The sequence below is a fragment of the Lithobates pipiens genome, unplaced genomic scaffold (assembly GCF_037356315.1).
Source record: "Lithobates pipiens isolate NorthernLeopardFrog02 unplaced genomic scaffold, aLitPip1_a1.2 Scaffold_16, whole genome shotgun sequence".
Taxonomy (NCBI): domain Eukaryota; kingdom Metazoa; phylum Chordata; class Amphibia; order Anura; family Ranidae; genus Lithobates; species Lithobates pipiens.
In genome coordinates, this window is record NW_027507748.1 from 62022190 (window position 1) to 62083137 (window position 60948).

The 60948-nt window shown below is 45.3% G+C and overlaps 1 protein-coding gene and 1 pseudogene across 3 annotated transcripts; one reads left to right on the forward strand and one right to left on the reverse strand.

The window, feature by feature from the left end:
- Positions 1-12250: 12250 nt before the first annotated feature.
- Positions 12251-12382, reverse strand: LOC143986372 (U2 spliceosomal RNA; annotated as a pseudogene).
- A 7497-nt stretch (positions 12383-19879) lies between these two features.
- On the forward strand, positions 19880-60262 carry EPCIP (exosomal polycystin 1 interacting protein). 3 transcript variants are annotated; one of them, XM_077479971.1, is made up of 2 exons: positions 19880-20097; positions 59413-60262. In XM_077479971.1, exon 2 carries the CDS (start codon positions 59443-59445, stop codon positions 60142-60144), a length of 702 nt encoding a protein of 233 aa, XP_077336097.1. In that variant the 5' UTR covers positions 19880-20097; positions 59413-59442; the 3' UTR covers positions 60145-60262. The 3 variants fall into 3 exon arrangements, with proteins under 3 accessions (XP_077336097.1, XP_077336098.1, XP_077336099.1); XM_077479972.1 differs by lacking the exon at positions 19880-20097 and adding an exon at positions 42232-42521; XM_077479973.1 differs by lacking the exon at positions 19880-20097 and adding an exon at positions 50829-50886.
- Positions 60263-60948: the final 686 nt, after the last annotated feature.

Here is a 60948-nt window from a genome sequence, read left to right on the forward strand (position 1 = left end):
GTTTAGTAATTAGAAATGTTGCAAATCTTTCCAACCTTCGTATACACCTCTCCAGACTGTGCAAGTGTAAGACTTATTTGTGCTTTACACTTTAATGACAAGTGTAGCACCCTTAGGGTTGCCACCTGTCCGGGATTCGCCCGGACAGTTCAGATTTTGAATCATGTGTCCGGGTTTCAGTCCACCTGAAACCCGGACACAATATGCACGTCACATTACTATTCTCTTTGGAGCACCCAAAGGTGTCCCGGGTCTTTTACAATCCTATAGAGTATGCTAAAAAAAATATTTTTTCCTGTGCGCCGCTAAAGTGTTCGGGTTTGGCTTGAAGAAAAAGTGGCAACCCTAAGCACCCCCCTAGGTAGGTGCTAGAGTGTATATAGTTTTTGGCTTCTCTGATAACAGGGAGGCAGACAGGCAAATGTAGGTGCTTTCTGCTTAACAGAAAGCAGGGATTGATTAGTGAGGTCTGCTCAGTGTGCTCTGATGCTGCTCATGCTGCCTTGAAGATTTCACACTGGTCCAATTGTGATGAAACATATTGGACAGTGGGAGAAAACCAGTGGTTGGTCATCCAGCCTGGCACTTACCCCATCTAGGGCGCTTCTATGGGCATTGGGCAGCGGTTCCTGTGCCCTCTCCTCCTCTTTTGCATCATGACGGCTTCCGCCGTGTCTCTCTTCCCTCCTCCTCCTAGGTGTCCAAAAGGGTTGCCTGTCCTTTCAGCCAATCTCATGATGGGTCTCGAGACCCGCTTGCCGATTGGTCGGGAGGAGGATTAGTGTGGCAGTAGCGAATATTCATTCACTATTGTCACACAGTGGGGTGGGCTTGGAGCGCAGTCCTCTGTGTCCTGAGCCCACCCTTTTTTTGAAGCCTATTAGAGCCTCTGGCTCTAATCACGTGCTTCAACCCCCCCCCCCCATTGGAATCTATGGTCCAGTGCCCTGCATGTAGATTAGGGGGGGGCGGATGCATGGATCGGAGGGGGGCACCTGTGCGGCCCTAATGGATGGGCTGCCACCGGAGGAAACCCAGCAGGTGAGAGCTTGGATGTAGATACAGCCCTGGCCAATTAGAAGGGGATGTTAATTACAAGGAATGCTGGGTGCCTGTATTTAAAGGAGAAGTTCAGCCAAAGCTTGTTTAGCTGTACTTCTCTTATCGGTCAAAGGAGTGCAATTCGTTTTCCAATTCTGTGACCCATTTTCAGCAGAGAGCAGATTGAAGAAGTCCGCTCTCTGCTGACATCACAGATTTCTGACACCCATCTCAGCCTCTCAGTGAGCTGCTGAGAGGCTGAGGCAGCTCACTCTGCCCCTGCACAGCTTAGCACTCCAATAAACGAGGAGGGACTGATGCTGCATCCACCTGGGTAAGTATGAATGGGGAAAAAAGAATCCCATCCTTCTTTTTTAAGGCTGAAGAGCACATGGGCTCAGAGTCCAGCCTACCTCTGAAGAGAGACCTAGGTGGGGAGGGGACTGCTGCCTGTCCCTAGCTCAGGCTGCCATGCGGCCTCAGGTGTTCGACCTGAGGACCTGAAACACTGAAGCTACAACCCAGGGTTCCTTTGAAAGCTGACTGAGGGAGGATGTCCACAGATCCTGTTTGGTATAACTGGTATAGAGTTGGAAGGAGGCTACCAGCTGTCCCTGGACATTTTGTGAGTAAAGACCCTTAAAGGGATTCCTGAGACTGTGTGTGTTGCTGAAACCCCCCTTTTGGTCCTAGAAGTTATCATATTTGGTGTGTGAGCTAAAAGAGACAATGGCCAGTGTCTTGAAGAAACAAAGTCCACTGAGTCCCTTCTGATACAAAGGGAGTTCTTACCATACTGCTGCTCTTTGGTTCTGCAGATGATCTGCTATACAGTTCTATTGAGAGAGTTGTGTTGTCCAAATAAAACATAAAAACAAAACCCCTAGACTGATCATTGAAGATTATGAGTGGAAGAGTGTATGCACCTGGCTGTGTAAACATACTGTGTAACTGGCTGTGGATTAATCAGTGGGAGACCCAGGTACAAATATTCAGCAACCCCTATGGGGGCGGTTTTATACAAGCATAGGGCCATAGCAGACCATAGTTCATGAGCCACAGTGGCAAGGATGGAGAGCTGCCAAGGTAATCTACATCCCTGCTCCTGGTACAGCTTTTTCAAATCCAGGATCGCTGATAATGCAGTACAGTCAGTCCTCCTGTACTGGGCCCGGGGGCCCACCAGTTCAAAAGGGGGGCCTGGGCAGGAAGACCTGCTCTACTGCCTTATTGCAAAAAACAATTCTCCTCTGCCTCCCTCTGCAGCACTTCTGGCTTCTTATCCACTCCCTCCTTCCAGCTGTGCTGCAGGCAGGGGCGGATCCAGGGGGGGGGGCAACGGGTCAATTGCCCCCTCCGAGAATACCGCCAGCTGATGACAGCACGGCCGGTTCCGCGGGTCCAATCGCGGCCGGTTCCGCGGGTACCCGCGGGCCGGTTCCGTGAGTCCAATCGCGGCTGGTTCCGCGGGTACCCGCGGGCCGGTTCCGCGGGTCCAATCGCAGCCGGTTCCGCGGGTACCCGCGGCCGGTTCCGCGGATACCCGCGGCCGGTTCCGCGGGTACCCGCGGCCGGTTCCGCGGGTCCAATTGCGGTCGGTTCCGTGGGTACCCGCGCTGAGTGGACGGGTGAGGGGGGGGGGGGCAGCTGGTCGGCTTAGGAGGGTCTGCTGGCCAATCAGGAAGCCAGCAGGCAGGGGAGCAGGGAGATGACATCATCTCTCACTGCCCTGCATCCCTCCAGTTCCGCCTTCACTGTGTAGGAAGCTGTGTGCAGCAAAGAGATTGCATCATCTCTCTGCTGCCTATCTTCACTCTGGGACCCAACAAAAGACCACCAGTAGGTGACAATCCGCAATGTGTGGCAGGCTACGTGGCAAGTGGCAATCCGCAATGTGTGGCAGACTACGTGGCAAGTGGCAATCCACAATGTGTGGCAGGTGACGTGGCAAGTGACAATCCGCAATGTGTAGCAGGTGACGTGGCAAGTGACAATCCGCAATGTGTGGCAGGTGACGTGGCAAGTGACAATCCGCAATGTGTGGCAGGCTACGTGGCAAGTGGCAATCCGCAATGTGTGGCAGGTGACGTGGCAAGTGACAATCCGCAATGTGTGGCAGGTGACGTGGCAAGTAACAATCCACAATGTGTGGCAGACTACGTGGCAAGTGGCAATCCACAATGTGTGGCAGACTACGTGGCAAGTGGCAATCCACAATGTGTGGCAGGTGACGTGGCAAGTGACAATCCGCAATGTGTGGCAGGTGACGTGGCAAGTGACAATCCGCAATGTGTGGCAGGCTACGTGGCAAGTGACAATCCGCAATGTGTGGCAGGTGACGTGGCAAGTGGCAATCCGCAATGTGTGGCAGGCAACGTGGCAAGTGACAATCCGCAATATGTGGCAGGTGACGTGGCAAGTGACAATCCGCAATGTGTGGCAGGCTACGTGGCAAGTGACAATCCGCAATGTGTGGCAGGCAACGTGGCAAGTGACAATCCGCAATGTGTGGCAGGTGACGTGGCAAGTGACAATCCCCAATGTGTGGCAGGTGACGTGGCAAGTGGCAATCCGCAATGTGTGGCAGGCTACGTGGCAATCCGCATCTGGTGGCAGGCGACGTGGCAAGTGACAATCCGCAATGTGTGGCAGGTGACGTGGCAAGTCACAATCCGCAATGTGTGGCAGGTGACGTGGCAAGTGGCAATCTGCAATGTGTGGCAGGCTACGTGGCAAGTGACAATCCGCAATGTGTGGCAGGTGACGTGGCAAGTAACAATCCGCATTTGGTGACAAGTGACAATCCACATTTGGTGGCAGGCGACATGGCAAGTGACATCCTCAGGGCTCCCACTGATTCTGCAATATGGTGAGTTGAACCATTTAATTTTATATTACAATGTATTAATAGAAATAATGCGCTTCAATCATCCTGACACCATAACAACCATGGTGCCATAATGATTGAAGCGCCAATACCAGCCATTTCCCATATAAATTGGCCCCCAAAAACATATTTTATAGCAGTGCCCCTCCCGAGATTAGACTCTGGATCCGCCCCTGGCTGCAGGGGGGTCAGTTCTAGTTCCCGTGCCCCCTTCCTCTGCTTTCAAGGCCCCCCATGCGCCCCTTTTCCTTGCAGTGTTTTCGGATTTTCTCCTCTTCTCTCCCGACAGCAGCTGGAATGTTTTGGGGTAGAGAGCGGGGGAAAGGGGCCGGCAAATATGTCATAACAATCATTATATAATAATGCTTTTGGTGTATTTTTAGCAAAAATATATAGTACTGACCCCCAAAGGAGCGACTGGTTTTGCTGAGCTTACCGTTTACCTTCCCACCTCGTTCTTGTCTAGGGGTTTCCGAGGTTGATGGCCCAATAAACTGCAGAGACCGACACTTGAATCCCTTTAGGAATTTTTATTTGCATAAAACGTTCAACAGAACACAGTCTCTCAGTTGGGAATAGAGGGTATGGGTAGGAAAGCTCAGGTACATTTTGGAACTGCTGACACTTAAAATGTCTCTCTCTAGATGATCCAGGGAATAGCCATTTGCAAATGGATATTTCAACTACCAGATAAATCCCTGTTTGTGGATTTAGCAGCCGACAGGTGATTTAAGCTTAGCAAAGTCTCTGCCACAGACTTGGTCGTAGAACTTTAAATTAGCTCAGAAACGTAGGTGTAATGGAAGGATGAAATTAGGAACTTTCTTACTGCACCAGTATCTTGCAGCCGGTCTGGCGATACCGTAAGAATGCCGATTTACTTGGTGTCCTTTCAGCTTAGCTTCCAGGCTCTTACCAAGCAGCCAGCCTCGTGCGTGGCCCTCTTCCGAAGAGTCCTCCCCCGGTTGCAATGGATAAAAATTCCTGTGCTACCATGTAAAAAGCTTGAAAAATGAACTGCTGCAGACACCCCCGGTTGCGTTTTGAGTTGCTGGGCCTCGCCAAACCCGAGACAGCACCGGACCACCTTGAAATCCTCCTTCCAGTTACTGTGCCTCGGGCTAGGCAGTCCCGAGACTTGGAAACGGAGGGATCCGCACCCCAGTCCATGAGGGCCTCTGGGGGCTGGTCAGGAGGACCAGGACCATGGAGTCAGAACATACTTCTGGACCGGAACCCAGAACCACGTGACCTCAGCACCTTACGTACCCTCCCCCAGAATACACAGCAAAACAACGCACCCACTGATTGTCTCCGAGAGAGAGGTTGATACCCAATGTGTCCAACCAGACTGCGTTCCAATGCCCGTCAAAGGTGATACCCATACCTAGGACCATTCAGAACATAGTACAGTCCAGCCAAACTGATGCCAAGACCATAATTGACTGAAATTAACCCCAAGACCCAACTATGGTCTTAGGAGAAAACTAAATTTACAAAACATAGCGCATGCTCTTCAAGAGCCGGCGCTACAAATATAATTTGATATTTTCTGGAGGGGGGGGGGGAGTGGGACCCTGTCAGGTAGGCAGTATGGAACCCCATGATTTCTAACAGTAGCCATGCTCAAATCTCCCTAGACGAGTGTTGCTGTTTCATTATTTTGTTGGGTGTGGATTATGGTCTGCATAAAGACAGGTTCACTTTAATCATGTGTGGCCCGATTGTGGATTCCATTAATCCAACCAATTCTCAAGCTGTGTAAGGCCCAAAAGCATTTCCCTTTTTTTCATCCCTTCTAATAAAATGTGACTTTCATTTGAGTATAAAATGAACCACAGCCCCCCTTTCCCTCTTTTCCACTTCTGTTCTCTTGTCTGAATGGGTAAGACGATTTGTAATTAGCTTTCCTTTGTTTAGGAAGATTGAAATGCACTAGACGGGATTATCTCATTGTCTTGCTGAATTTTCCCACAGACTTGTCTCGTTGCTAGAAGTTTCCACAGCAGACACAACACTGACTGCGGCACTGACAACCCAGAGGGGAGGAGGTCCACACCAAAACTATGAACTTGGAAATCAACAGCAGCATAGGTAGAATAATTAGGATGAGGAGGTAGAGAAAGCAAAAACAGTTTACCGGAGTCGATAAAATGGCAATTGAGGAAAATCAATGAAAATACTCAGCATTTAGTAGGTTAAAGTGGAACTAAACCCTCATATCCTTTACAGCCAAGGAAGCTGCCATCTTAAGCCGCGTACACACGGGCGGACTGTATGGCCTACTTAGTCTGTCGAAACACATTTCAGCGGACAGTCCGCTCGTGTGTGGGCTTCAGCTGACTTTTTCAGCGTGCAGTCTGGCGTACTAAGTATTTCGGAATTTTCGAAATTCTGTCCGTCATAATTTGGTTTCAGCGGACAATCCGCTCGTCAGTAGGCTAGTTCGACGGACTAAGAATGGCGCATGCTCAGAAAGGATTTACACGGCAAAAGGTTGCATTGCTGTGTATTCGACTTCCTATTTCTAGTCCCGTCGTACGTGCTGTACACGTCATCGCGCAAGCTTTCGACTGACTGTTTGGCTATCCGTGTGTGGTCAAGTCCGTTCATTCGAAAGTAGGATGGACTGTCCGTCGGATTGTATGACAGACTAAGTAGGCCATACAGTCCGCCCGTGTGTACGCGGCTTTAGTCTTTATGTGATCTGCAGTTGCCATGGTTCTGCACATGTGATCAGATATGACACCAGATATTTGATGGCTTGACAGTTCGGTTAGGAGCGAAGACAACTCTTGACAGTTCTCATTCACTGCATGCCATAAATGTAACATTTTGGGAAAATGTAATTTGATGGGTTTTGTTCCGCTTTAAGTGGAAGGATCCTACACGAGTGCCAGGTAGGTGTTTAAATATACCAGAAAACCAAATTAAAGCGTAACTAAACCCTCCTATCCTTTTCAGTCATGGACACTGCCATCTCAGCCTTTTTTGTGTCCAGAACATGCTGGCCATAGCAGAACTGAAGTTCTGAGGTGCATATGCACATGTGTGCATGGCAGCGAGCGGTTTGAGTGAGCATGCCCCTTAACCATTGACACTGGCGCCTATTGCCCTATATAAGCACAGCAGCTGCACTAGTCCATTCCTGTCTGATCTGCAGCTGTACCCATGCTCTTGAACCTGTTCCTGCTGACTTCTGTATTTGACCTGGCTTGCCTTTGACTTCGCCTGAATATCTCCTGCACTGACCCTGGCCTGTATCTGGACCTGGCCTTTGCCTTCTGCCTATCTGCCTGATCTTGTGTTGCCAACCCCTGCCTGTATCTGGACCATTCCTTGTCTGCCGTCTATGCCTGCATCTGACTGCCCGATAACAACCACGCATCCTGTGGCTCTTCTACTCTGTATGCACCTGCATGTTCCCTACTGGAATGTCTTCTACCAGGGGCATCAGTCTTCCTGCACCTGTTATTAGTAACTACCTACTGCTGCCTGCTGCCACCAGTCCAGGGTCTGCTGTTCCTGCCAACACCTGCTGTAGCAGCTATCCGGTCCTTCAGGTGACACATCCGCTACACAGAAGACTGCACAGGCACCCATACCTCACCGTGCTCTCACGGCCACTCAACATTAACCACTTCAATACAGGGCATTTTCACCTCCTTCCTGCCCAGGCCAATTTTCAGTTTTCAGCGCTGTCACATTTTGAATGACAATTGCGCGGTCATGCAACACTGTACCCATATTACATTTTAATAATTTTTTTCCCACAAATAGAGCTTTCTTTTGGTCGTATTTGATCACCTCTGTGGTTTTTATTTCTTGCACTATAAACAAAATAATAGAGACAGGTTTGAAAAAAAAAAACAATATTTTTTACTTTTTGCTATAATAAATATCCCAATTTAAAAAAAAAATAATGTTTTCCTCAGTTTAGGCCAATATGTATTCTTCTACATATTTTTGGTAAAAAATTATGGCATTTTTATTATTATTATTTTTTTACTAGTAATGGTGGCGATCTTTTTATCATGACTGTGACATTGCGGTGGACACATCGGACACTTTTGACACTATTTTGGGACCATTCACATTTATACAGCGATCAGTGCTATAAAAGTGCACTGATTACTGTATAAATGTCACCGGCAGTGAAGGGGTTAACATTAGGGGCGGTCAAGGTGTTAAGTGTGTTACCTAGAGAGTTATTCTAACTGTAGAGGGGAACTCACAAAGGGAGAAGACCGATCAGTGTTCCTCTGTGCTGGGAACACACGATCGGTCTCCTCTCCCCTGACAGAACGTGGATCGGTATGTTTACACACACCGATCCACGTCCCGGCTCTGTTACCGTCAATCTCGAGTGCCCGGCGGACATCGTGGCTGCCAGGCAGTGCAACGACTCCCAAGTGACTTGGCGGGTGTGCGCACGTGCCTCTAGACGGCCGGGAAGCCCAGGATGTCATACAATGCCCGCCCAGGATGGGAGATCCCTCCTGTGGATGTCATTTGACAATAGCCGGAATGTGAACTGGTTAATGATCTCCAAGCCGGCTGTATGGGAGGCCTTAACGTACGTGACAGTTTGATCTGTGGTTGCCATGGTGCTTCACATGTGATCAGTTATGACACCAACCATTTTACAATTTGACAGTTTGAGGACACCAGCAAATGTGACAGTTAGCAATCCTAGAAGGCCCACTCCAAAATTTATTTTAAAAAATTGGCAGGGGGACCCCCCAAGACCATACTCGACCCTTCAGTCTGGTATGGTTTTGAGGGGAAAACCCATGCAAGAAAACAATTCTTATCAGACCCTATCCAAGCATGAAGCCCAGCAGGTCAGGAAATGAGGGGGGGGAGCGAGCACCCCCCTCCTTAACCACACCAGGCCACATGCCCTCAACATGGGGGGTGGATTTTGTTTGGGACAAGGGCCTCTTCCTCACAACCCTGGGTGGTAGTAGTGGGGTCTGCGGGCAAGGGGCTTATCAGAGTCTGGAACCCCTCTTTAAGCAAGGGGGCCCCCGGATCTCGCCCCCTCCCCATGTGAATAAGTATGGGGTACATTGTACCCCGACCCATTCACCAAAAAAAAAAAGTAGTGTAGTGTTACAAAAAACAAGAGACAAGTTTTTGACAAGTCCTTTACTAAAAATGAAGAATGTCCCCTGTCATAGCTCCAACGTCAAGCATGATGTCTTCTTTCGCCTCTTCCTCCACCAATATCTTATTTCTACGCTTCCTCCTCCGATTCCTTCGTTCTCCGCTTCCTCCGCTGATGTTTCCTTTCTCAGCTTCCTCCGCTAATGTCTTCTTTCTCCGCCACTGCTGGCCCGCTGAAAAAAAAAACGCTCCTCCTCCAACGCAGGCTCCCGCCAAAGATGTGTCCAATGCATTGGTTTGGATAACAGGTAGGGCAATGGAGGGGCAAAATACAGAAATAGTCTTGGATAAATATACAATTCATGTTTAAAGGTTATCATGGACTTTTGCAGGAATCAGCAGGATGTTCTGACTTATATAGTGCACTGATTTCAACCTTAAAGCGGAGCTCCACCCTAAAGTAGAACTTCCGCTCATTGGAACCCTCCCCCCCTCCGGCGCCACAATTGGCACCTTTCAGGGGGGAGGGGGGTGCAGGTACCTGTACAGTACAGGTATCTGCACCCACTTCCGGCGTAGATTCTACAAAAGCTACGCCCTTTCCGCAGAATCTACGCCCCTTTCCGAAGGTCCCCCGCTGCCTGCTGGGAAACACATGGATCCCAGAAACAGCGGGGACCATCCTTATTGCGCAGCGCAACTCGCGCATGCGCAGTAGGGAACCAGGAAATGAAGTCGCAAGGCTCCACTTCCTGATTCCCATACCTAAGATGGCGGCAGCGGCACCCGAGAGACGATCGAGAGATCGGCTTCGGGTGCCGACATCGCGAGCGCGCTGGGCGGGTAAGTGTCATTATTTTAAAAGTCAGCAGCTGCAGTATTTGTAGCTGCTGGCTTTTAAAAAAAAAAAACGGCGGACTCCCGCTTTAAAGTGATTGTAAATTATCATCTTGTAAAACAGCCCATTCAGTTTAAAATAGAAAAAAGGCAAAACATTTGAAAAGAAATGATAAATACCTTTTTTTCCCTTTTTTATAAGTGATCACATTCCCTCTGTTCTCAGCTGCATAAAAGACAAGGGAGAGTAAAAGCAGCAGCACAATGAGCTTCCCAGTGAAAGGCTGTACAGGGGGGTGTGTCAGGACAAGTCTGATCATTGGAGGAAAAGCAGGCTGAGTTCCCAGCACAGGTAGAGAACTGACCACACTGTGCTCTCCTGCTTAGTGCAGTCAGTTTTTAATCAGAAAGCAGAGGGCCAGGCAGGAACCCCAGGGATTTCACATAAAGGAAGCAATACGAAGAGAACAGGATACTTTTTTCATACAAGTACATGGTACAGCAGGCACATATCAGGAATATGAAGTGTTGGGTTAACAAACACTTGCAAAGTGCATATCCAGAGCAGGGGAGGGGAGGTTGGCATAGAAATTGACCAGAAAGACGAGAAGTTGACTAGCAAGGTCCATAAAGACATTAAGGAGCAAGCAAACTTGACTGGCCTACACAGGGGTGAAGGAACTTGACTGGCCTGCACAGAGTCCTGACCTCAACAGCTTTGGGATAAGTTAGAGCGGCCTTCTCGTCCAACATCAGTGCCTGACCTCACTAATGCACTTCTGAAAGAATGGTCAAACTCCTAAACCTTGTGGACAGCCTTCCCAGAAGAGTTGAAGCTGTTATAGCTGCAAAGGGTGGGCCAACTCAATATTGAACCCTACGGACTGGGATGCCATTAAAGTTCATGTGCGTGTAAAGGCAGGCGTCCCAATACTTGGGTACTAACATTTATAGGTAAAGTTGATCCGGGAAAATCCAATTGCCTCTCGGGGGATCAGGAAGGAATTTTTTGCCCTGCTTTAGCAAATTGGATCATGGTCTGCTGGGGTTTTTTGCCTTCCTCTGGATCAACTGTGGGTATAGAATTGGGTATATGGGATTGTATGATATAATTTATTTATTTTTATTTTTTTGTGGTTGAACTGGATGGGCTTGTGTCTTTTTTCAACCTGACTAACTATGTAACTATGTAACTTTGGTAATATAGTGTATATGGCAAAAAAATAAAAAAATAATTAACAGGTCTTTTACCCCTTCCCTTCTCCTTCCAACATGGAAAAAACTTTAGATATGCTAAAATATATATCTTTTTAACCACCTCAATGCCACCATATTTTAAACAAATGGCATGGCTTGTATATCTGGAGCACCAATTAAAAATGAATAGTAAACTAGTACTGCTACTAGAAGTAGAGTACTAGAAGTTTTTTTTTTTAAAAGCCAGTGGTGTGTGAAACACACCCAAAAACTCCACCTGGTGTCAAAAAAGTGCACACACATAAAGAGTGATACGCAAAAACGTGCAATGGGTGCTACACGGTCCTCCCTAGGAAGGACCTTACCCCGATCCCCCAGGGCTCCAGACGGGGACTGAGGTACTTCACTTGGGTCCATCTGGCCGAAACCAGACCGGATCCCCTTTCTCTGGAAGGTCTGCCGAAACAGACCCACCCAATACTCGGTGGGACTCCCCCGAAGGGAGACCCCATGAGAGAGGGCGAACCAAGCCAGAAGGCCATGTCCACCCCCTCCCAAGACTTTCAGGGTAGGCCCAAAGACCCACACCCTACTAATCACACAAATGACAAAACGTGTATACCCCAAACAAAAGAATACAAAAAAGGGAATAAATAAAAAGAAAGTGGGGAGAATGAAGTGGGAGAAGTGAAAGTGGCCATTGTGTGATACAATGGCCGGCCCTTCGGCCAGGAATAAAAATTTCCCCTGGTCCTAGCCAAAAGGTTAAGCCCTAGAGGCAGGTGTGAAAAACGTGTATGGTGAAGTGACCATGGTGCCATAAATCAAAGTGACCCTCACTCACAGTAATTGTACGGCACCCCTGAACTGCCACTCCAGGGGCACATTCACCACAGGCAACAGCCCAGACTGGCGCAGCCCCCACCCCAAACAGGAAGACCTGAAGTTCTGAGAACTTAGGGAGAGCCCCTGACCATAAGGCTCAACCGTTGCTCCCATCACTCCTACCTAATTACATTCAGGAGATACTAACCAACCCCCCCACCCCACAAAGAGGAGCCGGTGTTCACTTCCGAAAAACTGAGCTAGGACCACACCAATCTAGGCCAGTTGTCCTCCATCCCCATCAGGAGGCTTCCCTTTCGGCTACCTCTAACCATCTAGTTTGCCATTATGCCCAGAGATTTTGCATAGCCACCGCCACCCCTAATCCACCTCGACGTAGATCATGGACAGAAGCAAGCGCCACCTCCTGGCAACTGATGAGAACAGATACTACACTTGATCTTAGCCAAAAGGCTGAGAAGCGACTAGAAGTACTACATGTGCATGTGCATACGCCTGTGATCACACTGTCATTAGACCATGAAGCTCACAGGCAAAATTCAAAATGTTTCTGTTACAAAACTTTGTAAATAAGTACATTTTCTGATGGGCACTGATGGGGCTGCACTGACGGCACTGATGGGCACCGATGATGTGGCACCAATGAGGTGGCACTGATGATGGGCACTAATATGCAGCACTGATGTGGCACTGATAGGCGGCACTGATATGCAGCACTGATGGGTACACATAGGTGACACTGATGGGCACTGAAAGGCAGCATGGATGTGCACTAATAGGCAGCATGGATGGGCACTGATAGGTGGCACGGATGGGCATGGATGGGCACTTATAGGTGGCACTGATGTACACTAATTGATGGTACGGCTGGATGCCAATCAGTGCCAAACAATAATGCTTGCCAATCAGTGATGCCCATTGTGGGCACTGATTGGCATCCATTGTGGGCACTGATTGGCATCCCTGGTGGTCTAGGATGGCATACCTGGTGGTGACATCCCTGGTGGTCCTATTGGTGTCCCTGGTGGTCCAGTGTGGGCATCCGAGGGGGGGCTGTACTGATAATCAATCAGCACAGACCCCCCCCCCCCGTCAGAGGAACAGCCAATCGGTTCATATAGCAAAATGACGGCGGCAAAGTGATTTCAATATCCTGACCGGATGTCATATGACGTCGCTAGAATATCAAGCTGCTGTGCGCCCCAGGGGGGGGGGGGGGCGACGTCATATGACATCCGGTCAGGATATTGAAACCACTTTGCCGCCGTCATTTTGCTATATGGTAGGCAGCAAGTTTTTAACGTCCCCCCTTCCCCACCCCATCTCTCATATACATCCCATCTCCATCCTGTGTCTCTATATCTCACTGTGTGTGTGTGTGTGTGTGTGTGTGTGTGTGTGTGTGTGTGTTAGCACCCTCATCTCCCTTATACTACAATGTACACATTAACTTCTTCATCCCCACCCCCCCAACTGCAAGTGACCTGTATATTAACCTCTTCATCTCCTCCTCCCCCTGTGTATGACCTGATGATGACTACAATGAGCTGTATTTAGAGCTCCATTACCAAGCTCCATGTTTTATCCCTCTCAATAACCATATATTTCATCATTTAAAAAAAATGGAGATCTACTTTCCAAAAAGTTAAAAGTGAGTTTGTCCATTCTTACATGATATTATTTATAACAGAAAGTATGTAATACAGGTTTTAGTTCAACAATGCTGTTATTTTTTCCTTTATGTAGTAATAAAATAAAACAAAAAACCAAATGGTTATTAAATAACAGCTAAATAAGGCTTAATTTACAACCTCTCCTGAACGATTTAACTTGACAGATAGTAACCCACGTTTAAAGCGTCAGTTTTGCCTCATTTACATGCTGCGTTTAAGGGTGTTTAAAAATTTTTTTTTTTTTTTCAAATAGCCAAAAATGAAAAATGCCTGTAAACGAAATGCGGCTAGATGCCAGTTACCACGTTTAGAAGCGCTTGGCGCTTGAAATGCCTCTGAACTCGGCGTCTGAACTCATTTTTTTGCTTTCCAAAAAAGGCCTCTAAACGCAACTGCCTAAAAACGAGATTAAACGAACCTGTGTACATGTACACATAAGATAACATTGGATGAGTTCAGGGGCAGCTGAAAAAATGATTCAACTGCCTCTGAATGTCCGTTTACCAGCATCAGTGTACGTGAGGCTTTATCTGTCTCAATAGATGACCAAAGATCCTATTAGAGACAGAGTAGTGTCAGTCAAACTATCACATTGCTGACACTTGGAAATGGCCTGGTAATTAAGGAGTAATGCAGGCTGGTACTTGTGACACACTCAGGACCGGTGTGACCACTAGGCAAACTAGGCAGCCGCCTAGGGTGCCCTGCTGCCAAGGGCACCCGGCCACTGGTGTTCCTACTCTCTTCTCTCTCCAGCAAGCAACTAAGTATCAGCATCTGCAGGCAGCCGCCGCTCTGTTCATGCATAGGGGGTTATTTACTAGAGGAAAATCCACTTTGCACTGCAATTGCACTTGAAAGTGCACTTGGAAGTAAAGTCGCTGTAGATCCGAGGGGGGCATGCAAGAAAAATAAAAAACAGGATTTTAGCTTACACATGATTGGAGAATAAAATCAGCAGAGCCTCCCCTCATTTCAGATCTACCCCTTAGATTTAGAGCGACTGCATTTCCAAGTGCACTTGCGGTGCAAAATGGATTTGCCTTTCGTAAATAACCCCCATAGTGTTAAAGGCGCAGTGGCAGGGGAAGACTGTCTATGTCCCGACTCCCGAATGAATGGAAGGAAGCAAACATTAATGGATGGGCACTGGTAGGCTGCATTGATGGACGCTGGTGAGGCTGCATTTGATGGGAGCTTTATTAAAAAGGTGGGTATACATGGGCAGGGCAAATGGGGTGAAGTCAGGGGTGGAGCCAGGAGGGGCGGCAAAATTAGGTTTCGCATAGGGCAGTGATGGCGAACCTTGGCACCCCTGATGTTTTGGAACTACATTTCCCATGATGCTCAACTACGATGCAGAGTGCATGAGCATCATGGGAAATTTAGTTCCAAACCATATGGGGTGCCAAGGTTTGCCATCACTGGCCTAGGGTGTCAACAATCCTTGCACCCGCCCAGGACACACTGGTTAAAAAATAAAATTCTATTCAAGTATGCATTCCTAACTAAAAAAGTCCATTCTATTGCTTTCAGTCTCAAATGTCCGAATTCTTTTTTTTTTTGCTGCTGCATGTGTGGGAGCTCTGGGTTCCAGCATGGTGCTCTGAAGACTGGCACAGTATTCCAGAACTTCAGAGCTCATGTGGCGGTGACGTCACCGGCTGCATGCAAGGTGAATGTCTCCTATATGGTACACATTTAGGAGATATTCATTTTACCTACAGGTAGGCCTTATTATAGTCTTACCTGTAGGTAAAAATCACAAAGCAGACTTTACTACCACTTTAAAAGCAGGCAGAAAAACATAGTGAGAATCAATTCCATGGGTGGATGTGTGTGGATTATTTTTGGAGAATAAGGATTGTTTTTTGGTGGTTAAAGCGGCTCTTCAGTCATTAAATCTTCTGCCCTTGTTGTTTTAACTTTGGATAAAAAAAAAATTCTGCCAGTAAATACCTTATACAGCCCAATTCCTGTTTCTTGTCTGGTCATTAGCCTAGGCTTATGACATCATGCTCAGCTCTCTCCCTCGCTCTCGTGAGTGTTTGTTAAGAAGGAAAGGGGATGCATCAAAAGAGGGCCAATGAGAGCTGCAGGGCTGCAGGACTGGAGGCGTGCCTCTGTGTGTCTGTGTAAATCCAGGAAGTGAACAGGCAGCAGCTTCAGCTGCCCACAGTTAAAATGGATGCAGCCAGACTCAGTGGAGGGAGATTTCTGCAGCATATTTGGCAAGTACAGAATCACAGTATATATAAAATAATATGCAAAGTGGTTGGAGGGAAGCTTCAGAATGGCAAAGATGTTTTTATTATAAATTATGTGAGCAGATTGCAGTTCCTCTTTAGGATTAAAGCAGCATTAAACCCAAAAGGTTTATTATGTTTCAGTTTACCATTTCTTAGATGTGACGGCTGCATTCATTTTCACTTTTTAGGCTTTTCTTCTTCAATTTTAACCTGGAGATCTGAACAGTAAGTCTGTTATTTTTTCAAGAGTACAAGCTCTCTTGCAGTTGCAGGCATGAGACAAAATATTTACCACTGTATTGGTTACAATGATCATCTTTTATCTATGTAGCGCCCTGCTCCTAATAAGCAGATGCTATTTTTATTTCAAATTTAGTTGTCTGAAGCTATAGTTTGGCTCCGGGTAATTTTTCTAAAAGTTCTGGTTTCTGTACCAGTCCAGCTGGGTTGCACTGGTTCCCACTTGACCGTAGGTGTCGCTGTCACCGCCGGTAAGTGGAAATGCAGCAGGCTGGATGTATTGAATACCACCTCTTGCTCGGAAATAGCTCACTGGGAGTGGCTTTACTGCTATGCATTCTGGGAGAGGGTATTTAAACCGCCATTTTTGGTGGTTCGTTTTCCGGGGTCCGCTATCCCGACCTCATGGCCCACCTGGCCTGGGGTCTGTGTCACATTGTCCTGTGCCCTGGGGCCTGCTGGCCCAAGGCTTCGTAACTGAGAGGGTAGGCCCAGAAAAAGTATTGGGGCCTACTGATCCAGGAGTGGTCCTGTGCTGTCTCGCCTGCGGGGAGAGGCCAAGAAAACTGGAGGATCCAGGGGAGGACTTTTCTAGTAGCGGACCGAGTGCAAGGCAGGTGTCTCTGGAGGAGCCTGGAAACTCAGTTAGAGGACACAACTTGGATCAACATCCATACAGTATCGCCGGGTCGGCTGAAAGAAACTGGTACTGTATGGTAGTTCTTCAAAACTCTCAAGATTTCTTAGTTTTATTGACAAGTCTGTGGCAGAGACTTTGTTAAGCATCTCATTGGTTGCTAGGTCAAGTAAGAGGGGCCTATCCGATGGCTGCTGGATCCAGTTTGTGGAGCTGTTTGTCCTCTGGATCTGACCAATACCTCTATCCCGCAATTACTAGGTGCCTGAACTCCCCCGTTATCCTTTGACCCTCTATAGAAGGACTTTTACGCTTATCCTGAATAAATGTTAAAAAAAGGACTAAGTGTCGGATTCAACATCATTTGGGCTACTTTCCAACGGGACCCCTGTGTCAGAGAAGGGAGCAGGTGAGGTTACGGTAAGCCCAAATAAAACCAGCAGCTCCTTCGGGAGTCAGTGCTACATTTATTTATGTGAAATCTTTATCCCGATCTTTATGCAACTTGTCACTACTTCTGGCAGCCTCTCCCCAGCGGCGTCCGAGCGGGTAAATTTCCACATGCGGGCGGTGAGAAATGATGTAGCTATCTCTCTGCTCGCCCGCGGCTGCAGCTCTGCCAAGTGCAGCCTTCGCGGCCCTGCTGTAAGGGCAGAACAGCGATAATGCGAGGTGGGCAGTGAGAGATGATGTCATCTCTCTGCCGTCTGCCGCACCACTGACAGAGATTGGCAGAGACTGCAGCGAGCGCTGCGCAAGAACGGGAGGAGGGGGGATGGAGGGTCTGACCAATATCGGTAATATCAGTAGGTTTCTGAACAATACAGATAATTAGAAAAATTTGAATATCGGCCCACAAGAATCGGCCTCTCCAATAATCAGTCGACTCCCACTTTAACCACTTACTGACTTGGGCATTTTTTGCAATACAGCACTACGTCGCTTTAACTGACAATTGCTGTCGTGCGATGCTTTGCCCAAATAAAATTGATGCCCTTTTTTTCTTTTGGTGGTATTTGATTGCCTCTGCGTTTTTTTTTTTGTTTTTTTTGCGCTATAAACAAAAAAAGAGCGACAATTTTGAAAAAAATATATATATATTTTTTACTTTCTGCTATTATACACATCCCAAAAAAATAAATAATAATTTCTTCATTAGTTTAGGCCAAATGTATTCTTCTACATATTTTTGGTAAAAAAAAAAAAAAAACACAATAAGTGTATATTGATTGGTTTGCGCAAAAGTTATAGCGTCTACAAACTACGGATAGATTTAGGAACTTTCATTTTTTTTTTTTACTGGTAATGGCAGCGGTCTGCGATATTTAGCGGGACTGCAGCATTGCGTCGGACAAATCTGACACTGTGTGACACTTTTTGGGGACCAGCGATGCCAATACAGCGATCAGTGCTATAAAAATGCACCGATTACTGTATAAATGGCACTGGCAGGAAAGGAGTTAACACTAGGGGCGATCAAATGGTTAAATGTTCCCTAGGGAGGTGCTTACTGTGTGGGGCATTGTCAGATCCTGACAGATCCTCCATTTGCCTTGTTTACACAGGCAGATGGCTTATCCGTCTCTCCTGTAAACGAACACGGGTCGTGGCGGCTGGACCCGCTGATTGGCTCCCGCTGTGTCCAATCACAACGGGAGTGGTGGCCCCTAACTGCGTGCACGAAATCACGCTGGGCCACCCTGCTGCATCCTGCTGAACCAGCCGAATTTTAATCCGTCTATGGCCAGCTTAAGGGCTTGTTTACACGTGCAACCAGGGGGCAATAAAAGCGACAGCTGAATACAATAGCTGGCGGTGTGGTTAAACAGTAACCAGCTTCAGGCTAGGTTCACGCTGGTGCGATGCAGACACCTCATGGGATTCACACAGGAATCGCAACACATTCCTATTCACATCACATGCGACGTCTGGGCGGTGCGATTGCAGACATACAGTTTGTATTGCTGAAATCGCATCCGCACCAAAATGGTGCAGAACCCTTTTTTTCCCCCCGCATATGAATCGCAATGTGATTCTGGCCATCACACTACATTTTTCAATCTGTTTCGGGTTGTTGTTAAAATAGCATTGTCACTGCTGCAGATCGCATGGACGGCGTGCCATTGCGATGCGGAAAACACACAGGATTCCCTGCGTTTCTCGCATTGTATAAGGCTCCATGCACACTGAAGCTCATAAACGGAAGTTTTTGGGAGTTTGGACGTTTTTTTTTTTAACAGCTGATAAACTCCCTTCTATGTTATGCTATGTGTCTGTGCACACATGGATGTTTTTGGATGTTTATCAGCAGTGGAGTTTATGGGCTGTTTTCTGAACGCCATAAAATCGCGTTCAGGAGTTGTTTTTCTGACCACAAAAAACACCAAACGCTCAATAAACGCTCAAAAATGTGGCTCGCCAGCCAAAAAATAAAAAAACGCTATTGCAAAAACGTTGAAAGACTCCCTGCAAAGCTACTGACGATTTTATAAAGTTATTTTAACGTCCAGTCTGCATGGAGCCTAATGCCCCGTATACTCAAGCTTGGCTTGCATACACACGGTCACACAAAAGTTCTCTGAACTTCCGACCGTCAAGAACGCGGTGACGTACAACACTACGACGAGCCGAGAAAATTAAGTTCAATGCTTCCGAGCACGCGTTGAATTGTTTCCGAGCATGCGTAGGAATTTTACGCGTCGAAATTGGTACCGACAATCGGAAATTTCCGATCAGAACTTTTTCTGACCGAAAAATTGAGAACCCACTCTCAATCTTTTGCTGGCGGGAACTGCGCCAGCAAAAGTCCGATGGAGCATACACAGCGGTCGAAATTTCCGACCAAGAGCTCACATCCGACTTTTGCTGGCGGAATTTCCGTTCATATGTACGGGACATAAGTGTGAACCTAGCATAAAGCACTATTGAACCCAAAAGCAAACGTTGATTATATTGCAGCGCACCAGTTCATACATTGAGATAAAATTATATTAAAACGTTTTTGTGCTGGAAGAACCATGGCTGTGATTTTGTTGGATGTGACCGCTCTGCATGCAACTCTAGTAATAATTAAACCCCCGAGGTAATTTGTCAGACAGGCATTTCTGAGGTTGGTAAACTTTCCCGAAAGGGAGTGTTTCCCTGGAATGCAAAGTACATATCAAATCTAAACACAGGCATTTATCAAAGAGAGCATTGGAAGGTACGCCTGGCTAATCAGCGGCACGGCCCATTCTCCATGAACTGTGGGCTCATTAAGCTGGCACAGTCTGGCATGTGGGGCCAGTTAGATGCAGAGAGCCAGGTCTTCACACAGCTCCTGATAACCTGACCACTGACTTATCTGAGGACTGGAACCCTCCCCGACAGTCCCAGCAAAGGGTATGTATACTGGTACATGGCTCTAACTATCTGTATATATGCAGGAAAAATAGAAAGATTAGAGAAATTAGAGACTGCCATTTAAATAGAATGCTCACAAGAAAATTGGACCATTGCCTTTTGAAATATATAATATAATTTATACATATATATATAGATATATATATTATATATATAATATGTTTTGTGTGCATGTATGTATATATATATATATATATATATATATATTACAAAAAAGTATTTATTTTTGTTTGTTTATATTATGTGTGCGTGTGTGTGTATACATTTATATTTAAAAAAAAATGTTTATTTATTTTTATTTTCTTATATATATGTGTGTGTGTGTGTGTGTGTGTGTGTGTATATTTATATATAGAATTTTTTTTGTTTATATATCATGTGTGCGTGTGTTTGTGTATATATATATATATATATATATATATATATATATACTATAATATGTGTTAGTGATTGATCACCTGGGCCCTTACCTCACATATTGTTTTTATTTTTCTTACTGATAAGCCTGTATTTGGTATCTGTTGTACATCAATGTGTATGTAAAGACAACATTTTCTTCATTTATTTTTTATTTTTTGATAGAGTGGGGAAGAGTAAGGCTGGCCATACCTTATGCAGTTTTCTTTCCTTCAACTACAGGTTGAAGGGAAAATAAATCACTCGATTCCCTCATCAACAAAATCAGTGCTGACAGGGGGGGGGGGGGGGGAATTGCTCCCACAGTGCTATTGTCTTTTGACAGCAGGAGGTTTCCCCGCCATCAGAATACAATGATTACTGTTGGTGGCTATAGCCAGCAGCAGTGATCATACGGAAAAAAAAAACAGACAGGCTGGTTATATTGAAGTCGATTGATAGACCAGTAGATTCACATTGATGGATTGAGGGCTGGTTCACACCACAAAAACGCACTTCAGGACCATTCCGGATGCATTTCTGCCTGTGCGTTTTTGATGCGTTTATGGATACACTCCAGATGCTTTTTTCTTCTTTTTTTTTTTCTGTTTTTTTTCTCACTGTACTTGAGTCCTGTGTGTTTTTGATGCTTTCCAGTGCATTCTTGTGCGTTTTTGCAGCACGTTCTAATTTTTTTTTTCTGGAACTGAAAAGCCCGGGAACTGACCACACTGTGTGAAGTATGCCAGTGGAAACCATATAACCTACTTTCAATGCGTTATTGATGCTGAAAAAAAAATTCCACTGGACCACATGTGGTGTAAACTGGCCCTAAAATTCAGCCAGCTCCTGCTGAACCAGCCGAATTTCAATCTGTCTATGGCCAGTTTAAGGGCTTGTTTACACGGACAGCCAGGGGGCAATAAAAGTGACAGCTGAATACAATAGCTGGCAGTGGGGATTCCTCTATCCATGTTAGTGTGACTGGAGGAATCAATGGATTTCTCTTGTTAAGCTGGGGAATTAGGGGGCTGAACAAGTGAAATCGACATGTTTATTGCCCAATTTTCTTTATTACTGCGCATCTGTTGAGGGCATTCACCCTGTATTTGTACTGAAGACCATAGTCAGGGGAAACCTAATTGAGTCCAATTAAAAATTTGTGTGAATCTTGCGTAAAGACATTTGAGTTGTCTCAGGAATAACAGGCAAGGGAAAATCCTCCAGCTATTTAATCTAACTCTGGAATCATTATTACAATGATAAATGCAGGGCAGGTACTCCCCCCTTCTGAGTCACTGCTTTTCTCCGCCCCCTCCCCACCTCCAAGCACTGTCCCTTGGTTCCACCCCCTCCCCACCTCCAAGCACTGTCCCTTGGTTCCACCCCCTCCCCACCTCCAAGCACTGTCCCTTGGTTCAACCCCCTAGCCACCTCCAACCACTGTCCCTTGGTTGTACCCCTTGCCCACCTCCAAGCACTGTCCCTTGGTTACACCCCCTCCCCACCTCCAAGCACTGTCCCTTGGTTCCACCCCCTAGCCACCTCCAAGCACTGTCCCTTGGTTCTACCCCCTCCCCACCTCCAAGCACTGTCCCTTGCTTCCACCCCCTCCTCACCTCCAAGCACTGTCCCTTGGTTACACCCCCTCCCCACCTCCAAGCACTGTCCCTTGGTTCCACCCCCTCCCCACCTTCAAGCACTGACCCTTGATTCCACCCCCTCCCCACCTTCAAGCACTGACCCTTGATTCCACCCCCTCCCCACCTTCAAGCACTGACTCTTGATTCCACCCCCTCCCCACCTCCAAGCACTGTCCTTTGGTTCCACCCCCTTCCCACCTCCAAGCACTGTCCCTTGGTTCCACCCCCTCCCCACCTCCAAGCACTGAACCTTGATTCCACCCCCTCCCCACCTCCAAGCACTGACCCTTGATTCCACCCCCTCCCCACCTCCAAGCACTGACCTTTGGTTTCACCCTCTCCCCACCTCCGAGCACTGTTCCTTGGTTCCACCACCCTACCCACCTCTGAGCACTGACCCTTGGTTTCACCCTCTCCCCACCTCCAAGCACTGTTCCTTGGTTTCACCCCCTAGCCACCTCCAAGCACTGTCCCTTGGTTCCACTGCCTACCCACCTCCGAGCACCGCTTTTGGAAAATAATGAACCAAGTATTAGTTTGTGATGTTACACAAGCAATAGATCCCCCCAGCCACAATAGACCTCCCAACAAAAACAATAGCCCTCCCAGCAAAATAGAATCACCCCAGCAACAATAGATCTCCCCGCAGCCAGCATCAATAGACTCCTCCCTCAATAGTAAGTCCCTCCCACCAGCATAGATCCCCCACCATGAACAATACTCCTCCTGAAACAATAGATCCCCTACAGAGATAACAGATCCCCTGCACCCAGTAATAGACCCTCCAGCACTTCATTGCCATTACATACATTCACTACCAGAGGTGCGTCCCCCCACATTCCCGCTGAAAAAAAGCCCTGGATAAGACCCCTTTCACACTGGGGCAGCCGAAACAATAGATCCCCTACAGAGATAACAGATCCCCTGCACCCAGTAATAGACCCTCCAGCACTTCATAGCCATTACATACATTCACTACCAGAGGTGCGTCCCCCCACATTCCCGCTGAAAAAAAGCCCTGGATAAGACCCCTTTCAAACTGGGGCAGCCGAGCGTAAGCGCTAAAGTGGAGCTTTGCGGCCGCTAGCGGAGCGCTTTTAACCCCCTGCTAGTGGCCGAAGAAGGGATTAAATGCGCCCCTGTTGCCACGCTTCCAAAACGCTTTGCAGGTGCTTTGGAAGAGCTGCCCATTCATTTCATTAAGTTTTGGGAGCATTGTATACTGCGCTCCCAAACCGCCCCAAATATGTAGCTTGCTTTTCCTAACCTCCCATAAGGGCACCGCCCCCGTGTGAAAAGTCACACTGAAATGAATGGGAGGCGGTTTTCAGGGGTTAGTTAGAGGCTATTTCTAGCACTAAAGCGCATGAAAACTGCCTCAGTGTGAAAGGGGTCCTAATGTATATTTTCAAATACCTGAATTTGACTTGGTATCAGCTTCTTAAATTCCTTGTACAGCAGAACACAGAGAGAGGGTGGGAGAAGCAGCACAAAGTGCCAATCAGGTGTACTACAGGTCAAGGAACATGCTTGGAGGAGGAGAGGGCAGAGCGACAGAGACATGAGCTCATCTGTGTGTTGTAGCTCTTTTAACTGTCCAGTCGCAGGGTGGGGATGGGGAGGGGGACTTGTAAGTGAAAGGTAAACTGCAGCAGGCAAAGTTCCCTTCCCTTCTAGACAGGAATGTGCGTTGTGGCAAAGTTGTGTAAATCTCATGACTGGATTGACAGAAACACAAATCCTTTAACAGGTAAAACATATCCCTTACCTGTATACTGTATGTAGTTCATCTGTGTATTTAGCTGCTCACTTTGAGTTTAGCTCAAAGCAAACAGCTAAATACATAGATAACTAATGGACTTTAAAGTAAAGTTGCATCAACTGTTTAAATAATGTTGCATCAACTGTTCTGTGCCTGGCCTGAAATTATTAACCCCTTCACAACTGCCCTATAGCAGATTTACTGCTACATGGTGGCTGTTCTGTGCAGAATTGTTTTTATATATACGTTATTCTGAACTTTCGCACAGGAAGCGCCTGCACAGGATACATCACAGCAGTAGGCGATCTGCGGGTGCCGGCCAGTGGATGACCGCCAATGCCTGCTGATCATTCAAGAGAGACACGGGACAGAGCTCGGCATATGTAAACAATGCAGAGCTCCGTCCTGCCAGCAGGGATGTGGTGGATTTTGTTTCCCTGCAAAGGAAATAAAATCCACCACATCCCTTAGTAAAAAGACCTTACAGTGTACACACATAAACACTGGTTAGGCACACATTTAAGCCTTTGATCGTCCTAGATGCTTAACCCCTTCCCAGCCAGTGTCATTAGTACAGTGACAGTGTATATTTCTTAGCACTGATCACTGTATTAGCGTCACTGGTTCCCACAAATTGTCAAAAGTGTCAGATATTGATTATTGATTGTCAGCCGCAATATCACAGTCCTGCTATAAGTCGCTGATCGCCGCCATTACTAGTATACAAAATAAATACAAATTCCTGTAAATGTACTCATAGGGGGTTATTTACTAAAAGAAAATCCACTTTGCACTGAAAGTGCACTTGAAAGTAAAGTCGCTGTAGATCCGAGGGGGACATGCAAGGAAAATAAAAAACAGCATTTTAGCTTGCACGTGATTGGATGATAAAATCAGCAGAGCTTCCCCTCATTTCAGATCTACCCCTTAGATTTAGGGCGACTGCACTAAAATCTGAGGGGTAGATCTGAAATGGATTTGCCTTTTGTAAATAACCCCCATAGTTTATGACACTATCATTTTTGCACAAACCAATCAGTATACACTTATTGGGATTTTTTTTTTTTTTTTAACAAAAATATGTAGCAGAATACATTTTGGCCTAAATTGATGAAGAAACTTGAACTTGATTCTTATTGGATATTTTTTATACCAGAAAGTAAAAAATATTGTTTTTTTGCAAAGCTGTTTTTTGTTTGTTTTGTTTAACGTGCAAAAAATAAAAAAACTCAGTGGTGATCAAATACCACCAAAAGAAAAGTTATATTTTAGGGAAAAAATTATATAAATGTAATTTATGTATAGCGTTGTATGACTGCACAATTGTCAGTTAAAGTAAAGTAATGCCGTATAGCAAAATAATGGCCTGGTCATGAAGAGGGGTAAATCTTCTGAAGGTCAAGTGGTTAAAGGAGTGCTTGTTGGTTCTGGCGTATCAGAAGAACCAGGGTCTGTAAAGCACATGTGGGGTATGAAGCTCAGCTACTACAAAAGGGTTAACTCTGCAAAACAAGGGAGAGGAATGTAGTTGCTAAGAGTAACCAAGGCCACAAAGCCACCAATCGTTAGGCACCACGATTGGTGGCGTTGTGTCCTGAACTTGTACTTGGTAAGGTGACAGGTCCTCCGGTAGCGAGGAGGTTGATATTCTGGTTCCTTCCCTAGCAGTCAGTTTCCAGTAGCAACCAGAACCAAACCTGTGTTATGGAGATCCATGGTCTGGTCACCAGGTATGGAAGTGATGTGCACTTATTAGGTCTGCTCTATGTGCATGACGGGACCCCTTTCTGTTACTGGGAGTGAGGTAACAGGGGGTTACTGGACTGGTGGAGAGGGTGCAAACTCAGCACATCCAGCGTAATGCAACATACATTAGTTACAGAGTGTAGTGACATGGGACAGCACTTTCAGATGAATTCTAAATTTTTCCTGTACACAGTGTTATGGCTCATCTATAAGGGAACTGCCTTAAAGCTGTTGTAAACCTCAGACATGAAATATGAACAAAGCATATCCCTCTATAGTGTGTACTTGCCTCAATTAAAAGTATCAGCATGAATAACTTCTGACGAGTTTTCCTGACACCAAGAGAAAAATGGTAACAGGGGAGGGGGCTCCAGCTGACTGACAGCCTCAGCTCTGTCCCCGTGTGAAGGGGGAGGGGGGTATGTTCGTTCCCTCCAATCAGCTCCAAGAGCTCTCCTCACTGAGGTTTGCAAAGTGTAACTTCAGCTCTCCACCCCCTTTTTTTTGACAGCTCAGACAAGCATTTTAAATTCTGCATTTTGAATGGCTGTAGAGTAGATTGCAGATGCATACCTCCCAATTATCCCTGATTTCGAGGGACTGTCCCCGATTTGGAGAAATGTCCTTCTGTCCCTCTTTCCCTCTCATTTGTTCCTCATTTTGGCATTTTGGTCTGATCTATATAGTTGTATATAAAATGCACTTTTTATCATTCAAAAAGTGTTTCCCAGTGCTAAACCTTTCATCCAATTTCTAAATAGCTTCATTTATACATTTTAGCCAATGTAAAGGAATAGTAATGGTAAAAAAAAAAAGCACTTGTGGATTTGAGTAACCTTTTTTTGGGTTAATTCTCCTTTAAGGGGGTGGGGCAGGGGGGTGTGTCCTATGGCTACATACATTTGCTAGTAGGTGCCCCTCATTCCCATCTCAAAATGTTGGGAGGAAACAGATAAACAGGTACAACTTATATAGGGCGATTTGCTTAAAGCGGGATTCCACCCTAAAGTGGAACCTCCGCTGATCGGATCCCTCCCCCCCTCCGGTGTCACAATTGACACCTTTCAGGGGGGAGGGGGGTGGAGATACCTGTCAAAGACAGGTATTTTCACCCACTTCCGGGCATAGACTCCCGTGGGAGTCTACGCCATTTCCTGCCCTGCCGCGGTGTCTGCTGGGACACACACGGGTCCCAGTGACAGCGCGGAGATTTCCTATTGCGCGGCGCGGCTCGCGCATGCGCAGTAGGGAACCGGGAAGTGAAGCCGATTCGCTTCACTTCCTGATTCCCTCACCTAGAATGGTGACTGCAGCAGCCGAGAGCCGAGCGATCGATCGGCCTCGGCTGCCGGCATCGCTGGAACCCGGGACAGGTGAGTGTCCATTTATTAAAAGTCAGCAGCTGTAGTATTTATAGCTGCTGGCTTTTAATATTTTTTTTTTTTGGTGGAATCCCTCTTTAATCTCTGCGTACCACCTGAGGCCACTTCACTGGGTATATGTAAGAGTCGGTTCACACAGGGGCGACTTGTCAGGCGACTTAGCCGTCTGACATGTCGTGTTTCGTTCTGTACAATGGAACCGCTCTAATAGGAGCGACTGAAGTCTCTCCGACTTAGAAAAAGCTTTCTGTACTACTTTGGGGGCGACTTGCATTGACTTCTATACAGAAGTCGTTTTTCAAGTCGCTGCTGCTGTCGTGTGCAGGTCGCCTGAGACAGTCACGCTGCAAGTCGTGCTGGCCCTGTGTGAACTGGCTCTAAGGGTTTACAACCACTTTAATGTTAGACTTTTCAGATGACTGCAGTCTCATCCTGGTCTTGGGCATTGATGAGCATGCTCCGCGTGAATGGTCCCCCCCCCCCCCCCCCCGTGTGCAGGGCGAGTAGGCCTCGTCCACACACCCACTAAATAAAGTAAGTTTTAGCAATGTTTTAGTAAGTTGACAGATGCAAACCCAAACTATTACAGATGCAGACACGGCTCTCTCTGGCTTTCCTGAGACCCAAGCTACCAGCCGGCACGGCCGATGACCCTTACAAAGGTGGAATCAGCTTTGATTGGGTCTCTACTATGGTAACCTGGAAGCGATCACATGACATCACTTCCAATTTACCTGGCTGTCAACGGTGCCATTTTTTGAAGATTTAAAGTATTCAAAATCTCAGATTTTTTTTAATGTTTTGAAGTGCAAAGGAAGTATTTGGGGTCTTATTGACCCCAGACCCCTCCATAAAGAGTACCTGTCATGTGCCTATTGCTGTCACAAGGATGATTACATTCCTTGTGAAAGCAATAAAAGTGATCAAAAAAAATGAATGCAACAGAAAGAAAATAAATTAATGTTAGCGCACAATGGTGAATACGTGCACACACACAAACATCGATTTTGCCCCACGCGAGGTATCGCCGCCAACGTGAGATCATGGGCAGTATTTCTAGCACTAGACCTCCTATGTAGATATAAAGTGGTAACTTGTAAAGGCTTTTAACCACTTCAGCCCCGGAAGATTTTCCCTCTTAACGACCAGCTCATTTTTTTGCAATACAGCACTGTGTTGTTTTAACTGACAATTGCACGGTCTTGCAACGCTGTACCCAAATAATATTGATGTCATTTTATAACCACAAATAGAGCTTTCTTTTGGGGGTATTTGATCACCTCTGCAGTTTTTATTTTTTTGCGCTATAAACAAAAAATGACCGACAATTTTGAAAAACAAAACAATATTTTTTACTTTTTGCGATAATAAATATCCAAAAAAAGATTAAAAAAAATAATGTCTCAGAATGTTAAAAAAAATAAATAAATAATGCCTTCATTAGTTTAGGCCGATATGTATTCTTCTACATGTTTTTGGTAAAAGAAATCACAATAAGCATATTTTGATTGGTTTGCACAAAATAGGGGATAGATTTATGGCCTTTTATTTATTTATTTTACTAGTAATAACGGCAATCAGTGATTTTTAGCTGGACTGCAACATTGCGGTGGACAGATCGGACACTTTTGACCCTTTTTTGGGAACAGTGACATTTATACAGCGATCAGTGCTAAAAAAAATAGCCACTGATTACTGTATAAATGTCACTGGCAGGGGGGTTAAAAGTGTTCCCTCATGAGTGTTTGTAACTGTGGTGGGATGGGGCTGACTGAAGGAGGAGACAGATCGCTGTTCCTAATTACTAGGAACAGCAGATCTGTCTCTCCTCCCCTGTCAGAAAAGGGATTTGTGTGTTTACATACACAGATCCCCGTCCTGGCTCTTATGCCAGCGATTGCGGGTGGCTGGCAGACATCGCGGCTGTCGGCCATATGCATTGGGTCCCCCGCCGCACAGCAGGCACATGCGAACCGGCTATGGCTCTTAAAGGAGCTGACGTACAGGTACGTCAATTTGTGGGAAGGAGCCAACTTGCCGACGTAAATGTGTGTGAGCTGGTTGGCAAGAGGTTAAAGCATCGCCTAAGGATAGTAAGATTTATGTCCTTTGACGCCGCTGAGTGGGTGTGTGCAATTTTAAAGTGTGACATGTTTGGTATCTATTTACTCGGCGTGACATCATCTTGGGTAATGGGTTATTAAAATTAGAAAAAAGAGGTTTAACCTTAAACTATGTCTAGGATTCTTTACTGTTAGAGCGGCAAGCATGTGGAATTCCCTTCCACAGGCAGTGGTCTCAGTGGGGGGCATATTTTCAAGAAACGATTAGATAAGCACCTGAACGACCACAACATACAGGGATATACAAATACTGACATAAAATCACACACATAGGTTGGACTTGATGGACTTTGTGTCTTTTTTCAACCTCACCTACTATGTAACTATATGTATTGTGTTTTATTGCATTAAGATTTTAGTGTATTCTTTGCCCAAAAATTGGGTTTGAAAAAACACTGTGCAAATACTGCGTGAAATAAAAAAAATTACAAAACCCACCAATTTATTCTATAGGGCCTGTGCTTTAAAAAAGATATATATATATATATATATATATATATATATATTTAATATATTTATATTAGTGTTTGGGTGTTCTAAGCAATTTTCTAGCAAAAAAAAAAAAGATTTGCACATGTATACAAAAAGTGCCATAAAATGTCTGGTCTTCAAGTGATTAATTGGGCTATTTCCAATTTGATTTTATGTTGCAGTATTTCCAGGATACAAAGTAAATAGGTTTAAAAAATAAATAAATAAATATATATATATATATATATATATATATACAAGCTAATTATGAAATGGCGTTGGTTTTAGAACTGGCTGCCCATCAAAATAATTCTGGAGTAATAAATTAGCCAACCAATTCTAACAAGACATGGCCGATATCAAAAGAGCTCAGTGCAAAATTTTCAAAGAATGTACTGATCTTCACAGGTGGATCTTTCGGCACGCTCGGGGCCGGAGTGTGAACAATATTCACAAAATAAACACAGATTACTGAGAAAATGTAACCAAACTGACATTTACAATATCTAATGCTATGCACTCCCATTAATGCCTGTGTGTTGACACCAAACCATTAGTGATGAATGGGGGGGTGAGGCGTACTGGAATCTTTTTTTTTTTTTACCGCCTGCTCAGCAAGAGCATTAACCTCTGTGTTACTGTTCACCAGTCAGACCCCATCTCTGTATCATACATCACTATCGGTGCATTGCACAGTAGGTGGTATGGTCCAAACCGGTATTGTGCTATTTGCTTTGTAGGCCAAAAGATCAGCTTTAGGTTTGATCCTGAGTAGAATTATATAATCCATAGAATTACAAATGGCCTTTGCTGACTTTTTTTTTTTTCCGGGTGGTCTGGAAAGGGTTGCCTGGATTATCTAATGTTTAAAATAACATGGGAGCCAGAGAGAGATTGGAAGGGTGAGTTAAGGTTACTATGAGGGTTGGAAGGATGGAGAGAGACATTCAAGATGGTGTTCCACAGAGAGTATTTGGCATAATTAAAGAGGAACCCTGACATTTAGTTTAAGTGGAACTAAACATTGCAAAATGCTCAACCTGACTGCATCCTTCCAGCAATGCTGTGGTTACATTAGCTGCTGTCATCTTGTTCCTGGGACCAGGCTTTTTTTTATTCTTTTTATATACAAAAAAAAAAAAAACAGTATTTTTGCTAGAAAATTACTTAGAACCTCCATACATTATTTACCGTATATTTTTCGCTACATAAGACGCACTCCCCCCCCTCCCCCAAAAAAAAATATAGGGGAAAATGTCTCTGCGTCGTATGGAGCGAATACTGAACAGGGAACGACCCCTCCACCGCTGCCGCCACCAAGTTGGTGCCGACAGCAGAGAGACAGGAGAGCAGAGGACAGACATTCCAAGCCCCCGCGAGCTCCGGGCGATCTCCCGCTGGGCTTGTCACTCAGACAGAAGACAGAGCAGCCCGAGCGGCCGAATGGAGTATGGCCTGCTCTGTCTTCTGTCAGACGGATGTGACGACATCAGGTCAGGCTGCATTTTTATGAGACTGGTGAGGCTGCATCTATGTGACTGGTGAGGCTGCAATTATGGGACTGGTGAGGCTGCATTTATGGTACTGGTGAGGCTGCATTTATGGGACTGGTGAGGTTGCATTTATGGGACTGGTGATGCTGCATCTATGGGACCGGTGCGGCTGCATCTATGGGACCGGTGGGGCTGCATTTATGGGACTGGTAAGGCTGCATTTATGGGACTGGTGAGGCTTTATTTATGAGACTGGTGAGGCTGCATTTATGGGACGAGTAAGGCTGCATTTATTTGGTACAGGTCAGGCTGCATTTTATGGCACTGGTAAGGCTGCATTTCATTGGCACATGTCAGGATGCATTTTATGAGCACTGGTAAATATTTTAGTACACCAGTTGGTTCAGAATATTTTTTTTTCTTGTTTTCCTCCTCTAAAACCTAGGTCCATCTTATTATATTTTTAGGAGAGACCCTAGAGAATAAAATGGCGATCGTTGCAATTTTTTGTATGTCACATGGTGTTTTTTCAAAAAAAAAATACACTTTAAAGGGTAACTCTATGTCAGAAACCAGGAAATCAGACCGAGACAGAAGTACAGTTAAATCACACTTGTTTAAAGTAAAATAGAACAAACGTAGTAAAAACATAGCAAGAGTTCAAGAATCAGAATGGATATTCAGCTAAGCCAGAAGGTCAGGGATCAGTGTAGTGGTACAGCAAGCAGGATCTGGAGCCAGAGGGGATGTCAGCCAAGCCAGTCTTTAAACAGGAATGCAGGAGATAGTTTCTGTGATGTTGACCAAGACTAAGGCAGAGATCCTCTGGGCTGGACGGCTTAAGTAGACAGGACTGACAAGCAGGATATCATCAACAGGTGAGTAGCTGTGGAGAGATAGGAGTTGGCAATTAGCCAACAGCTGAGCAGCCAGCTCAGAGAAGGGAGGGCTGAGCTGAGCCCTGATACTCTACTACACGGGGAAAAAAAGAAGCAAATAAAAAAAAATATATATATATATATATATATATATATATATATATTCCGACAACAAAAACCGTCAGACGCATTTTGTCCGAAGCTGGTGTTGCATACACATGATCGGACAAAGTTGTTGGAAAATCCGATCGTTCAGAACGTGATGACGTTCTTTCATTACGACGGGACTACGTTCAGGCTAGTAGCCAATAGCTTTGGTCTTGTCATTTGATCTGAGCATGCGTGGCACTTTGTCCGATCGGAATTCTCTACAAACGATCAGACAAAGTCATGTTGTCGGAAAATTTTATATCCAGCTCTCAAACTTTGTTGGTCGGACATTCCGACGGAAAAAGTCTGATGTAGCCCACACACGGTCGGATTATCTGACAACATAGTCCGTCGAAATTTCCGACCGTGTGTACAAGGGCTTAAAGCTATTCAGTGGCTAATCAGCTGCTCTAATCACTTTTATCCAAAAAAGAATTGCTGGTGTTTTGTCAGATTAGGTGACCCGTCAAAACTTGTAACAGAAGTGACGTTCCGTCATGGCCATCTTGGTACACCCCGCACTCAGCTGCAGTAAGCCTACAGTCTGAAGTCGCCAAGCGGACATCTTTTTTATACCCACCGAAGTCTTGCATTTCACACTAAACTGAGATTATATAGTGAAATACAGTATTTAGAAGTCCGTGACACTGTTTTGGTGTTGAATTTTAAAAGCAGCAGTCTGTCAGATCAGCAAACATGTGAGATCATCAGGCTTGTCCCTGCTTTTAAAATTCTACATCAGAACAGTGTCACGGTCTTCTAAATACTGTAAAAATAAATGTGAAATGCAAGATGTTGGCGGGTGTAAAAAGATATCCGCTTGGCAAATTCAGACTGTAGGCTTAGTGTGGCCGAGTGCGGGGTGTACCAAGATGGCCGTGATGGCATGTCACTTCCATTACAAAATCTGCCAGGTCGCCTAATCTCATGGAACAATATATAAAAAAAAAAAAAAAAATTACCGGGGTTATGGCTTGCAGCCTCAGCCATAGCCCCAATAAACCACTGCAAAGGCGTGAAATATATATATGTATTGCGGTTTTGAAATGGTTAAGCTTCCTGATTGGCCAGGGGAGATGATATGATCCTGTGCACAGGATCAGTTCTCTCAGCACCGACGCAGTGTGCCAGGAATGCAAGATGTATTAGACCCCTGATGTCTCTCCTGCACAACGCCAAAGCTAATGGAGCGCAGATCGCAGTCCATTTTCTTCCTCCCTGGTCACAGAGTCCAGGGAAAGTGAAAGCAACAACAAAATCCTTGTTGCTTCCAGGTTCTTACTAACTAGGGGAGATCAGCCAATGGATGTTTTCTGGTCTATCTCCCTTTGATCTCACAACACCCAACATGCGGGTCTTGGGCATGTAGGTAGGATAGTGAAGCTCAGGAAATACAGCAGGGGTTATGCAGGGAGGGACACATCCTTTAGGAGTGGAGTCTGTGGAAGCCATTACTTCCATCTGAAAGCTAACAGCTGGTATGTCACATATACACTCAGTATGTGTAAAACCCCCTACATATGGCATACAGCAGTGGCAGTAAAAAGCGATTCTAAAGGTATTTTTTTTATATATTTTTTTTAATAATAACAAACATGTCATGCTTACCTGCTCTGTTCAATGGTTTTGTGCAGAGCAGCCCCGATCCTCCTCTTCTGTGGTCACCTACTGACGTTCCTGGCTCCACCCCCCTGCCACGTGCTCCCATAGCAAGTTGTTTGCTATGGGGGCGATCATGTAGGCTCAATCTCAAGCCATGCTGTGCGTACATGGACACACTCAGCATGGCCCCGCCCCTCTGCTCTCTCTCCTCACTGGCTCAATGGCTCCTGCTGCTGTCTCAGCCAATGAGGAGAGGGAGTCAACAGCCAAGGCTTTTGTGCACGTCACTGGATTGGGCACATGTAAGTATTGGGGGGGGGGGGCTGTGGAGGGAGCAGCACACAAGGTTTTTTACATTTATGCATCTTTAGGAATACAGCACATGCGCAGATGTGCTGAAGGATTCTGCCTGGCCTTTGGGACCCAGCAGAGAATTGCAGCACATATGCACATGGGATTTGTCACACATGCATAGACATGCCATTTCTTCAGCTTCTTTTGAATGCACATTGCACTCGCATTTTGCAGATCTCTGTTGGCTCCTGAAACCCTGGGGCAAATCTGGCCAGATGCAGAATCTGTGCGTCTACAGGGAGCGCAGCATCATCCTCGTCTAGGCAAGAATACTGGGGAGCGCTGCAGCACAAAAAAAGTCAGAAGCATTTTTTATTTCATTTTGGCAGAGGGAAGGGGTTGGTCAGGTGCAAATACATTGCGAAGGTCTGCTTTACATGTATTTCACTCTGGTTTACCAAAGACAGATGAACACAGCAGAACTAACAAATGTGCAAAGACTTTTTTTTTTCAGCATGCACAAAAATGCGTATGTACTTAAAACACAGAATGGTTTCCTTTAAGGAATTGCTTCATCATGGAGTAGCTTTTAGAATTTATAGGGTAGATTATATACCTTGGCTTAAATGCTTTATTGGAATATTTCCCATTTCCACTAATTCTCTTTTTTTTCTATCATGGTGCTTGTTCACGCCGATACATCTCTATTTACGTTGCAATATCTGTTTCAGGAGAATGAGCAGAACAAACAGCCTAACATAGAGGGGATTGTCCTCCCGCAACTGAATTAAGTTGTTAATTACCTTTATGTTGTGATTCCCCACTGAGTTTTTTCTCAGAGTAACTAAGGAGATTAATCTTTAAATCCTTCTTATGGCTCTGCTATAAAGACAACTTTCTCTATTGCTGTTTTCTGAGGCTAGAAAGGAAATCAACACAAGCTGCAAATGTCACTCAGAAGGTAGGGAATGGGGGCAAAATAAATAAGCGTCCCATTGAAAACAAGAAAGGTGCAAAGTTGTTCTATAGTGTTCTCTCTAGAGCTCTAAAGCTGAACTCCACGCAAACAACTAAATAAATATATGGGAACACTTTTACTTGCAAAATAATTATCATTTCTCTATATTCAGTGTAAAGGTTTAAAGTGGTTGTACAAGCTGAAGGTTTTTTACCTTCATGTATTCTATGCATGAAGGTAAAAAAGTTCTGTGTACTGCTCCCCCCACAGCCCCCCAATACTTTCTTGAGCCCCCTCTTGATGCAGCGATGTGCACAAGGGCTTCAGCTGTTCTGGGTCTCTTTCTCCTCATTGGCTGAGACACGGCAAAGGGAGCCATTGGCTCCCGCTGCTGTCAATCACAGCCAGTGAGCCAATTTGGAGAGAGCGGGGGCGGCCCCCAACTCTTTTTGTCTTATGGATGAATAGAGTGGGGCTTTGGAGCAAGCACTCACCAGTGCCCCCTAAGCAAGCAGCTTGCTATTGGGGGCACTGGACAAGGGGGAGAAGACAGGAACGCTGGCAGGGAGTCCAAGAAGAGGAGAATTGGGGCTGTTCTGTGCAGAACCATTAAACAGAGCATGTATGTAGGACATGTTTGTGATTTAAAAAACAAAAAACTTTAGTATCACTTTAAATAGCTCAGCCACAATGTACAACCAGTCTAGTGACAAAACTCTTGATAGAGGAAAGTAGCTTGATTGGACACTGAACACTTGGGAGACTTCAGTGGCCATCTTGGGTGAGGGAACCTTACCTGAGGAAGGGGCCCTGCGTGGCTCCGAAACGCTGCTGTATATCTATCATGTGACCATGGAATAAAGCTTTTGACCCTCTCGAGGAATCCTTGGTGTGCTGATGACATTTTCTTCACTTTGAGTATCCACGGTTTCCAGCCTATGGTCATTACAGCACCCAGCATCACCAAACAGACAGTTTTCTTGAATGTGTGCATGGGGAACATTGCGTTTGGATTTTAAATAAGGGATCCCATATCATTTTGGTGTTCTTGTGAGGGACAGATGAGTAGGAATAGCTCAGAGAAGGCTCCTTCTTCACTTTGTACCCTCTGATAAACAGTATGGCAGCATGGAGCCAGTACAGACTATATAAACCTCTATGGTCTATGCCAAGAATGGACACTAACCCTGGTAACAGAAGGCATCCCACGGTAATATTTCCTGTAAAATACTGAGACTGTATAATCTCTGGATTGTTTATACCAGCCTATTTCAACCAGGGTGCCCAAACACCCTGGGGTGCCTTGAGGTTTCTTCATGGGTGCCTTGAAAAACTGCCTTAAAATTGCCCAAAAATTGTATATAAGCCGGCGTGTAGATGAAGCCTGCCTTTTAGTTACACAAAGTTACGGGTTTTCATTGTGCACCATTGCAACCTTCTAGCTGCCGGTGTCTTAACGACCAATGGCATCATCAGTGGATAAGGATGGTGTCAGTCACCTTCATAACATCCTCGTTTGACCCTCACCTACCCCTCTCCATCAGTGTTGGGGTCACATTAGCTGAGTGATGGAGAAAAACGAAAGGAGAAACATCAGATTGCTAGTCAGTACAAGTTTGCAAAAGTGTATTTGCTTTGGAAGAATAAATCCCCTTTAATGTTGGGTGTCCTTCTTGGATTTGTGGATGTTGCTGCATTATGTAAAACTTATGCCCCGTACACACAGATTTTCCGACAGGAAATGTTGGATTTGAGCTTATTGGCGGTAAGTCCTACAGTATGTGTGCTCCATCGGACATTTGTTATCGGAATTTCCGCCAACAAATGTTGGCTAGCCTACTCTCAAATTTTACGCCAACAAATGTGTGTTGTCAGACTTTCCGATTGTGTGTACACAAGTCTGTCGGACAAAAGTCCAAAGTACAAACATGCATGCTCAGAATCAAGTGTAGCGCCCTCTATTTTTAGGTAGGTGCTTAGTGTTTTTTTTTTGACAGTGTAGGGTATAGAGACAGGTAAATTTAGCCAGGGTCTTACTTTTTTACTAGGCCTGGTTGTTTATTTGGGTTATGGGAGTGTCAGAGTAAAAGGGGATGTGGCCAATTACACTTGGGCTCAGGGATACCTCCTCTGCTTGACAGTAGATTTTGCTGGAAAGAGAGGATGGGCTGAGACCTTAGTGTCAGGAAACCCATGTGAGAGAATTGACCAATGGTTAATTGCTATGGTCAATGGGAGGTCTCTCATAAAAAGGGGGGTCACATGCTCTAGGGAGAGTCCAGGAAGGGAGTTCGAGGTCCAGAGTTTCAAGACTGGAGGCTTGAAGGCCCGGGGGTTCAGAGATCCTGGAGCTGGATAGCCGGAGGCGAGTCCAGGTAGGCTGACGTCTAGTCCCTGGAGAAGAAGTTATCATGTAGTACTGGAGAAAGACCGGACATCCCAATGCGGGGATGCGCCGGACAGCGTGGAGGAGGAAGTAGGAACTTATTGGATGGAGAAAACTGGGAATCGACTTTCTGTGAATAGAACACTGTTGCTTGGGAGAGAGCAAAGGAAGTGCAACCGAGTAGGACTAATCCATAACTTAATACTGTGTATCCAAGGACCACAGTATCAAGCACTTTTCCAGGACTGAGGGAGGTTTGACAACACAAGTCATGGAAATAGGCAGTGTGGCCTGTGACTTCGGGGTCAACATCCACAGCATTATTCAGAGTGATGAAAAAAATAAAGTGCAGCGCTTGTTCAATAAATAATGATTAAATAATCACACAAGTGAAACGTGCAAAAATGGTGACAATCCAAAACCAAAATAAAGCGGTATTCAAACGAAATCAATATTAACATATAAATGTGCAATAAAAAAATAATAAAAATGAATTCATATGTGAGTCCATAAATCATAAATAAATGTCCATAGAAATATCAAAAATATCCAACAGATAGGTCAGACAGCACGTATAATGTCACAAGTTCCAGGCGTTTCCTTCACGCTGGCAAATGTTTGGGAAGTTTGCGGTGACTGATCGCTGAGCTGCAGAGTCTGCAGATAAGAGACACCTGTTTTTTCACATCTGGTCGCCTGGAGCCGGAATTTGTGACATTATACGCGCTGACTGACCTCCCGTCGCTGATGATCTGGTAAGCCCCAATCTTATTAGTGGTCATTAAAGGTGACGGTCCCACGTGGTTAACCTCCCTAGCGGTGATCCCGAGTCTGGCTCGGGTTGGGATTTCAGCACCACGAGCGGTAACCCGGAGCCAGACTCGGGATCGCATCGCTGGATACAGGGAGGACACAGGGAGAGTTACTTACCTTGTCCCCTGGATCCAGCTATGTCCTCCGTGCTACGTGATCGAGCTGTCCTCCGCTCGATTCACAGTGCCGAATGCCGCCAAGCTCTGTTCCCTGTGACGTTACGACGTATGGGAGCGCAGATCGGCGCCAAATTCAAAAAAGTAAAAGTACACAAAACACACACAGTACTGTAATCTTACAGAATACAGTACTGTATAAAAAAAATTACACACCCCCTTTGTCCCTAGTGGTCTGTGCAGTGCCCTGCATGCACTTTTATATTATAAATACTGTTTTTTCTGCCTGGAATTTGGAGATTGTCCATAGCGACCAGAAAGTGTCCCTTTTTCAGTGTTTTAGGCTTTGATTACATTATTGAATAATTTTTAATATTATTTATTATATTATAAACTTTATCATACCCGGGATGTCTGCTAGACTCTTGTTTGAACAGATTTAAGAGAGTTGTTTGAACAGATTTAAAGAGAGCTATTCCTAAGAATTACAGGACTACAACTACAATATAAAACTTTAAAAATTTCCATGCAAAATAATTGTACCGCTTCAGCACCTAAAACCAGAACGAATCCTACCGCCAGGGAGGTTAAGTATATTATTTTTATTCAATCAAGTCACACTATCTGTTGGATTTTTTTGATATTTCTATGGATATTAATTTATGATTTATGGACTCACATATGAATTAATTTTTATTATTTTTTTATTGCACATTTATATGTTAATATTGATTTCGTTTCAATACCACTTTATTTTGGTTTTGGATTGTCACCATTTTTGCACGTTTCACTTGTGTGATTATTTAATCATCATTTATTGAACAAGCGCTGCACTTTATTTATTTTTTTCTTTGCATTTCTGTGCCCCGTATCTGGGTTATGGTGTTCAACTGCTGTTAGTTGTTTAAAGTGGAGGTGCACCCTAAAGTGGACCTCCGCTCATCGGAACCCTCCCCCCCTCCGGCGCCACAATTGGCACCTTTCAGGGGGGAGGGGGTGCAGATACCTGTACAGTACAGGTATTCTGCACCCACTTCCGGGATAGCTCTCTGCGAAAAGGGGCGTAGATTACGCCCCTTTCCGCAAGTGCCCGCCCCTTTCCGCAAGTGCCCCGCTGCCTGCTGGGAAACACACAGATCCCAGAGGCAGCGGGGACCGTCCTTATTGCGCAGTGCGATTCGCGCATGCGCAGTAGGGAACCGGGAAATGAAGCCGAAAGGCTCCATTTCCTGATTCCCATACCCAAGATGGCGGCGGCAGCACCCGACAGACGATCTAGAGATCGGCTTCGGGTGCCGACATCGCGGGCGCGCTGGACAGGTAAGTGTCACTATTTTAAAAGTCAGCAGCTGCAGTATTTGTAGCTGCTGGCTTTAAAAAAAAAAAAAAACGCGGAGTCCCGGCGGACTCCCGCTTTAAGTTTAACTGAGCGCGGATATTTACCTACTTACATTATTCAGAGTGATGCTTATCTGTCCATATTGGAAGTGCAAGCCTGAGATAGGAATTGGAACCAGGGAAGGATCGCTAGAAGGATCTTCACTAACAAATGCTACGGCTACAAATCAGTACCCTTTTTGGATTTAAAACTGGGGGCATCTCATACACTCTTTTCAACAGCCCACCGATTTATGCCCAGAATAAAGCTTTATAAAATCCAGAGTTGACTGTTTGGTGTCCTGAAATTGCATGGGGGATTGAAAGTGGGACCATCTGACAAAAGGTAATGAACAAACTCAGCAGCTCCCAAGGGGGTAGTGCGCTACACAAGCATGAGCCGGAAGCACTCGATCTTGTAAAACTAGCATTTGTAATGAAGATATCACATACGTCTTGTACGTCACTACATTCGTAATTGTTGGCCAACATTTTTGTGTGTATGCAAAACAAGTTGAAGCCAACACCCTTCGAACAAAAATCCACAGTTTTGTTGTCGAAAAGTCCGATCGGGTGTACGAGGCTTTATGCCGCGTACACACGACCGGCTTTCCCGTCGGAATAAACTGAAGGTTTTTCCAATGGAGTTACGCTGAAACTGTCTTGCGTACACACGATCACACCAAAGTCTGGTCATCAAGAACGCTGTGACGTACAACACGTACGCTAGGACTAGAAAAAGGAAGTTCAATAGCCACTAGCCAATAGCCTCCGTCTCGTACTTGCTTCAGAGCATGCGTTGTTTTTGGTCCGTCGAAACAGCATACAGACGAGCGGTTTTCCCGATAGGAATTGGTTCCGTCGGAAATATTTAAAACGTGTTCTATTTCTAGGTCCGTCAGAATTTTCGGAAAAAAAAAAAAAAGTTCGATAAGGCATACACACGATAGGAATATGCAATGAAAAGCTTCCGTCTGACTTTTTACGTCGGACATTCCGCTCGTGTGTATGCGCCGTTAGAATAGTTTTTACATTTTAGAATGTGGTGCCTTGAGACTATCCATAATTTTTAAAGGATGCCTCGAGATCGTCCATAATTTTTAAAGGGTGCCTTGACTGAAAAAAGATTGAGAAAAACTGGTTTATACTAGTGCTGAAGATTGGTTTATCTGTACTGCCAACAGACTGTGCCGATTTATGTAAAGATGTCAGTTCACTATAAACTGTGTGTGAGTAATTCCTCTCAATACAAGGTACCTAAAACAGGCTTCACCTACAAGTTTCCTACCCCCAGCCTGCAACTGGACAGCAAGGGAGCAGCAAAAGACTTATGGGCTTATCTCTCTGCCCTCTCCCATTAGCATTCTTCTTGACAGCAGTTTCACAGAGCAGTGAATGCAGGGCACCTGGTTGGCCCCAAGTACTGCCCAGGGGCGGACTGACCATTCAGCCACTCGGGCACTGCCCGAGGGTCCCCCGGGCCACTAGGGGGCCCCATCAGGGTTGCCAGCCTCAGTAAAACTAGGGACGGTATGTAAAAATCTGTGTTTTTTTTAGATCTGTCTCTGAAATGTCCCTTACCGACATCCTTTTGGTCTAAAAATCCAGAGATTATAGCTGCCCCACCTCTCCAGTACCATCTCAGTCAATAGAAACATGTCTGTGTATACTGTATGTACATGTATGTGTATACTGTGTGATTGTATACTGTGTGTGCGTGTTTTTGTATACTGTGTGGCCCCATAATCTCTGATTGCCTGGGGGCCCCATGAGTTGTCAGTCCACCCCCGGTACTGCCCCTCCTTCTTCCAATCTTAGAGCTTCCATATGGTATTTACAAAAAGCTGAAATAAAGTCAAATATAGTTATTAATTATATATATATATATATATATATATATATATATATATATATATATATATATATATATATATATATATATATTTAATAAATACACAATTGTAATCCTTGATTTTTTTTTATGCTTGCCTTGAACACAGTTTTAACCATTGTTGGCACATTATTCCCATAATGCTCTGATTCTGACCTCAGTAAGACAATTTGTCAAGTGTCAATCATTATTTTGTTGAAAGCTGACAAGTTCCACTGCAGGCTTATATCTGTAGCTTCCTCCAATCCTGGGTGCATTCACCCTATGAATAAGCTCCACCTATGATGTAAAATGCATTGGAGCATTATCGTGGCGAAATAATGCTTCAGATATTTCAATAAACGTGCTGTCTGACTTTTATTGCAGCAAGCGGCTGCCCTATTTTGTTATGGACTGATATGTGAAGGCTCAATCAAAGTTAAATGAGTGGGCAATTGACACAGGAAGCTGCATAGCTGCTGTAGATAACAATGGTGTCACCCGGCTGGTTATGCAGAGTGTGCAAATCACAAGAATGCCTGCCAAATATTTTTGGCAGATATAGATGTATTTTAGCGCGGTACGTAGCTACTTGGCTGGGGCTCCACTTTAAGCATCATCTCTTTGCAGATATTTCAAGCCCTGGAATCTCCTTCTCCGGCTCTCTTTTAGGTATTTGCACAGACATATTAAATTAGTAGAATGTCATTGCTCCTTTAACTAACTCAAGACGGTTAGCCAAAAACGTCTGAGATCCATTTCCTGCTACTGGTGTTGCTGCGTGGCAGACGAACCAAAGATAGATCAGAAGAAAAAAAAAACTATATTGCTGAATAAAAACAGAGCAAAAATGAGGAAGTGCTCAGAAACAGAATGCGATTCGAGTGTGCGGAATGCATATGTCCGCAGTGTAACCTGAACTGATGAGAAATGCCCAGAGCTGGTAAGTGTTTACACCACTGATTTAACACTGTTATGCACTGCTGCTAATGCCATCCTGCTAATACAGTGTATAAAGATTTCCCAAGCTACCCTTCCAGATGTGGGCAGCCAAGCTGAGGACTGAAGGTTCCATGTAAGAGTTGGAAGGACTTGCTGGGAATTGTAGTCCCCTCTATGATGGCTACTTCCTCCCTTAATAACATGCATTGTATATCCCTTGAATCTTGATTAGAAAGGATTAAGTCCAGTTTCACTTCTCACAAACTGTGCATAATGAAAAACATGAGCTGTGAAATCTTATACTGGCAGCACATATTTTATACAAGCTTCTTTCCTTCTCTCAACAAAGGAAAATTACAGGAGAAAACGAAAATTCCGTCCTAAACATACAATGCAAATTCTATTTAACAAAACCCATTTTTCGTTTTATGACAAACTAACCGAAAGACAAAACATTCTATAAATGTCTGGCCTGTAACAGGAAATCAAGCCTATTTCGGGGCATGTCCTAATTTTAAGGATTCCAAACCTAGGAATTAGACATAGGAGTTTATTTACTAAAGGCAAATTGAATGTGCGCTTTGCAAAGTGCAGTTGCTTCAGAGCTTAGTAAATGAGGAAAAGCTTCACTTTGCAAGGAATACCCAATCATGTGCAATGAAAAATAAAAAAAAACAGCATTTTTGCTTGCACATGATTGGATGATGGAAGTCAGCAGAGCTTCTGTCGTTAACTAAGTTCTGGATAAACTGCACTTGCAGATTGCACAGTCTATTTGCCTTTAGTAAATCAACCCCAAAATGTAATCCAATCCAGAAGTCACTACTCCCCATTAGTGATTCAATTTTGCATTGTGCTATGGTGCAATGTGCTAACAAAAGTGTAATGTTAAAGTGGTTGTAAACTCTCATATACCCAGTGAAGTGAATAGTCCCAGGTGATACACAGAGATGAAACAAATCCTCATACGTAGGTTTTACTTGTTTATCTGCAGTCTTCTTTTTTTGTGCATTCCTTCCAGAGTGCTGATTTTAGGTGAAATCATTCTGCTTTTTCAGTATCACAGAGGAGGGGGTGGAGAGCTGCAGTTAGAAGTCTGAGACACTGTGGGATTGATTTACTAAAGGCAAAAAGACTGTGCACTTTGCAAAGTGCAGTTGCTCCAGAGCTTAGTAAAATAACCTCTGCTGATTTCCACCATCCAATCATGAACAAGCAAAAATATTTTTTTTTTTCCTTGAACGTGATTGGGTACTCTTTGCAAAGTAAAGCCTTACCCAATTAACTGAGCTCTGGAGCAACTGCACTTTGCAAAGTGCACAGTCCATTTTCCTTTAGTAAATCAACCCCTGTGTGAGAGCTGATTGGAGGAAAGGAGCACACCCCTTTCACACACACAGCAGAACTGTGTTGTGAATAGATAAGCTGCATGCTGAGCTCTACTCCCAACACAAATTTTATCTTATGAAAACTTATGCTGATAACAGAGGAACAAAGCACCAGAGAGAAATGACACTCAGAACACTACCGCTATATGAGCTTTGTTCAGATTTCATAATTGAGGTTTACAACCACTTTAAGGATAGGCAGGCCAGGCCAAGGGGATGGCAGCAGAGGTCACCTTGGGCACTTCAGCAGGAAGGAGCACAAAAAAAAAAAGAACAGGGCTTGCAACCTGTGTCAATGAAGTGGTTCAGAGCTCATGGGGAAGCACACCTTGGTGTTTTTGATATGGGTGCTAAAGAACCTTTTCCTAACACTGAGCATAGGGATGAGTGGATTGGTTGATATGTGGTCACCATCATAGCTCCCAACTGCTTCTCGTTTGGAAGGACTGTTCCTCTTTTGAGGCCAAACCCATTTGTCCCTCATGCAGCCTCAGTTGTCCCTTTGTTTTGTCTGATTTGCACATCCCTATATAAAATGTACTATTTTACTACCAAAAGTGTTATTATTCTGACTCTGATTGTTGTGAAGCAATCTATCCCTTGTGAGACCTCTATGCTTGGCCTGTATAAGCAGATATAATCACTGAGAACAATCCTCATCAGATAGCTTGAACTCCACCAATACCGATTTCCATCCACAGAGGCTTTATTCTGATCATCAGATTACAGCAGATGACATGATACAAATAGATGAACAGGTTGTGGTATTATGCAGTCAAAAGATGATATTGTCTGTAGTTTACAAAGTAGAATACATGTGCTCTGCTACATGAGGCTGTTACTCCATTGATGACACAGGAATTACAAAACACAGGAAGAAGTATGGAGCATTACATACAAAGGAAGTATGTCATAACATAAGGGGAAATAACTTGAGAACACAAATGCATTACCACAAAAGGTCACTAGATAGCAGCATGTGAACTAAATATAAATGTCCAGAGAAAAATGGTTAGGAAAACAATATATATATATATATATATATGCCCTGTTGGGGCAGCACAGTTATACTGTACTAAACTTTTTATCCAACCTTTATATAACTGCATTTTCTATTTTGAAGAGCCAATATAAAGACAAATAGAGGTTAAAAAACACTTGTACGATTTAGCCAGTCATTATCTGCATATTAGATCTTTGTGGGCCATGTGCCAAAAAGCATCCCTCTTTATAATTTCAGAAAGTTGAGAGGTATAGTCATTATGAATCACTGCGTATCCCAGGCAAACCAATCCACTCTTTTATGAACTGGTGAATAAGTCTGGGGACCCTGGGGCCTGTTTACTTCACAGCTACCATTTGTGGAAAGGCCTAGCTCTATTCAGGAGACTAGGCTCTGCTTCCATCACTGCCTCCTGGCCTTAAGGAATTACTATGTTTTTGAAAGGGTAGGCCCTAGGTGGGTATGTGGACAAGGAGGCAACAGTAGGCCTAGAATCCTTCCTTATAGTCCCCTTTGCTCTTCTGTCATTTAAGGAAAACCTGCACCAAAAGAGTATGGAGGCTGCCATTGTTGACCTCTGCTAGGGTTGCCTCTTCATCCCTTTAAACCCGAACACATATTAATTACACCGGTTCTGAGGATGATTAAGGTAGTTATTAAACTCACTTGTTGCCTTATCTGTGTAGTGGCCATAACCCGTTGCAGGGGGGCCTTGACTGAATGGGCTTACTGGTTACCTTCTCTTGGCCTGCTCCTCCACTTCTAGGGGTTCCCAGGGTTGATACCCAACGACTTGTACACTGACACAGATGAAGTCCTTTCAAAGGGGTTTTATTTTGCAGTAGAACTTTCAATTAACACAGTCTCTTAGGGAACAGAGGGCACGGGTGAAGAACTTAGGCACCTTGAACTGCAGGTCTAGCAAAGTCTCTATTTCAACCCAGAGAGTAGCTACTCGCAGCTGAGTACTTCAAGGCTGAACAGATCTCTAGCCAGAGATCATGGCAGTCAGCACGTTGACTGAAACTTGAACAAACAACTAAGGGCAAAGGGGAACTTTTTTCCTCTGTACCTGGAACATTTCCCTGTCACCTTTATGGTACTGGAAAAGTGTGAATTCGTCAATATCCTTCTCAACTCAGTAACCAGGCACTTCTCAGGATGCCACTTGCCAGCCCTCCTCTGAAGAGTCCTCCCCCGGTCACTTCCACGAGCTGCGGTGTCCCTCCAAGCCGAGAGCACACCTGGACACTTTGAATCCTCCCTCAGTTACTGCGCCTCGGACGAGCAGGTTCTGAGACTCGGGAACGGATGGGTCCCTACCACAGACCAGGCAGGTCTATACGGGGCCACTGACAGGATCATGTTGTGGTGGTTTCGAACACCCCGTGATCGGGACCCCTCACGGGGCTACTCCGGTCCTGGAACCAGACCAGACCACACGGGTCTCTTGAACAACTCCGGAACCTCGAACACGTGACCCACACCCGTTTAAGTACCCCCTCCCAGACTCCTCAGCAGGCCCCGGCACTTCCGCTGATTGGCTCCAAGAGGGCCGATACCCAAACATTCAACCAGAGTTGGTTCTGGCCTGTCATGTGCGCCTCACCGCTAACATGACCAGGCAGAACTTCCAAACATAGCCTGGCCAGACTGGTGTTAAGGCCTACCTACATAATCAACCCTCAGAACCTTTACTGTTCTGAGGCCAAAAACTAAATTTTCAGGCGTGTGACATTTGATCCCAAATGTCATCCGCTACACAACCCCCTCCCCCCCAGCCATTTAGACGATGTCCCCATCGTCTAGGTAACAGCCAGGGCAAAAATCCTATACAATAACAAAAAACTAAACAGTGCCTGAGTTCTTGTTTTTGGTGTTGGGGAAGGGAAAGTAAAGGGAAACATGTTCAAACATCAACACTTATCACAATATCACATCAATGCTGTTTGCATACCACCCATCTAACTATCTAAGCCCACCCAGAATCCTCCGATGACCTTGATAGCCGATCTCGATGCATCCTGAAAGAGAAACATAATACAAAAAGTCAATACTGTACACTATACATCCTAAGTTTTGAAGAGCAAAATTCCGGCATTTTCACATTGGAATTTCCTCCTTCAATAGCATGTGAAATATCTTTCCTAACGCATTCTAATCACTGGCGAAAAGAAAAGTCTCTGCGCACTATCACTAATTCTGCCGACTCACGCCACCTAGTGGTCAGAGCCGCTGAACCTGCAAGTCCTTTAACAAATGAACACGTTGAGCAAAACGCCTGAAGAACTTGGCGTGCATTTCTCTGTAGAACCACCTGTCTAACTACCCCAAAGTTTTTTTGTGAATTGCAGATACTGAAAATTTTTAAGACACAAGGAAACTGTTCTCCTTTCTTTCTGCAAACTATCTCAAAACTTTACTCCAGAAACAGTTCACCAATAGAACCTTGGGTCAGGTAGCATCAGATCTTTCCCTTGGGCATCAACTGTAGTAATGAAGTAGATAGAGCTTTCTTTTTCCGTGCGGCATATTATAATTCTGTCACTGTAGATGTACCGACCATAGCTCTAGTGTATTAAACACCCTTGAAACCATTCATCACTTCTCATATGAAAACATCTTTTGCGGTGACTCTAAGACCTTCCGACAGTCCCGACATTTTCCTTATGTCACCTCCCTAGTGTCCATAACTTTACCCAATTCAGGAGAAATCAAGTCCATACTCTGTTGCCGCCCGCTTAATAAAAGTCTCAGGAGCTTAGCGGCCCCGTCATTCTGTGCAGTGTCCATGCACTGGCAACAGTCCGTTTAACATTAAAAGAATTTAAAAGTCTAAAACTGTTACTCACGGCAATTTCGGCTCAAAGCACCAGTCATCTCCCTCGTCAGAGCCAGTCTCTGCTGGTGTGCCAGGCGAGGAATCCCCAGCAGGCAGGTCATTTTCCATATTGATTTTAGTGGTACCCCGAGGCTTGCACTTGAACACCTTTCCCCAGATGTCCGGCCTCGGAGTGCAGGAGGCAGGCCTTCATCTGCAATGGTGGGATTTCTTGCTCCTCTCCTCTGCCTGTATGGCCCACGCTGCAACAGCGGCCTTCTTCCGCGGAGCCTCCTCCGCAACCTCAGCAGAGGTCTCCCGGACCTCAAAAGGGACAGGGTCACTTGTGGTAGCCTGACCCCGAACAATAATGACGGTAAACTACCAGCAGTCTCCTCCATGGCGACGCCCGTGGCCCAATTATAGCGGAAGGCCCAGGGTGGGACAACAGGCTGCTCTACCTGGAATACATAGTTCCCGCACTTGGGGCATCTCGAGAAAGGTCGAGGGTTTGTGACCAGCCCATCACACCTTCCACATAATATCCCGAGTGCCTCGACTTCTCCTATGTTGCACAGGGCGAACCTCCCCTGCCGCAGCAATCGGATGCCAGTATCCGTGACTTCCATCCCTGGCATCTGCACACTCACCAGACCCTTCTCTGTCGGCATCCTGGGTCCAGGTGCTAACTGCGTGTGAAAAGGGCGAAACATTTTTAGTTTTTTTCCTCCGAACTCCGAGAAACAACCTCACTGCTTCTTTCTGTAACACACACTCACGCAATGCCTTGTGCGGGGAAAAGATCAGCTCAAACTCCTCCCACTGGGCGATGGCTCCTGTATATTTTCACAGGCTTCTGATACAGGCTCCTCCCGTGCTTACGCACCTCAGTGAAAGTCTCTCCAATATGGTGCTGATCTCTGTGGCGCAGTTAAAAAAACACATTCTTCACCCTCTATTCCAAGGCCCTGCGAGGTAACGGTAAATCCCGGACTACGAGCCCCCACGTTTAGCGGCCATAACCCCTTGCAGGGCGGCCTTGACTGAATGGGCTTACCGGTTACCTTCTCTTGGCCTGCTCCTCCACTTCTAGGGGTTCCCAGGGTTGATACCCAACAACTTGTACACTGACACAGATGAAGTCCTTTCAAAAGGGTTTTATTTTGCAGTAGAACTTTCAATTAACACAGTCTCTTAGGGAACAGAGGGCACGGGTGTCAGGGCTGGCCTAGCCCTTCCTCCTCTGGGCTGGCCGCTCAGCTGTCGGCTAATTGCCAGCTCTCTTCTCTTTCCACAGTTACCAGCTGTTCCCCATTAAGCTCGTCTGACCTGCCTATTTAAAGCCTTTCAGCTCACGCTTTCCTTTGCCTTTGCGTTGGTCACATCACAAGGAATCATCTCCTGCTGTTTGTTTCAAGACTGGCTTGCTGACATCCCTCCTGGATTCTTATCCTGCTTGCAGTTGCTCTCCTTGGATCCCTGACTTCTGGCCTGGCTGATTACCTGATCTGGTTTATGAACTTTGGACTGGCTGACTACCTGATCTGGCTACTGGACTCTGGCTATGCTTGACTATGCTTTTTTTCTATTTACCTTTTTATTTTTATTAATAAACAAGTGTGATTTGATTGTACTTCTGTCTCTGTCTGTTTCATGGTTTCTGACAGTACACGAAGGCCATGAATTCAGAAGATACAGTCAATCCACTTGTTGGTAATATTTTTTCCAGATTGGATGAGCAAGATCACCGCATGGATCAGTTTGCCTTGGCAAACGCTCCTGAATCGCACGGCTCACCTGGAATCCCCCACGGTGGCTGCTCCGGTCCAACCAGAGTCGCAGGCCGTCCCAGTCTCTGTACAGGCACCCGCCTCGAGTATTACCTCTATAAGAGGTATGTCTGGTTCTGCTCCGCTTCCCCAGCGATTTGGGGGCGATCCAGTTCAATGCAGAGGGTTTCTCAATCAGGTTGAGATATACTTCGAAATGCTGCCCCAGGCGTTTCCCACGGACAGAAGCAAAGTGGGTTTCGTGATATCTTTGCTTTCTGAGAGAGCCTTGGCCTGGGCTAACCCTCTATGGGAGATGCAAAAACCTGTTGTCTTGAGTTACCCTCAGTTTGTGGCCTCCTTTAAAAGGGTTTTTGATGTTCCCACACGCTCCGCTACTGCTGTCAAGTGCCTCATGTCCATCAAACAGAGTACAAGAACTGTTGCCGACTACGCCATTGGATTCCATACTCTGGCAGCAGAGGTTGCTTGGAACAATGAGGCCCTCGTGGCTGCTTTTTCTCATGGTCTCTCGGATTCCATCAAGGATGAGATAGCAGCCCGAGATATACCCACTGAGCTGGAGAGCTAGATCTCGTTTGCCATCCTCATTGACTCCAGACTCAGAGAAAGACTTTCTCTTAAGGAGCGCTTGCGGAAGCCTCCTGTACGTTTGCCTCCAAGCTTTGTAGTCCCACCCATGTCTCCTGGTACCGAGTTGGTCAGTGAAGATGAACCCATGTACCTGGGCTTCACGTGTCTCTCTGCGGATGAGATAGCCTTTAGGAGGAGGGAGAGATTGTGCCTTTATTGTGGCCAGGCAGGTCACTTTTTGAAGTCTTGTCCTACCCGTCCAGGGAACACCCGAACCTTGAGGTCCTGTCATGGACAGACCTTAGGTGGCGTTGTTTCTTCCCCATTTATCCAGAAGGATAAGCCCCTGGTTTTGGTCACCCTTTCTTGGGCTGAGTCGTCTATCGAGATACAGGCTCTAATCGACTCTGGGGCTGCAGGCCTGTTCATCAGTGGCGGCCCATCCATAGGGGGCACATGGGCTAGTGACAAAAAAAAAGGGCCCTTTAAAAAAAAAAAATATTAAAAAGTTCTTTAAGTTCATTGTGCATGAGCGCCGGCCATAGTGCAATATGGAAGCGTCATGTCACTGCAATCCCATGATTGCAGGCGAGAAGCTACATTTGCAGGGTTTTGTGCTGCTTTGTGGCGCACAGCTAAGCGCCTCTCCACTGTCATTGGGTGAGCCTTCTGTCTCTCTGCCTAGCTGACCATTAGCACCGCTGTAGGACTGGGAGGGGCTTTCCCCCTGCAGCCGAGTTACTTTCACTTTCTATGCCAGTGGGAAGTCGGATCCATGAAGCAAGAACAAGGTAATGTGATCTGACACTCTGGTCTGCCAGTGTCTGTCCTCTCGTACTGTATTCTTATGCTGTAATCTGTGATAAGGGGGAGGGGGTGCCCTGCTTCTTTTAGTGTCTTTTCTCCACATACCTTCTCATGCTGGGATCGGAGGGAGGGGGGAGGGGGTGCCCTGCATCTTCTGTGCCTGGGAATTCATCTCCATTCACCCAGCAATCTGCAGGAGCAATTATGTGTGTACCAGCGGGGTCCCAGCTACAGCCATCGTACAGGATCACCTTCACCAGGTCTATCTCTCTCCCTCTCTCTTCTCTATCTATCTATCATCTATTATCTATCTACCTAGCTACCTGTCTGTCTCTCTATATGTCTGTCTACCTATCTATCTGTCTGTCCGTCTATCTATTATCTATCTATTATCTGTCTGTCTGTCTGTCTGTCTATTATCTATTTATCTATCTATCTGTCTATCTGTCTGTCTATTTATCTATCTATTATCTATTTATCTATCTACCTATCTATCTGTCTGTCCGTCTGTCTATTATCTATCTGTCTGTCTATCTATTATCTATTTATCTATCTATCTATTATCTATCTATCTATCTATCTATTATCTATTTATCTGTCTATCTATCTGTCTATCTATCTATTATCTGTCTATCTGTCTGTCGATTTATCTATCTATCTATCTATTATCTATTTATCTATCTACCTGTCTGCCTCTCTATCTATCTATTGTCTGTCTATCTATCTATCTACCCGTCTGCCTCTCTGTCTATCTATCGGTCTGTCTAGCTATCTATTGTCTGTCTGTCTGTCTATCTATCTATTATCTATCTATCTATTATCCATCTATCTATCTCTCTATCTATCTGTCTGTCTATCTGTCAATCTATCTATCTATCTATCTATCTATCTATTATCTGTCTGTCAGTCTATCTATCTATTATCTATTTATCTATCTACCTATCTATCTGTCTGTCTGTCTCTCTATTTATCTATCTGTCTGCCTAGCTATCTATTATCTATTTATCTATCTACATATCTATCTGTCTGTCCCTCTGTCTATCTATCTGTCTGTCTGTCTGTCTGTCTGTCTGTCTATCTATCTATCTATCTATTATCTGTTTATCTATCTGTCTGTCTATTTATCTATCTATCTATTATCTGTCTATCTATCTATCTATCTATCTATCTATCTATCTATCTATCTATCTATCTATCTATCTATCTATCTATCTATTATCTGTCTGTCTGTCTATCTATCTATTATCTATTTCTCTATCTATCTATCTATCTACCTGTCTGTCTCTCTGTCTGTCTATCTATTATCTATCTATCTATCTATCTATCTATCTGTCTGTCTGTCTGTCTGTCTGTCTATCTAGCTATCATCTACCTATCTATCTATCATATCTGCCTGTCTATTGGTCTGTCTGTCTGTGTACCTATCTGCCTATCAATCTGTCTGTCTGTAGGGCCTATCAAGGGCGAGTGACGGGAGGGGTGTCGTTGGTTGGTGCCTCCTACAACCCATACCCAATGGAGAGAGGCCATTTCATTGTGGAATTGCCCAACTCCCAAGGCAACACTGTTATCCTTATGGTGGTTGACCGGTTCTCAAAGATGTGTCATTGTATTCCACTTAAGAAGTTGCCCACCTATAAGGAACTGGCTTCCATTTTTGCTCGGGAGATCTTTCGCTTACATGGGCTACCCAAGGTGATTGTCTTGGATAGGGGCAGTCTGTTTGTCTCCGGGTTCTGGCGAGCCTTTTGTGCACAGTTGGGAATCCAGCTTGCGTTTTCTTCTGCGTATCACCCGCAGTCTAATGGGGCAGCAGAACGAGCCAATCAGTCCTTGGAGCAATTTCTACGTTGCTATATTTCTGACCATCATAACAACTGGTCTGACCTATTACCTTGGGCAGAGTTTTCTCACAACAGTGCCTTGAATTCTGCCTCCCGATTGTCTCCATTTAAGGTGAATTATGGTTTCCAACCTTCCATGTTGCCTGACTCGTTTGTTCCGCAGAGTATTCCTGTGTTAGAGGAGCATCTTCGTTCCACTTGGGTACAAGTCCAGGAGGCTTTGCGTCATGCTAATGATAGGTACGGACTCCATGCTGACCGCAGACGCCTGCCTGCGCCTTCCTACCAGGTTGGGGACAGGGTCTGGCTGTCATCTCACAACCTCCGGCTTCGTGTTCCCTCACTGAAGTTTTCACCTCGGTTTATTGGGCCTTTCTGTATCCTTCACAGGATTAACCCAGTAGCTTACGCGTTGGACCTTCCTCCTAGTATGCGCATCTCAAATGTGTTTCATGTCTCCTTATTGAGACCATTGGTCTGTAACCGATTTACCACCTCTGTGCCATGTCCTCACCCTATTCAGGTTGAGAACCATGAGGAGTATGGGGTACCATCCACTGTTGACTCCCGTAGGTTCCGTGGGCGCATATAGTACCTGGTGCATTGGAAGGGGTACAGTCCAGAGGAACGCTCCTGGGTTTCATCCTCTGACGTACATGCCCCTGTCCTCCTCTGCGAGTTCCATAGACGGTTTCCCCTCAAGCCCGGTGGCCCTCCGAGGGAGAGGGGTCATTGGGGGGGTACTGTCAGGTCTGGCTTAGCCCTTCCTCCTCTGGACTGGCCGCTCAGCTGTCGGCTAATTGCCAGCTCTCTTCTCTTTCCACAGTTACCAGCTGTTCCCCATGATGCTCGCCTGACCTGCCTATTTAAAGCCTTCCAGCTCACTCTTTCCTTTGCCTTCGCGTTGATTACATCACAAGGAACCATCTCCTGCTGTTTGTTTCAAGACTGGCTTGCTGACATTCCTCCTGGCTTCTTATCCTGCTTGCAATTGCTCTCCTTGGATCCCTGACTTCTGGCCTGGCTGATTACCCGATCTGGTTTATGAACTTTGGACTGGCTGACTACCCGATCTGGCTACTGGACTCTGGCTATGCTTGACTACGCTTTTTTCTATTTACTTTTTTATTTTTATTAATAAACAAGTGTTATTTGATTGTACTTCTGTCTCAGTCTGTTTCATGGTTTCTGACAACGGGGGAAGAACTTAGGCACCTTGAACTGCAGGTCTAGCAAAGTCTCTATTTCCACCCAGAGAGTAGCCACTCGCAGCGGGGTACTTCAAGGCTGAACAGATCTCTAGCCAGAGATCATGGCAGTCAGCACATTGACTCAAACTTGAACAAACAACTAAGAGCTTACAGGAACCTTTTTCCTCTGTACCTGGAACGTTTCCCGTCTCCTTTGGTACTGGAAAAGTGTGAATTTGTCAATGTCCTTCTCAACTCAGTAACCAGGCACTTCTCAGGATGCCACTTGCCGGCCCTCCTCTGAAGACTCCTCCCCCGGTCACTTCCACGAGCTGCGGTGTCCCTCCAAGCTGAGAGCACACCCGGACACTTTGAATCCTCCCTCAGTTACTGCGCCTCGGACCAGCAGGTTCTGAGACTTGGGAACGGACGGATCCCTACCCCAGACCAGGCAGGTCTATACGGGGCCACTGACAGTAACACTCCGTGACCGGGGCCCCTTACAGGGCTAACCCGGTCCTGGAACCAGACCAGACCACACGGCTCTCTTGAACAACTCCAGGACCTCGAACACGTGACCCACACCCATTTAAGTACCCCCTCCCAGACTCCTCAGCGGGACCCAGCACGCCCGCTGATTGGCTCCGAGAGGGCCGATACCCAAACATCCAACCTGACTTAGTTCTGGCCTGTCATGTGCACCTCACTGCTCAAAAGACCAGGCAGAACTTCCAAACATAGCCTGGCCAGACTAGTGTTAAGGCCTATCTACCTAATCAACCCTGAGAACCTTTGCTGTTCTGAGGCCAAAAACTAAATTTTCAGGCGTGTGACATTTGATCCCAAATGTCATCCGTTACATCTGCATTAAATTAGCCTTCAGAATCTGTGTAATTCATATGTGTCCAGCTTTAAAGGGATGAGGTGGCAACTCTAACGCAACCATGTAAAAATACTAGTTAGGTGGCTGCCTTACTGATATCAGCTTCAGGGCTTTCTGAGTCACTGACCTAGATCTAGAATGCAGATTAAAAAGGAATAAGAACAATGAACTAGTTTAGATCAATGTCCCAGAATTCACTGAAGCCACTGATTGAGCATGCCAGCCAGGCAGCTAGTATTTTCAGACAGAAAGGTCAGGATCAGTAGTACCAGTTAATGATTTTTAGTTCCTGCTTACTGCTGTCCAGAGGCCCTAGAGGTGAGTATGGCTCCCAGCTGTCCCTCTTTGGTGAACCTAATACCCATATCCCTCTTTCCTCCTTAGATGTTGCTCATTTTAGTCTTTCATATAAAGCTCTACAAATTATTTGAACACAAACATTTTATACTACACTACACTTTTCATTTAAGCTTTAAATTGTTGCATGCTGAAACCCCAATATAAAGGAAAAGTGTTAAGAAAGGATCTGGTTTAACCAAACGTTTTTTGCATAATAATTCCTCTTGGTCCACTTAATTGGGGTGTCCTTCGTCTACATACTTTGTACTTATAGGTCTCTCTCTCTTTATCATCTCAGAAGGTTGGATGGAATAGAAGAGGCAAACATATGTGATCTATTAAGGTTCTACAGAATCACGTTCATGTACATTGAAAAGCTCTGTATGAAAAGTCCCTGGTAATCTGTAGAATATCTGTGTTGTGTAATTCCAAAGAAAGAAATTTGGATGTCGGTGCAAGTTATTTATAGAACAAATGCCCTGTGGGAACTTGGAGGTGACGTCAAATAGAAAAGCTGGAAGACAATTTATAGTTCTGCCTTATTCAAATAATGTTTCCAATTGTTGGTACAGGATTTTGGCATTGAAAAAGAGCCTAAAATTAAAGTGAACCTCACAGTCCTTGACCTTAAACCCACAACAGTAAAATCTGTCTGTAAATGCAGCATAGCATGCTTGTTATACTCACTGAGGAATTTAAGGGGTTAATGCTCTGCATTGTGTAAAAGGGCTGTTTTATCCTGTATGCACAGATCCCCCCCCCCTCCTGCACTGTCTATCTGGGGAAGGCCAGCTAACTAGCACACGGACAATAGCCAACCTGCACATGCTCAGTTGTGTCTTTAATGCTGGAGAGAACAGTTTCTTGTTCTTAGAGATAGCCAGATCACATGATATTGACATCACACATGTGGGCGTGTATACAGGCTGCAGTGAGAAAATCTCCACCTTCCTGAACTCTCAGCACTGGAGAAACTGTGCAGTTTATGATGTAACTGTGGTATACAGATCATCCAAAAAGGTATATAGTGGCAATATTTTAATGTAAAAAGATTTATAAGCTGTTGGCACTTTGGAGGGGGAGGGGTTAGTAAAACTTTAAAGCTGTCCTACTGCCAGATGTTGAAACACTTTCCAGCACCTGGCAGCGGGGTAGTTTAGAAGACAGTAGCATGCTATAAGGACATTGCACACACACAATCCTACCACTGGATTTCTGTATATACTGTATGTGTGGGGGTAATAGAGGGGGGTTAGAGTAAGGAAGAAAAAAAAATGTTTGCCATGCCAACCAGCCTACTGGTGCAATTATGGAAATTGCAGCCCTGCTCTCACCCATACCCAAAAACATAAGCTGACCCCTAATTTAAAACAACTTATAATATGACCATAACATCTAACATTGAACACTTAACCTGTTCCTAACAATTAACCCTTAACTTCCTCCAAACTCAACATTATGTTAAAAAAAACCTTAAAGTGACCCCTTCAGTCATCTGAAAAAAATCTAATAGAGATTCCCTAAAATAGAGGAGGTATTATAATTACTTCTCCAGTGACCCATCACTTGTTATGGTGCTGAATTAGGCAAATCAGCATTAAACACCCTGAGGAGTATCGGATTCCTGTGTCCCCCACCATGTGCTGTGGTTCCTTCCTTCCATCTCCACAGGACACAGCAATTGCATAAGAACTGGAGAATAAAACCACAAGAATCCGACACTCCTGGACATGGGCGTCCGCAGAACTTTTTTCGGGGGGGGGGGGGGGCATCATTTTAGGGTCACCCATGCACCGCCCCTTTTTGACACGTCATGATCACATTATCATGGTCAGAGACTGCAGACGTAGTACAGTCCCTAGGATGCGTAATGGATAATGGCCAACAGGCCCTCTTACCAGACCCAGCAAAACTACAGCATTGACGATTGCTCACTCTGGGTTCCCTGGGGGCAACTCTGGTAAGTAGTGTAGCATGTCTGTACCCTGGTAGTGGCTCAGTTTTTCTCTCTCTGGTGGTGCTGGGCAGCATGGCTCTCTCTGGTGGCGCTGGGCAGCGTTTCTCTTTCTCTGGTGGCGCTGGGCAGCGTTTCTCTCTCTCTGGTGGAGCTGGGCAGCGTGGCTCTCTCTCTGGTGGAGCTGGGCAGCGTGGCTCTCTCTCTGGTGGAGCTGGGCAGTGTGGCTCTCTCTCTGGCTTATGCCCAGCACACTTCTCATTCTTTGTCCTGTAGCACTTTCTACATCAGCTTTTTTCCAGGCTGCAGTCTCTCAATCTCTCTCTTGATCGAGCTGTAGCCTTCTCCCTGTGAAAAATGGGGTCGCCAATCTTTGGGACTACATGTCTCATGATGCTCTTCTCTACTAGTCTCCTTTGATTGGCCCTCAGTTATGGCCAATAGGGAAGGAATGGAGCGGGCAGGAAGCTGGGAGGGGAACTCGGTGAGATCCGCCATCTCTTGTCCCTGACAGTAGAAGGGGGGGGGGGGGGGCGAGCGGGGGTAACCTTTGATAGCCCGCAGCTCGCCTTTCTCCTGTCACAGCGACGCTGAGTTCTCTGCTGGACTGAGCAGGGAAAAGAGCCCAAAGTCATACTATACTAATGGGGGGGCTTGACAGCACCTTGACGGTGTTACCCTACTGGTGGGAACTTGACCCCCCTTGCCCCTAGCTGCGGACCCCCATGCTTCTGGAAGTGTCAAAAGCTGAGGAGTCTGATGTAAACTGCAACATTGCACAGAGTGAAGGTAAGAGAAAGGGTCCCAGGAGATGTAAATACAATACTGTGTGGAGCTCCGTGGATGGGTTCACTAATGCCTAGGACTAGGCAGGGCCACAGTCATGCACAAATCAGCCTTAAGCAGGCATCCAGTGTTTAGAAGTTACCCACCCACCTTGCACAGTAATACATTAAACTTGAGGCTGTTTGCTGTAAGGCACTCTTCACCTGTGACACTGTACACCTTATCCTCTGAATGCAGCACTTTGAGGGGGACACCGTGGAGACTGTGTCCCGCTCCACCAGCCAGCTACTCTGCCACCTCACTTCCAGTGGAAGATCAGAAATCCCACTGTGCACTGAATGTGGATCTCTACATGTGCACACCGCTAGGGAGACAGTCAGAGCACAAACCGCCTCATTTACCAGAGGACCCATCACCCATGCTTGGCACCACCTTCCCACTTACAGGCTGCTATAGCATTCCCAGCAGTCCTGGTTAGCCATAGCAACTGCATGTTAGACTGTTAGACATGACTTCCCACCAACTCCTCTGTATGGTTAACTCTTTCTTGGTGGCTCTCTAGCTTCTTCTCTTCATCCCTATTGATGTTACAGGTCCTGTTCTTTGGATACGCCATGTACCCTAATGCACCCCTTTGGCCAAACTTCAGATGAGGCATAAAGCGGTTAATGGAACTTTACTGAACATTCAGTTGTACAGTCCAACAGTACAGCTTAAATGAACAAAGTCCAACCCCAACTACCTAATGTAGGCTGCCCAGGTTCATACCTTCTCCAAGGTAACAAGTCCTTCAATGCAAGTCCAATGCTGGTGGTCTCCTGGTGGGCTCCAGGTGAGATCCCAAGCAGGTGACCCAGTAGGGGGCGAGGCACATGCTCCTAGTAGGATTACATGCTCCAGCAGATCTATCTGGGGGGAGGGGGTTAAGGACCCAAGAAAAATCCAGGAAAAGAGAAAAACACATTAACCCTTTCCCAACCTGAACTATCTGCATAGCCACACAGTGCAGTTGGTACAACCACAGAAATGCTTTAAATGTGGGTACCCTGCAAGGACTTGCTTACAAAGGCATCTATTGCAGCTTCCATAAGAGTTTTTTTGGGCAACCATCAGGGTCACTTTTAACCTTAGCTTTAAAATGCTGTTGTCCAAGGGTGACTAGATTGCTCCTCCATAGATGCAGTGGAGAAGTGCATATAGCCACCCTAAGACAGGAGGTAGGTTACTGGCTGATCTCCAGGTGAAAATATAGGAATAAAAGCTTGAAAAAAGAAAACGAATCCAGCCACCCTCCATTGATTAGTAAACTACAATAAATTATTTATTTTTTTAATTCAGTTTAATTATGCTTTAAAGGGCTCTAGCACATGGGTGTAAAATACACTGTGTAAATTGTAAATATTTCTCACTCTTTTATTTTAGTTTAGGCACATGACTGTCTGAATTTGTGGATTGATTATGAATATGTCCCTATATTTTACATTGGACTAACTGATGTAAATTTTTGTCTCTAGAGAAATCTTGTCTTGTGCAGCCCCTGATGGATGAAGCTGTGCTCTTTGAAGTCTGGAAGATTTGGTTCTAGGATATCAATGTCCTTCTACAGTCAACATCTCTTTTTACTAGGCTTTCTGGGTCTCTGCAGTATTTCAGGCCTTGTGCTCAGTCAGAACCATACTCTGATATTTTCCAAAGACAACAACATCCGAAATTGTAGTTGCTCCTCTAACATCCATAACTGCGATTACAACCTGGCCAACCTGGAGTGCAGCTGTAAGACTGTCCACCCGAAGAACAAGACTGGATCTAGGCTGAGCTACAGTGGGAACTTGACCATCTGGTTCTCTGATACGTCCACTCTAGGCAAGCTGGTAAACTTCACTTTTGTGAAAAACTTAAAACTTTCACTTTGCGGCACTACGGTCCTGCCAACTGAATACCTGGCCATTCTGGGACTCCGACATCTAAGGGTGCAAACAGAAGTTATGGAGGAGCAAAGTGTGATCATTTATAGCTGCAGTGATCAGAAGATCAAGGAGGGAGACGGACCTTGTCCCACATCCAGAGACAAGCAGTCACAGTTACATATTTCTTACCTGGACACGTCTGTCTTTAATGGGCTTTCCTTGGTAAAATCATATAGTGTGGAGAACATATCCAGTGTTTTGGAACACTTCCCAAACTTGCCTCTGTCTAATGTGATCACCACAGCAGACACAAGTTACATTGTGACGTTAATCTACTGATAGACAAGGATGACTGCATTTAACTGTAAATAAAAGTAAAAATGTGTTTGTATTTATCTTGTGTTATTGTGATAGTGCTCTGAATGTGAATAATGCAAAATAAATGTTAGTTTCTGTAGATTTTGCTTTACTTTACAATAGGTTCAATTTACAAAACTTTAACCCATGGATAAGGAACTTTGTTTTCAGCATAATTTTTCAGAGTCATTTTTCAAATCTCATTGGAAAAAAAATGTACTATTTAAAAAATAAAGTTTCTTACCCTGGTGTGTTAGCTTTGTGAATTCAGCCTATAGGGATAACATACACCGATCAGCCATTACATTATGCCTGCTGACAGGTAAAGGGAATATCTCGTTGCAATGGCATTTGAAAATTAGTGGGATATATTAGACAGCAAGTGAACATGTTGTCCATGAAGTTGATGTGGTGAAAGCAGAAAAAAATGGGCATCACAGGTTGTTGTGTATGGGGCTGTGAAGCCGGGGTGACCCATGTCCACAGCCATAAGCTTCTACAATGGTCACATGAACATCAGAACTGGACTACAGAGCAATGGAAGAAGGTGGCCTGGTCTGATTAATCACGTTTTCTTTAACATCATGTGGATGGCCGGGTGCGTGTGTGTGTGTGGCACTTACCTGGAGAAGAGATGGCACCAGGGTGCGGTATAAGAAGGCAAGTTGGCAGAGGCAGTGTGATGCTTTGGGCAATGTTCTGTTGGGAAACCTTGGGTCCTACCATTCATATGGATGTTACATTGGAGTCCATGCCTCAATAGGGCTGTTTTAGCAAAAAGGGGCC

What these genes read in the sequence shown, in the direction of transcription:
- EPCIP (XM_077479971.1), top strand. Translation starts at nt 59,443, where the DNA reads ATGAAGCTGTGCTCTTTGAAGTCTGGAAGATTTGGTTCTAGGATATCA.